This window comes from Hypomesus nipponensis, chromosome 12 (assembly GCF_054491055.1).
Source record: "Hypomesus nipponensis isolate SF chromosome 12, ASM5449105v1, whole genome shotgun sequence".
NCBI lineage: Eukaryota > Metazoa > Chordata > Actinopteri > Osmeriformes > Osmeridae > Hypomesus > Hypomesus nipponensis.
Window position 1 is genome coordinate 5939908 of NC_140372.1, and position 70358 is coordinate 6010265.

Genomic DNA, 70358 nt, shown 5'->3' on the forward strand with positions numbered 1-70358 from the left:
CCACCTCGTTGTTATGATCAGTGACCTATGCGCTTTTGTAAAGCTCTCTCTTGGAAGTTGCTTTGGATAAAAGTGTCTGCTAAATGCATAAATGTAATGTAAATGTAAATATATATCACCTGTTTGGCAGCGAAGGAGTGCCCTTTTTTCCTCTACTCTCTCACGGGATTGGAAGAACAGTGGGTCCTTCAAGGCAGGTGTAGTAACCTAAGGGAAGCTAACCTTAAACATGCTTGTTTCAACACTTGTGGTATCGAATGCATTAAATATTTGAGGTGAAAAAGCAACAAAAAGGAAATATTACCTTGAAGAACTGAGGTTTGTTAATGTTTTGCAGGAGAGGGTTGTATTCCAGGGGGTCATAATCCTCTAGGGACACAAAGCCCTGAGGAACAGTCACAGAGGGGACAAGAGGTTCTAATGTTGGTTCAGTAGAGTGTCACAGACTTCTACCTTGGTTCGTTGTGTCACATTGTGACACCTTGTTGTTGCTATTGTGTCTCATATCATATCGGTGATGTACTGTAGTGTGTCATTGCATCTTTTATATTGTGCAGTAGTGGATGTGATGTCGTGTCTCATATCATATCGGTGATGTAGTGTTCTATTGTATCTGTGACATTGTCCTACCTTGTTGTTGCAGTAGTTGATGTAGTGCATGAACATGCTGCGGATCCGGTCGGCCTCCTCAGACCAACAGTTGGTCACTCGGTCCTCCACGGTCCTCTGGATGGGTGTCCACACGCGCTCAGTCCAGTGCCTGTGCAGAAGCTCTTTCTTACGGAGCGCCAAAACCTCCTGGTGGCTGAGGAAACGCTCCAGGTCCTGTGACGACACCACACACACACAGAGAATGTGGTGTTGGCTCAGGACATCAAACACAGATGTTCTGAATAGTATGGGCAGCAAATGTTTGCTGTCTATGTTCCAACTGTGTCTATCATAGACTATGTTTAGGTGAGGAATATGATTTATGAAATATGAAAGATTTTCCCATATATGACATTCTTCAGTAGGTTTTGTATATGACAGTTGTACTTACCTTGATGAAGCCTTTCTCAGTATCCAGTAGGGGTTGAATGATTTTCCCTGTCTCTTGGTTTTCTGACTCTAATTTAGCCTGATTTGAGGATGGAATTTAGAAAGTATCAATCATGAAAACATGAGTGTTGGTTTGTGTGCAAAAACATTTCACTACATTTCAGTGTATTCTAATACAAATGTCATGATCACAAAGTCTCCAACTCTGTGTTTATGGTGCAGTACCTGCAAGCGCCTGAAGGAGGAGTGAGACAGCCAATCCACACAGGGCCCTCTTGGTGACCTGGGAACCCAGGTCTGATTCTTTCTCCCTCCTTCTCTTCCACCCCCTCCTCCTCTTTCTCTACCCAGACTTGCATTCCTCGTCATGACACTCCGACAGTACGGGCTCCTCCTACTCTCAGGCACGGAGGCGGGGACATCTGCCCAAGCCACTGCAGTCACCTAGAACAACACAAACCAAACAATCTGCTTGTGCATGTCGATAAATGATGTGTACAAAAGAATGAATTCATGAACTACATTGGTTTTCTTTCCTGTCCTTTGAGTGTAAGAGCGCTAACTCAAACTTTTTTTTACAGACCCCAAGACAGAGATACTGAGTGGTCTGAGTGGAGCAGAGTGTCTCACAGCGCAACACACATACAGGTAGTGTCACTACTTAGTAACTTGAGCACCAACACTGATACAACACAGCCACACCTTGTGTTTGAAAGCCTAAACCTGTCTGATGCGGTCTTGCAATCAATGAAAGGTGATTCTGTTCATTCCTCTATGGATTACCCATTTTCTCAACATTCAGGCATGCCAAGCAACTGTTTGGAACGCTTCACAGATCTGTCTGTCTGTCCGTCTGGTTTACATCTGTCATCTATTCTAATTGCCTTCTCTGCCCCCCTGGCAGCCCCGGAGACTTCAACACAGCCCACTCAGACATGACACCCTACAGGTGCAGAAGAATAGCAAGGTAGCCATGCATGCAGAGGAGTGTTGTACCTCTGCCAAATGATCCACTGTAGTAGTCTTACTGGCTCTTTATATAAAAGAGACTGGTGATCAATTATTTGTTGACTAAGGGTTAACTGTTTCACTCTCCCTGTGTAGGGAGGAGATTGTGTGTGCGTATGTGTGTGTGCATGTGTGTGTGTGTGTGCGTGCGTGTGTGTGTGTGTGTGTCAGATAGGAGAGCAAGTTTCCACTTAAATGTTTTTTTCTTTTAAGTTCTTAATAAATGGGGGATTTATTGATTTATTTTTACATTTAGTGGAGTAAATTAAGTTCTTACTTAAGTTCTTAAATTAATGTTCTTACCCTAGGCTTGAGATTTAAAGGCGTGGGAGTGTGGATGGTGATCACACCACCTGCTGCTCTGTTCTTGTTCTTCAAGGGCATACCTGAAATTAAACCAAAAATGGCGATAGTTGCGGAATCAGTACCCATGTTTAGGCCAAATGTTATTTTTAAAGAATTGATTGTTGTTGTATGGGTGGTTTGGGTTGGGCGGGTAATTGCTTGGAGTTGGTAATTAGGCTTTACAGTACCTCCACCTGTTCACTTGAGAAGATACTCTAGGCCTAATTGAGATCAGGATATTGCATTGCACAAGAGGACTGAGGAGAACTAGTTAAATATGAGTGCCAAGTAATGGAGTAATGGAAATATGTTAGAACATTGCGGAACTTTGCATAGTTCATAACCATCTAACTAGGAAAACAAACACTTGCGGATAGTCTAAGTCAGTGGGCTATTTCAAACTAAAATCATTTAAAAAAAAAAATGTAATGATGCCTTACCTCGTTCAAACCAAAGTCTAATTCTTTGACCGGATCCTTTGGGGAATGGACACTCGATAGGATTAATGCAGCAGCCCTGCCCGGGGAAAGAAGCACCTGCTCCGTGCCCGGTCTTCGTCTGCAGCTCCTGGTTGATTTCTAGTGTATCGTCCGTTGCCATGGTGATAGCTCCCAGGCGCGTGAGTTAGTAAAGTGTTTTGGAGCTCCATTGGTAATTTCGGATTTTTACGCACTTCTCAAATTGACAGTGTGAAGGGCTCTCTGAATGTATGCACCAGTAGCCTAATCCCACCAAAATTGACAGATGTAACGTCATCATGGAACATGGTGTTTTTCAAGCCTACCATAAATATAAATTAATTAAATCAAAAATTACAAACGATAGGCCGATAAATGGTTCAAAACTGTGTGTGTCTATCAAGCTATTTGTATCAAATTGTGTTAGAGCCTACGGGCGAAGTGTATTTTGGAATGTTGTTTAACAATCCCATTATTTAAAGTAAAGTTACACCACGTCGATGCGCGCTTTTACTTTCGTTTACAGGGAAACAGTAGAAGCCATCGACTTTACCTGAATGTGATCGGTGACACCGTGGTTTAAAAGGTAACACTGTAAGGACGTAAAATAAGAACGCCATGGCATGGGAAATTATCCTGGCTTTTATCATTTGTATGTGCCTATATTTTATGGACGGTGAGAGAAAATTACTTTATCGGTAACCTAATGCATAGCCTATTTATGAAGCCTATTTGTGTTTTAATCATCCAATAATGGACATTTGACAGAAATTAAAGTACAGGCTATTCACAGACGTAATGCACAAAATAAATATAATGGCAAAATAAATTGTTACAGGCTATGATTATATAGCTTATCTAAGTTCACTGAAGCATAGGCCTAGTACAATGCAAGCAAATAAAGCAGCAATTTGAAAATAAATGCAGACAAAAACCAACCCTTTCTTACCTATTTTCTCCAGGTTCTGCCGCCCGCGAGCTACGGCTCCTCCTCCAGGCGCTCAGCAAAACCGCATGCCACCTGTACCTGATTTTGTTGAAGCTTCGTAGCGTAATCTTACACCTTTTCAGGATGTGCGTGTGCTTTCATGATGTGCATTCTCAATCAACAACATTTTTCACGTTGAATTTACTTGAGACTTTTTGTATCCAATGTCAGATGATAACTGACGTTTTGGGATTTGTCAACGGCCTCAGTGAAGCTTTATGTTGCGCTTTGCTTTTGGGGCTGTGCATCATCGCCTCAATTCTCCGCTCGATTCAAAAGACTGTCATCTGCAATAACAAGTACGGTCAGGTCTGGAAGAAGGAGGAGAGCAGAGCTAAAGAAGAAGAAAAGAAGCAGACTGCACAGGTGCTTAAATATCTCTCCCTCTTTCACCAGGACCCCGTCACTTCTCTCCGACTCCAAGAAATAAAGGATTAATGGAGAACAAATGTGTTTTATTATCAAAGTAATAGGCGTGCCTATTGACAGTCACAACTATTTAATGTAACAATTTAATGTAGGCCTACAATTTTTACTACCACAAGAAGATTTTGCATTTTAATCTGAGAGTTTATTTTTTAGGGACAAGATGGCATTATGTTATATACATTACATTAGGTCAATCTTCATATCACCAGCCTGTTTTACAATTTTTAGCCAATATGTCAAAACATGAAGCATATAGAAACCACAAAAACTAACACTGTAGATGTAGGATAATTTTACATTTGAAGCCCCATTGTATAGTGCGTCAGTGGGCAAATCATGTGCACATTGAAATCCTGTTTAGTAGCAGAACCACTGGCTTACTGTACTTAACCTAATGTTGTAGCTAAGCTGCGTAAAGTGGAAGAAGCCGTCACCGGAGATACAATTTTTGTTGCGGTGTCCACTAAAGAGAGAGGACTACATGGATTGGTGGACCTCGTTGGCAGCGAGTTTTGCCTTGCTCTGGCTTCTCTGTTTTATAGACGGTAAGAGAACATGGTTAGCTGAGATTTGGAACCTTTCATCAACAAAGGAACGGTGCACTCTTCCACTTGATTGCGGTATGATTGCTTTAATCAATTTATCAGAATTGTAGCCAACACGACTACGTACACATAGTAGACATGCCTAAGAAATCCAAAATCAGGGATGTTATAGGTGGTTGAGATGCACAATTATGCATCCCAACTTCTATTTATATCCTACTCAGTCAACGATTAAAACCATTGCCAAATGATTCCCAGCTTATAGGGACCTGAAAGCGCGTCATAATGTCAATGTATTATTTATATACCATCTCCTCTCATTATGTCCACATGGTAGGCCTAATTGACAGTGACGCAACCTTTTTCCAAGGGTTAAATGATCGACTGGTTCAAAATCAACTGGAGTATGAACATTAATAACTTTTGCAGCATGGAGATCTCTGGATACCATTTGTAGCCTTGAGGCACATGTATGTAGGCTGACAATCCACGTCTTGCTTCGCTTGAAATATGCCTCTCGCTTGACTTTTCACTACTGTATGAGCTTAGTTCATGTTGTACGTAAAGGTAGCCGTAATTAAGCCAAAGAGTTTTAAATAAGACTCTAGCTAACCCGGTTATCTTCTTATCTCCAGGCAACGCCATTCTCGAGCTTCGGCTACTCTTCCACGCGCTCACCAAAGCGGCTTGTCACATGTACCTTGCATTGCCCCCGCTGCGCCGCGCAGGCCTGCACCTGGTCAAGTCTGTGAAGCACTTTGTCGACCCGGAAACAACTCCCACCAAGAAAGGCTCGCTGCACTTCCTCGAAGGTCTGTGTGTTGTGTTCGAAACCATTCCTGACCTTCTTGGAGTTGGCCTTGGCCTTTGCGCAGCGCTCTGTCACGGGCTGCAGGGCACTCTCTTCCTTCTGGCCTCCACTCTGCGCGCCATACAGGTCAACCTGTTTGCTCAAGTAAACGGTGAAAAGGACCGATGGGAGAAGGAACGGAACCGAGCGAAGGAGGAGGAAAAAAGGCAAAATCAAAAAGTGGTGGAATATATGACCGTCTTTTGTCAAGACCCTGTCACTTCCCTCCGACTTAAGGTTGACGTGAATAGATAGGTCTGCCTGGTTATGTGTTGCAAAGTGCATCATTCAATTTGCCTACGTAAACGTGGGTTGTATAAAACCACTGGAAGAGTTACTTTGACAAGAAGTTGACATTCAACTGTTCAGCTTTTATTTAACTCAGGGATATGCGGGCAAAACAAAACAACAGAACAGTTGAACATGAATTGGTTATTGAGGGTCACAGTGGTCTCTCCTGATTCCTTATGGAAATTGTTTGGTGGAAACTCAGAAGCCCTCTCAGGGCATCAGCTTGAGATGTATAAAAAATGAATTTACATTTATTCCAATTTAAATGTAATTTCTCTTTGATTGTGATGCTGTGTGCTGCTTGTATTTCATTATGGAGAACTGAAATTATATTATGGATTGCCCATAAAAATACATGAGAGCTTGTATTGCGTCAGTGATTAGACTACCTCCAATTGTCCTAAGACCCTAAAGTATCCTATCCTTAACTTTATTAATTGCACTTAGCCACCAGCTAGCATTTAATACTATTTGTTTAAGGCTCAACTCATGGTCAATCATTCCCTGCCTTCTTACCCACCTACCTTCCTCGCTTAAATTAGAATGCCTATCAGTTAGAATATAACAACTGAATATGACCCTTAGTGGAGGGAGCCCAATTTAGGAATAAAACCGAGCCTATGTCTCGATGGCAATATACTGTATACAATATAATTTTTCACATTCAGACAGAGGTAGTTTGTCTGAGAGCTCCAAGTTTCTAGCCCATGTATAGGAGCCATAGATGGACACATGACTGAAGATGTCTACCATGGAGACTAAAGTCTTGCATCTGGTGCAGCAATCTGATGCCTCTGTGGTGGGATTCTTCCAGCTGCGAGAGGAAACAAAAATATATTTTTACGTTTAAAATGAAACCGATTTAACTTGAATTCATTCATAATAGGAATATTTCCAAAACATCTTAATAAGTTTCAAATAAGTGAACTGTCTTACTCATTATATCTCCTATTTTTCTGATGGCTGCTTTTTTGGCTTGGAACTCACTCGGTACTCCTCTGAAAGCAAGAAACCAAAGAATGGGTGGTTACAATGATTAAAAAGCACTTTAAAAAGTTGAAATGAAAGGCAAGTAAGGTAAAGTTGTACTTACACTCTTGACTTTGTCACAGCATCCAGTCTTAGCAGTGAAGATAGAACATTTTTCTGGGTGTCAGATGAAAGTGCTTCATAGGAGTTCAGCTCACCTGTGAAGCACAAGGACATTAAAAGGAATGAAAGAATACAACAATATGATGCAACACACAACACCTTCAGAGACTGAACATTACCAGACAGGATGAGCTGTGAGGCCAGGGTGCGTACTGCAGGAACCAGCTGCTTCTCTGTGAACACCTGAACACCCTCCTCACACAGGTAACTGAACACCACCTGACCAAAACAGTTACAGAGACACAGACCATGACCACACACCGGAATAATTTCACATTTTTAACCTGTTTAATTTTTCAAGGATGTTAGCAGATGGCTTACAAATCAAATATAGTAGGAATTACACAAGTCATTTTGAATTTGGGTTAACTGTTCCTTGAATCCGGCTCACATACCTGATAGGCATCTATGAAGGGCTGTAGCAGCGCTCGCAGGAAGGCAGTCGTGGTCTGCCCCTCCTCAGTCTCTTTCACTTCCTGATCACTGACTTGAACAGCACCACACTTCCTTAATAAGTGACAAGACTCCTCAAAGTCCTGAAAGTAAACACAGACAACAGATTAAAATCATATGCAGCAACTGAATCTTCCCATATGAAGTCTTTCATATATACTATACATACAGCAACCTGTTTTCTATTATTTTATGTTAGCTTTATATATATATTCTATATAGCTTTATATATATATTCTCTGAATCAGGTACAATGTTTGGGTGAGATGATTAGTTGCTAGTTGTAACCATACTTGAGAGGTCTTGCCAGGGACAAAGATAAATTCGTTGGAGAATACATCCTGCAGGAAGCTAAAGAAGTTGAAGATGTCCTCTGGGAGCAAAATAAAGACATGATGAGACAGGGATAAATCTAGTTTGAGAGTTTCTGTGTGTGTAGTACTAATGGTTCCTCACCTCTGCGTGTGCTTTGTGCACTGTGTATGGCCACAGCAAGCATAGCTGGACGTGCAAAAACATGCATCGCCTGGTTTCTATAGAGAGCCACCATAAGAACAGGCCCCGCCCTCCTGATTACACCCTCCGCTGGGCTGATGGGCTGGTTCCCTACAGGCCCCTCCTCCTCCACCAGGTGGACTCGCCCACCTTCACAGCGAACCACAGAGCTATGCAGGGCCATGTTAGATGACATCACATCAGAGTCAGGAATTTGCTCTGGAGAGGAAGAAAAACACAAGACTCAAGTCCATGAGTGTCTTCATGTGTATCTGTGTGTTTGTTTGTAACAGTTCCTCAAGGTCTCTCCCAGGTAAACTAGCTTACAGATGGTAAACTTGTGTCAAGTTGATTTATCTTATCTCTATGATAAGCCTAATCAGGTCAAAGTGACCACAGAATTTTCAGTTCTGACCTTTAACACACTAGACTGTTGGTGCAGTGGTTCCATTGCCCCATCCCCCCCTCTCCCCAAACACAAAATACTAAATTATGTTAGACTGTTGTCTGTTCAGACAAATAATAGTGTGAGAAAGAATCAATCCATAGAGCCTCCTACCAGGCCAGTGCAGGCGGGCCCCGAAGCCCAGAGCCAGGTCCCTGAGCCAGAGGGTCCTTTGTGTCAGGAGATCCCAGGCCAGGCTTCCCTCCTGGGCCGCTGGGAGGCTCTGAAGCAGCAGGCAGGCCATGAGAGACCAGGGACTAAGCACCACCCCCTCCTCCTGGACACACACCACCAGGTGGGCCAGCCAGCTCACACAGGCCTGGGTCTCTGGGCTGGGCCTCTGGGGAAGGTCTCTGTGGAAAGGGGGGAGAAAGGAGTGGGGATAAGAGAGCTTAATAATGGTAAGAAGCTATGAGTGTACAAAGTTGTCGGAGAAGAACAGTATTAGTACATGACCATCACTGCTGTGCCTACTCATAAATACAACCAATTCAGTACAAAGGCTCAGGCCATAACATTTAATCACGAGGCATCCCCATAAAAACCTTCAACTGCAATCGTATAAGGCGTGCGTTCTCTGCACCTGGGGATGAGGTTGTACTGGCAGCGGTTGATTTTTCCCTGAGATAGCTGTCGTACCGACAGAGGGTGTCCAAAGTACACATGCATACTGCCATAGTCCTCATCCAGAACCTTTCTGGCTTTAAACAGGCCCTGGAGAGAGTGAGACAGAGAGAGTGAGACAGAAAGAGTGAGACAGAGAGTGAGACAGAAAGAGTGTGTCAGGGGGGGGGGGTAAAAAAGGGGAAGGGGGCAGAAAGAGAAAAAAGGGGGTAAGGAGGAAAAGAGATGTGTGTTGAGGTTGAGTAGCTTGAGTTTCTGTTGAGAGACATATGGATATGTTATAGACATGCAGACTTGTACCGTGGTGGTCTCTTTAGGTTTGGGTATCCCCAGCAATTCATGGGCTAAGAGGGATTCCTCCAGTACCCTGTCATAGCTAATACTGATGGGTATCAGATTGATGTCATACACCTCCGCTTTAAAAAAGGGCTCCAATACCATATGCATCATACCTGCACACACACACACACACATAAGAGAACCATTAACGTCATTTGCATCTCAGCAGTTGTTGGTATGAATATCTGAACAACATCACCAAACTAGACTCACCAAGCTTTGGTGTTAAAGACTTCAGAGTGCGACTTCTGAGACCTTCCACATAGAACTCCACAGGAGCATATCCTTTCTAGGGACACACAATGCACCATTTACCGTAACACAACTGAGCTAAGTGACGATTCGCTATAAATGTTGCTTTTGCATGAATTCATGTTGCTTCTTTTGGCAATCAGCACACATAGAGTTAGAATATGGTGAGGTCAGCGTGTCCATAGCGACTCTTACCCTGACGATGGTTTTGACGTACTCAGAGAGCACGGCCCAGTACAGCTTGTCTGAGCCAATAGCACGACGGATGAAGAAGGCTCCGCAGCGACGCAGGATCTCCCCAATCATCTTCATCCCCATCAGAGCTAGAGGAGGGGGCGGACGAGGGGACGGATGGTTAGACAGACAAACCGACAGATACGAAGCAAGTTAGAATGACAGAATGTAAATGACATTAACTTGTTATAAAAAGTCTAACCTCTTGTTTAAATGAAGTTATGCCCATTAAGAAAATCTTAACATAATTGTCAACTTATTGCACATACAATCGCATCTATAGACAATAATTTGATATGATCAGAAACAGACAGATCCATTAGACGTTCTATACAACTGTAATAGATACTTGCGAATTCCTGCAGCAATTACGGGGATGGGGAGGTCATAGGTGAACAGAATGTAGGACAGAACCAGGAAGTCTATGTAGCTCCTGTGATTGGGCATCAGGATTACTGGAGACTCCTGAATGGCTTGTTGAAGCTGAGGGGGTGGAAAAAAAATAAGCAAGATGAATTGTCTGAACTACTTTAGTGGTATTATGGAAGTAACACAGCACTTAACACCTTGTTTACTTCTTCCTTTACAGTCTATTTTGACGGAAATGTCAATCTACAACATTTACAGTTTAAACAGGCCATAACCTGTTAAGTAAGTAAACTGGTAATGTTTTCATTACCCAGATGAGTCCGTCCTTATCAGATGTTCAGAGCACAGGAAAAGTATCTGGATTTGTGCAGTGCTGTATATTACAGTGGTAGATTCAGACTCCATACTGACCCTAATCAGGCCTTCCTGGTTGACATGGATGTTCCTGAAAAGCCTCTTGAAGACTTTAGTGAAGATGAACCCCAGCAGTCTGATGAAGCCTAGTTGTAAGTTATGAGACATCTCCTCCAGTATCCCAGAAGCCTCCTCTCTCACTACCTCACATGTTTTCCCACTCTCCATGGCAACCTATGGACATATCCAGAATGAGGTTGTTCGTCCAGGTTGTTGTTGTTGTTGTCGTCAAACCTTCATCCTTGACCTTCTATTACTAATCAATACTGAACATATTTTTGGTTTCATGCACACATGGACACACACACCTCTTTAATGACATAGCTCAGGTAGTGTGATTCAAGCACAGTTCTGTTGAGGTCCTTCACGGAGCATGGCGGAACTCCCCCGTAGAGTTGGGGGTTAAAGGTCCTGAAGGCATGGCCAAGGTCACTGCTCCTTCTTCTCTCTTCCAAAATGTCCATAAATTCCTCCACCTCCAAGTCCAGCTTTTTCTGCTCAGACAACAGACAAGAGAATTACTAGGCTCTGAACTTTCAGTTTCATGTGAAATGAAACTAAACGTGACAGTCACAAGATATATCATATTCCACCTATTGTATGCTCTCCTAATGAAACATTATTTTGCAGCCAGTTGATTAACTATAGGCTGCGGTCAGTCAAGACATTGGCAGGTGCACAGACTTATTTTGACAATAGAGCTTCGTCTACAGCCTGTGTGGCTAGTTCACTCTCAGACTGCGGGGCCCTAGTCTGTGGAGTTAACAACCGAGTTGTAGCCTATGGATAAGACATTTTACAACATTGTCCTTGCAATGACAAGCCTGGTAACCCCTCGAATATCACGTAAGTCTAATGTGAAAATAAGTAGACTACAAAATGATAGCAATAAAAAACTATCACGTAGGCTATATGCACGTCTACAACAATAGCGACCATATTTCAGCACTGTGAGTAGCACTTAACCAACAAAAAGGCACAAGAGCAGGGACATCCGAAAACAACAAAAACCTATTTACGTACCAGGTTTTCCATTGTTCACTGAAGGTTTAGTTTAGCAGGTTCTTGTCCTGTCCCATTGTAGCAATGTTTACTTTACTCGAAGATCGCACAACGTAGAGGATCTCCTCTCCTCAATCGACCCCGGGGCTAAAGCCAATAGGTTCGCTGGATTTCGGGAACTCCTCCCGTCACGTTTCCCTAACCACCCATAATCCTTGAATGAATGCTTTCGAGTGGTTATGTCCCGTTATCCGACATTTACCATTTACAAAAGACAATCGTATAAAACTGAAGACACCATATTGAAAGAGGAAACAATTTCCACACTATATGAGTCAAGATGGATGCTGAGACTTGCCTACCCTGCATTATTTTGTTTAAGGAAGCACCTGTGCATTAACTGCTTTTAGTGCAATAGTCTTGCCCATGAGTATTTTGTTAGCTCTGAACAGTGGTTTCCCCCTTGACTCGTGACCCATCACAGGCCTGCCCTGAAATGCACCTACCATGCATATTCTGAATATTCCAGCATCAAATTATTCTTATTCCCATCTATCCCCCCCCTGCCAGGGGGTGCTTTTCACCGGGACAAACTGTAATGCCAATGTTGCTGTTCAAGTGCGGAAGTGTATAGGCACTAGCTTAGTGGGCTTAGTGGAAATGCAACATATTGCTGTCCTACATTTACTAGATTGAACCATAGCCCTACTGTAGTATATTTTCATTGAATTTTATTACAATTTTAAGTGTGACTCTTTCGTATCAGACATTAATATACTGTATAATCATAAATGAAAAGGTGAAACAATTGTTATCTTTCACTGAAAGAATAACGTTATGAATCTGCCGTCTTTTTCTAACATGCGGGGCCCACTTTCAATAATCGGCTGAAGTGCTTTTCAAAGAGAACTATTGTTTCCTTGTTGGTATTAGGAAAATTTTTCTCTCAACCTTCCTTAAGAAAGTCCACCTCCTTCAAAATTGCATAGTCTGTTCTACCCATATACTTAGACCTTTAAATATTTCAACGGATTAAGGTCGAATTACCTTGGTTCAACCTCTTTTCTCTAATAAGGATATTATTTAGGAAACCCAAATCTGTTTGTATCTGAAGGGTGACACACTACATATACTACATTAGTGGAGGATACTGGTGATTGATACTATTATAATGCACTTACTGTATAAAAATATGATGGCTATAGCCAGCGTACAACACAAAGCAAATACAATAAATGACTATTTACTATCAAGCAATTCAATATACTTTTGCTACCAACAAAATCAAACTATTATGAAATTCACACAACTCTGCAATTATCGTATGAAAAAACACACACTTAAATCAAAATGTTATTTACTTTGCAGGCAGGTAACACAGGTAAGTGTGAAAGATGTGCTTTGTTTTTCTGCTCCCTATGCAGTGGCTTCTGGAAGGCCTATTTATTTTGAAATTAGTATGGTGATAATGCAAATACATATTACATAGAAAAATCTGATTCAAATAGATATCATGCTCTTGAAGAAGAACATCTTTGAAGATTGTGTGCAAAAAATCATATATATTCTGTACATGTACTGTATTGATTGTTGTTATCGATAAGATCACAAGTTCCAATGTGCTAACGTTACAGCCTGTGGTAGATACAGTACATAGCTATAAAAATGTTAAATCCATTAAAATCTATCGAGAAGCATTTCTACCTGCTATAATGATGATTTGGCACAGAATTATGGTCTGCTGAGTCAACAATTGCATACACTTTACACAATAATAATGCGTACACATACTATTTACAATATAAATACTACAGTTCAATACATATGTGTCATTAAATGCTGCATTGCATTGTATTAAATACTCTCAGTCATTCCTTCAAGTGAGAGGCAAATCAGAGAAAACAACTCAAACATAAATTAAGTGAAATGAATAAGTGAAAATGACCTTTCATATTCCTATGCATTGAGCCTTCGTAAGGCTTTACAAACATGATGAGGCCCCCATCCAGCCAACATCTTACGTTGTAAAGTGCTCTCATGTATGGTGTGCGTGACAGACATTCTACAGAATATCCAGCTGTTGTGTTCAGTGTTGGATGACCTCTCAACACTTATCTAGATGTCAGTCACATAGTAGAACCAACACCTGAATGTACTGTATCAAAGGTGTTCTGGATTTACCTCAGAGGTTGTCTTCCTAGAAATGATCCATTTGTAGGACTTTGTAGTAGGCAATGAAAACCAACCCCAGTAACAATCATTTACAGCAGATGCACAACTATTTGACCCATCTACAATAACTTTGACCATGTTTTCCATCAGAATGTTCGCCCCTCAGTTGGGATAGACTGATCCCAGACCTGTGTCTGGGATGACGCTGCTAGGAGCTGCTCAGTGCTGCTGACATTCCAGTGCCGCTGTCCTGTGGAGGTTCTGGTGAGGGTGTAGTCGCGGGGGTGTCCACCAGGGGGAGTTGTTCCCTCCAGTAGTTGAAGTGGCTGTAGGTGTCAGAGCCAGTGACATCACAGGCCTGTCCTTGGACCAGCAGGGGGAAGACGTGGTCCACCACCTCACACAGACGGCCGTACCTGAGACACACACAGACACAGACACACAGGCACACAGGCACACAGACACACACATAGACAGACGGGGAATTTAGGATGGATGGAACGGAGAGCCCCTTTCAGCCATGACAGGAAGTCAGTGAGAGGGAGACATACGAGGAGATGTTGGTTTTGGCGTGTTCTTGTATCAGCTCTCCCTTGGGGTTGACCGTGAAGATCCTGTTCAGAGGAACCCCCACCTCCTTGTAAGAGTAGACATCCTGGAGAACACACAACACCACTTCTCACAACAACACAACAGCCAACACATTCTTGATCAACACAATCAACTCTGCAGAACTACTATTCTCAAGACACAAACAAACAAAACCATCTAAAACCACCCTTCCACCCCACCGGCAGCCCCACCAGCAGCCCCAGCCCCAGCCCCAGCCCAAGCCCCAGCTCTAGCCCCAGCAGGACTAACCGTGGCTCTGTTTCCAAAGGCAGCATAGAAGGGCTCAGTGTTGGGTAGGAACAGCTGCTTGATGTCTGTGAGACACTCCACCTTGAACTTCTCAGGCTTCTTCTCTATCACCTCTCTGCCAAGGACAGAATTAATGCATGTAGCATTTATTCACAAGTAAAGTGTGTCATGCGCTTGTATATTTATGATGTCTATCTATATGGTGTGTGTATGTATGTGTGTGTGTGAATCTATATGATGGATGTGTGTTTTTATATGGTATGTGTGTGTGTGTTTCTATAATATGACTACATGATTGTGTGTGTGTTCCCCACCTGTGCAGGGCAGAGAACAGGCTGCTGGGGCTGAGCAGCACAGGGCCCATGGGCAGCATGGTTCCTCTCTCGTTGACCCAGTTCAGGTATCCCCGGGTCATGTCTGCCATGCCTATAGCCCTCGCTGAACAGTACATGAACTTATAACCATTCCTGAGGGAGACAGAAAGAGAGAGAGAGAGAGAGAGAGAGAGAGAGAGAGTTACTGCTTCCACCCTGGATGTGACTGAGGTGGGAGGCTGGCAAAAGGAGGCTACACCATGAGAAGTTAGTCCACTGGTAGAATGTGTGGTGGCACTCACTGGCTGACGCGGTGGTAGAGTCGGGCGATGCCCTGGTGGGTCCAGTCCTTTCCCAGGGTGGGCAGGATGTGGCCCAGGGTGTCAGATCTGGAGGGTGGGACACCAGCTGTTTACTGGAGTTCAGAGCATATTGGCACACAGCCACACACACACAAAGGTATGCCAACACGTGGAACACATCCACGCATCAAAGCCACACACCTGTAGGCCTGCACACACCCTCACACACAGAGACACACACCTGTAGGCCTGCACACACCCTCACACACAGAGACACACACCTGTAGGCCTGCACACACCCTCACACACAGAGACACACACCTGTAGGCCTGCACACACCCTCACACACAGAGACACACACCTGTAGGCCTGCACACACCCTCACACACAGACACACACCTGAAGGCCTGCATACACCCTCACACACAGAGACACACACCTGTAGGCCTGCACACACCCTCACACACAGAGACACACACCTGTAGGCCTGCATACACCTCACACACAGAGACACACACCTGTAGGCCTGCACACACCCTCACACACAGAGACACACACCTGTAGGCCTGCATACACCTCACACACAGAGACACACACCTGTAGGCCTGCACACACCCTCACACACAGAGACACACACCTGTAGGCCTGCATACACCTCACACACAGAGACACACACCTGTAGGCCTGCACACACCCTCACACACAGAGACACACACCTGTAGGCCTGCATACACCTCACACACAGAGACACACACCTGTAGGCCTGCATACACCCTCACACACAGAGACACACACAGGCTCGGCTCCAGGTCAACTGGTGTCATCGCCAGCTACCTGGTGATGGTTCCGTCGATGTCGGAGATGACGATCTTGTCGTCCCAGCTCCACAGGTATATCCTGCCCTGGCATCGACAGGTGCCCTGGTACTGGGTGGTCACACTGAACACCACATCATTAGCACCGTCTTTCAGCTGCAGACTGGCCTGCACACATACACACACGCACACACATATGATGACGGGATTTGATGTCTTTGTCAGATGTCATTATATGGAAACAGTAACCCCATAGTAATGCTTTGGTGACAGTTACTCCATGGTAACGCCATGGTAACGGGGGTCTCACCAGCTGCTCGGAGGTGAGACGGAGGGTCTTCCTGTAGCAGACGCTCCCCGGGGTCAGCAGGGGCTCCGCCTGGAAGCTTCCTGAGCCCCGATTGGCCGAGCGATGCTCCTCGTCACTGGAGGAGGACTCATCCTTCATCCTGAGGGGAGAGCAGATCTCTCTTGTCTGTACTGTCTGGTACACGTCTGTGTTGACAGAGTGTGTTCTGTTTTATGTCTATTGGTTTCCTGACGGCCAGACCGTGTATGCTGAGTCCTTGAACATGCTGTGTGTTTGTGATGCCTGGTACATACCTGGTCATAGAGGACATAGTGAGGGTTGCCTCCTCCCCCTCCCCTCCTCCTGCCTCTGATATAGAGTCCTGCACACACAGGGGACACGCTTAGTATACACACTACAACGTGTGGTCAGAGTGTTACGGGTGTGTGTTCTGGTGTCGTGAGTACCGATTTGGAGTCGCTGTTCCTGCCCCTCCAGGAGAACCACCAGCGACCTCCTTTCTTGGGCATCTTCTCCTTCATGATGTTCTCCACTGTAGCCTGAAGCAAATGCACACATGATGCTCAACTAAAACACAAACACAGTGCAAAACACGACCACCCACTGGAAAAACATAAACACAACTTAAACATGGAGGGGGGGGGGATTGTAAAATGAATAAATGAATTTCTGCACACTCAGACAAATGTGTTTACATCTAACAGTGTGGAAACTCAAAAAGATAACTGTGCTGTGGAGCAGGGCAGTGATGGAGGGATGAGGAAAGAGAGGACGGGGGAGTGAGAGAGAGAGGCAGGAGGGCAGAGAGAGAGAGAGAGAGAGAGAGAGAGAGAGAGAGAGAGAGAGAGAGAGAGAGAGAGAGAGAGAGAGAGAGAGAGGGCGGGAGGGGCCCTGAGCAGGCGGAACAGCAAACAAACAGGGCAACAGTCAAAGTCACAGACAGACACAGTTCTAAAGCCAGACTTCCAGACACACACAGACGTGCAACAGTCAACAGGGAAGAGCAGGCAGACGCACGGGGCTGGAGCCAAACAGGCTGGGGACACAGTAGGAGAGGAGGCTGAAGGCTGAGAACACATAGCCCAGACACGAGCACTTAGATGGGGCACAGAGAGATGGAGCAAGAGAGAGAGAGGAGGCAGAGAAAAGGGTGGGATAGTGGAGGGAGGGAGACCATGGGAAGCGTTAATGGACGGAGGAAAAAAGGAGAGAGAGAGAGAGAGGGACAAAGGATGGACAGAACGGAGGGAGAGGGAGGGGGCCGAGAAGAAGGTGAGAGGGAATGGAGAAAGAGGAGAGGAAAGGATGATGGAGGGAGAGGGGGGAGAGAGAGGGAGGAAGAGGGAGGTCAGAAAGGGAGGAACAAACAGAGGGAAGAGACGTGTTTACTGGAGTGTTAGGAGTTAGGAGCATCACTTCCTGGTTAAAGTGGAGGAGGTGGAGGGAGACTGAGGAAGGTACGGTCACAGATAACCAACAACACACCACAAAGCGGGGTTGGTAAATACTGCTAGAATATGACTTCATTCGATTTATACAGATAACATTCAACAAAAACAGAAATTTCAAAACAAACAAGCTCAAAGAAAGAGTCAGAGACGTTGCCTAAGCTTGTCTCTCTGTCTACATCTAGTAAAGATATACTGTGGTTTATACCATATTGTCAAACAGTACAAGTGATGAGCCCCATGACTAAAGTTTCTAGCAGTCGGGATTCACGATTACAGTCAAAGAGGAGAGAAGCTAAATCTATTACCCAGGAAGAAAGATACCTATCAAATATCTTATACTTGAAGAAAAGACAGAGATAAACAATGAACACTTCATGACAAACTTCTACAACTAGAGCAATTATGAGTTAACATGGAGGAATCAGCTGCATTTCTGATCCTGGCCACCAGAGGGTGTGTGTTCTTACCTTTGGCAGAGGCTTCTGGTAGACCTGCATGGCCAGCATTATGGGAGCAGCACTGGTCCAGTTGTAGTACCTAGGCAACAGCAGGATGACATTGCATACTCTGCTGTATTCTACTGTCACTCTACCCTCTCTCTACTGGTCCCATATGCTCTCTTCAGCTTTCACCGCAGCATTGGCCGGAGGGCATTAATCAATACTGCTGTGTGTCCACTTTACACAACCGATCGATATGTGATTGGTGATCATTCGATTGGGCGAAAAACCGCATTCCAGAATGCAAGTAATGTGGTGTTCTGTACCAAACACAGGAAGTAGGTAGTCACATTACTAAGAGAACCCTTTTGAACCAAGGGTACTTACTTGGTTCCAATCTTCACTACCAGGTTTGGGTCATCAATGATGGATGGATTCTCTGAGAATTGCTGGTAGGAGATCGCTCTCTCCTGGAACTGAACTGGTGGACAGGCAGTCGGACCCACAGAGAGAGACAGAGACACAGGAAATAAAACACTGTCAGACAGGATCCACAAGGAGCAACATGGAAAGAGTCAAAGTTCCCAGTGATTCCAGCTCCTCCACATCCCTGTAAGTGTTGACACGCGGTCGGTGTGTTCACCTGCAGTTATCTCTCTGTTGTCAGTGAGTCCTCCGCACAGGGAGATGGCGATGTTGGGCAGGTCTCCCATCTGGTCAGACAAGCTGTCCAGGCCGCTGTCCACTCCGCTGCCGGCTAAGGACTGAGGTGATTGGCTGGCGCTCCGCACGCCCATCTGGGACCCCACCCTCACGGAGCTGCTGGCTCCATCACTGAGGGTCAGGGTCACGCTCAGTCAGGTGTGCCGTTCCACTGGAGCTTTTGCTTACAGCACGGTCGTTCCTGTAGTCCATGTGTGTGTGTGTGACTGTGTAAAGGTATGTCCGTGTGTGTCTGTGCATGTGTGTGTGTGTGTGTGTCATCACCTCTTGGGGAAGTAGAGAGCAGCCACCTCCGGTTCCAGATCAGTGATGTCATCCAGGTAAATCCCATCAGATCCCAGGTGGCGGCTCCTCTTGTCTACACACACACACACACAAACACATACACCCATACACAATTAATCTTTACTTCAGAAACAGTGTTCAAGAAGATTGAGTCATTCATTGTCAAGACTGAGTTCTTCACTTGTTTAATTCATAATTCATTTGGGTATTACAAATACGTTCATATGACAAAGGAGGCAGGGTTGAAGGGTACCATACCATTCTTCTTGGAGGGAGAGTCTGTGGGTCTGGCTGGGCTCCCCCTGTTGCCCCCCCCCTCCAGGACAGGAAGCATACGGGCAGCTGTGGCCCTCTCCACTTCTTTGCAGGCTGCACTCACACACTCCATCTCCTGCCCAGCCCCTGCCCCAGCCCCAGCCCCTGGACTGGTGTCCCTGAGCTGGGGCACAGTGAGGGTGAGGGAGTGGGGACCAGTGTCTGGGGGGGCCTGGTCTCCAGAGATGGTCCTGAAGTGTGTGCTGTCAGACACACGGATGGAGACAGGAGCCATAGTGGAACCAGCAGGATCTGGACTATGAGAGGGAGGGAGGAGAGAGGGCTGGAGGAGAAAGAAGGAGAGAAAGAAGGAGAAATGAGTGTGACACACAGTTTAAGACTCCCTCCCTCCCTCCCTCCCTCCCTCCCTCCCTCCCTCCCTCCCTCCCTCCCTCCCTCCCTCCCTCCCTCCCTCCCTCCCTCCCTCCCTCCCTCCCTCCCTCCCTCCCTCCCTCCTACCTGTGCAGCATGTGGCAGCTCTCCCCAGGCCCACAACATCTCAGGGTTGTCTCTGTCCTGATTGGTCAGCTCAGACTCGCTCCTCGGCATGGAGGTGTGGGAGTCATTGGCAATGCTATGCAACAGACAATGACAACATTTACAATTATTCAACAGATAATATGGATGAAGGTTAAAGCAAAACATATCAAACTGTCTATGTGAGAGAACCAAGGGAGGAGAGAGAAAAAAAAGGAGAGAGAGAGGAGAGAGAGACAGAGGAGGGCGTCTACCTGATTGAGGATGGAAAGAGAGACGTCTGCTGTGGACAGGAGATGGAGAGACCACCTGATGGAGGCAAAGAGAGAGAGCACATCTGCTCTACCATGGTGCTGGGGAGAAAGAGAGAGAGAGTTACACAGGTCACAGGAATGGTTCGGTGGTCTGGTTCTTCTGTCATTACTGGAACACATGAATGAAGAAGCTGTGGTGTGTAGAAGCTGTGGTGTAGAAGCTGTGGTGTGTAGAAGCTGTGGTGTAGAAGCTGTGGTGTAGAATCTGTGGTGTGTAGAAGCTGTGGTGTGTAGAAGCTGTGGTGTGTAGAAGCTGTGGTGTAGAAGCTGTGGTGTGTAGAAGCTGTGGTGTGTAGAAGCTGTGGTGTGTAGAAGCTGTGGTGTGTAGAAGCTGTGGTGTGTAGAAGCTGTGGTGTGTAAAAGCTGTGGTGTAGAAGCTGTGGTGTGTAGAAGCTGTGGTGTAGAAGCTGTGGTGTGTAAGCTGTGGTGTGTAAAAGCTGTGGTGTAGAAGCTGTGGTGTAGAAGCTGTGGTGTAGAAGCTGTGGTGTAGAAGCTGTGGTGTGGAAGTGGGTGCTACCTCTGGGAGCGGGTCCACTCTGGTTCTGAGCGGAGGAAGGAGGAGCGTCTACTGCTCTGCATGGCGGCCTTGGAGCCCTGCAAGGACGAGGATCTGCAACACACACACACACACACACATCAGACATGCATGTCACACACACACACTCTCAGGGTGACACACACACGCTGAGACAGACATACATACACACACACACACAGGCACAGGGTCTGCCTGGGTACTTTCTCAGAGACAGAGAGCATTGTGGGAAGATAAGGAGTTACTGGAGTGTGTCCAACCAGAGGGAGAACACACATACATACTCACACAAACACACCATATACATGCTAAAACACATACACAATTTATGAAACACACACAAATACCCCAGTCTGCCCATTAATTTGCGTCTGTATTATTCAGAATGAAGCAACTTGAACTCCAGTCACAGGAAAACTAGACAAACACTACAGCTCTGTCACTCATCGATAGGAATCTGCAGTCACAAGGGACTTGGGTGTGTGTATGTGTACTGGTATGCGTGAGCAGAAGTGTGTGTGTGTGTCCCGTTTCTCTCAAAACAACCAGAGGTGGACATAGAGGACATGCCAAAAAACACATGGTGTTGTCCGCCCCCCCAGCCCCCCTCCACACACACACACACACACACACACACAAACACATATACACACACGCACGCAAGGAACTGGATGTGATTCTTCAATTTCTGAGAGAACATTGTGACCGCTGTCGAAGCTTGTTTACCTCTGCAGTAGAGCACAGCAGTTCTTGCACACACACACACACGTGGACAGACACACACTCACACACACACGTGGACAGACACACACTCACACACACACGTGGACAGACACACACTCACACACACACGTGGACAGACACACACTCACACGTGGACAGACACACACTCACACGTGGACAGACACACTCTCACACGTGGACAGACACACACACACACACACACATGGACAGACACACACTCACACGTGGACAGACACACACACACACACACACGTGGACAGACACACACTCACACACACACGTGGACAGACACACACTCACACGTGGACAGACACACACTCACACGTGGACAGACACACACTCACACGTGGACAGACACACACTCACACACACACGTGGACAGACACACACTCACACTCACACGTGGACAGACACACACTCACACGTGGACAGACACACACTCACACGTGGACAGACACACACTCACACGTGGACAGACACACACTCACACTCACACGTGGACAGACACACACTCACACGTGGACAGACACACACTCACACGTGGACAGACACACACTCACACGTGGACAGACACACAATCACACGTGGACAGACACACACTCACACGTGGACAGACACACACTCACACGTGGACAGACACACACTCACACGTGGACAGACACACACTCACACACATGCAAGGACAAGAAATCCCCTGAGTTCCTATCTTTCCGTTCCTGATGAGTCCCCAGCGAGAATAACTGAAATGGATTTTAAGATCTGTGTTCCATTAGTCTTTCAGTCTCAACCAAAATGCAGACACACACAAACACACTCACACACACACACACACACACCTACCTGATGTTGTCATCCTCCCTCTCCTCATCTGAGCTCATGTCGATGGTGAACATGTCTTCGTCAGAGTACTCTCCGCTCTCCTCCCTCCTCCCACTCTCCCCCCGCACCTTCCTCCTCCTCTTCCTCCTCTTCTTTATCATCCCTCCTTCCTGCTGGGACCCCAGGACAGGAAGAGAGGTGCCGGGGGCGGGATCAGCGTTGCGGGACACGCCCCTCCCAAGCTGGGCCTCCATCAGCCCCGCCCCATCAGACAGGATTGGTGAGGTCGCCAGGTAGGGCGGAATCACTTCCTGTTGGGACAGGAAATGAACTAGATCAGATAAAGCTGTATAATGAGACGGTTTTGTGTGTGTACGCATGTGTGTGTATGTTTGCACAGTAAGGGACATATGTTTACAGGCATGTTGGTGTATACTAATGGCTCGAAGTGACTGTAAGCACAATAACAAAACATAAACAAACACACACTTATAACCATGCTCCGATCCACAGGACCCCAGATGGGCTGAGGGCTACTGTGGATCTAGAGCAAAAGCAGAGCAGTCAGTAGGAGAAGATGCCATGTCCCGTCTCATCATCCAAGCACCACCACAACCCCCCCCCCCTACCCACAGTCATGGGGCATGGTAACATTGTGGTGAAGATACAGTAAAGCCATGGTGAAGACTATAATACCACGGTAGCAACACGGTACCAGGGCCCAGACTCCAGAGCTGGGCTGCGTGTGTTATGCGTTCAGAATATGAAACAGGGAATTCTGACTCCATAAATAGACCTGTGCTCTTCCCCTCTGAGCTTGGAAGAAGAGAGGATGGGGGGGGGGGGCGGTGACAGGGGGACGCTATATTTAGGATGGGGTGGGGAGGCAGAGCAGAGCAGAGGACAAGGTCCTGCCATCTCTCTTTCTGTCTAAGACCCAGATGGAGTCACACACACACATGCACATGAACAGAAGAGGAATTAAACAGTCAACAGATTATTGAGCCACTCAGTGTGTCCATACACAATAAAGCCTCTTAGTTATGCAAAGCTTCTGGTTGGAGCACTGTTTTGGTAAAAAGCCTTTACCAGGGACTGACCAGAGCACCCACTCACAGACAAACAAGTAGGCAGGCGGGCAGACAGACAAACAGTTAATCTGAGCCTGCAGATTATGAATGCTGTAGTTTAATTCTGTGCTGGGGAAAGAGCCAATCATTCCCTCCCTCCGCTTTTCATCACTCCTTCCAACCATCTCATCCACTGCTCCCTTTCTCTCATCCTAACTCCCTCTCTCCCTGCCCTCCCTCCTAGCTCCATCCCTCTCTCCCTGCCCTCCCTCCTAGCTCCATCCCTCTCTCCCTGCCCTCCCTCCTAGCTCCATCCCTCTCTCCCTGCCCTCCCTCCTAGCTCCATCCCTCTCTCCCTGCCCTCCCTCCTAGCTCCATCCCTCTCCCCCCTCTCCTCCTCACTCCATCCCTCTCTCCCCTCTCCTCCTAGCTCCATCCCTCTCTCCCTGCCCTCCCTCCTAGCTCCATCCCTCTCTCCCTGCCCTCCCTCCTAGCTCCATCCCTCTCTCCCTGCCCTCCCTCCTAGTTCCATCCCTCTCTCCCTGCCCTCCCTCCTAGCTCCATCCCTCTGTCCTTTCTCCTCTCCTCCTTGTAGCTATGACTCATGTGTTAACCTAGAGCTGATTTTGACATCTCAGTACATGAATTATAGAACACACTTTAATGACTGCTTCATATGAACACTTGGACTCAGTTGTGTGTGTGTGTGTGTTGGGTTTAGGATTTGGGGCACTGACTGCAGTTGAGGTTAGTGTGTATGTAACAGTGTGGCCCTGACTGCATGTGTGTGTGTGTGCTAGTCTCATACCAGCATGTTCTCCGTCTCCTTGACAAAGAAGGCCTCTCCATTCTCCCCAAGCTTCATATGCAGGCTCACAGGCTCCCCGTTGATCTCTATGTCCACCTGGAACACACACAACTTACACTTAGACACAGGTGCACCTCTCTTCACATTGATCTCAGTATACTTTTCTGTCTTTCATTCATTCATTCATTCATTCACTCTCTCTCATTCTTTCTCTTTAATGACAAAACTGTTCTCCAATGTCTTCTCTCCATTTCCTCCACCGATGTCCATCCTCTCCACCCCGTGGCCTTTGTCCCAATGCCCCTTTACCTAGATCTCTATTTACACACCGACACACACCTACACACACACCAACACACACACACACACCTGATACCCCTGACCCCCTCACCAGTTTTTCTCTGGAGTGGAAGACCCCCATCTTGCCAAAGCGCACATGGAAGGGCGAGCAGTGCAGCGTGCCATCGGGCCGGCGCACCACAATCACGTCGATGCAGCCTGAGAGTGTGGCTGGGTTCAGGCCCCGGTACAGCTCCTTCACCTGGACAAACACCTGGCCCGCCAGCTGGCCCACGTAGTTCATGGTCTGAGACTGGGGGAGGGAGGGAGGGTAGCAGGGGGAGAAGTGGGGGGAGAGAAAGAGAAAAGGAATAGGGGAAGAGCAGCAGGGGAGGTGAGAATTGAGGGGCAGAAAGAGGGAAGGACAAGGACAGGAGGTAAGGAGGACAAGTACATAGTTAACTGAATGCTGTTTTTACATCTTTACAACCGTTTTTAACAACAGGACATCTGTGAGCATCTAGAAACTGGACACCTGCACACACACACACACACACACACACATGCAGACACATAGCTGGTGGCCTTTAGAACTGTTATCTAAAGTATTACACACCTCCCTCTCACTCACACACACACGTTCCAGCACACAGTGCAGCGTGTTCTGCAGGCATTTAGATAGAGGTTTATGTGCTTTCCATGCCAGTCACTATGAGGAACAGATGGGCACTAATACCCTGTCCTAGCGCCCAAACACCAGGGGACACGCACAGCACCCAACTCATTAAGACTCGCTAAAGATCCTGCCATACTAAGTCAGAATAGTCTCCAGAGTCTGTACAGGTTTAAACTCTGTCAGTAACATTGCACTATCAGTAACATTGCACTACTGTACCTCACTGTACCTCGCCACCAGGCTCCTGTAGGGTCATTGACTAGTCACTGATCTGCAATTTTTGCAATTATTTATTGCTATCTGTATATTTAGGAAGTTTCACTTATTTAAGCTCAGCATAGATGTAAATTATGTTCTGTGTACTTCTATGTTATGTAATGCCAGGTGCTTGCGTTGTCTTGTCTTAAGAATTTCAGTGCCCAGTCTGACCTTGTGTTGTTCTGTGTACCTGACAAATAAAAGACTTGAACTTGGACTTGAACTTGAAACTATTACGAAGAGAGAAAGACTATCAACTACATCACTGCTGATATTGGATCATGGTTTAACATGCCCTAATTGCTCAATGAAAATGTATTGAGGATCTAGAAGTATCTATTGAGCAACTACTGAGCTACTTTTGAAGATCTAGTCATGAGCTATTAAGCATCCATATATAACAGACATTCAACTGGCCAACTGTCAACCAGTTACAGTAACAACATTCGGGGGATTGTCCTCAGGGGAATCACTGTCAAACACAGGCCACCGGCAGCAAGCTGACCTATTGACCTTAGTACAAATAATTTGTGTTGACAGCTGGTAGATAGACTGAAACTGTCAGTGTCTCCCTGGCAGGACAGGTTTATGATAAGATCCACCTGCAAGGCTCGAGTCATAGCGTCTAACATGCCTGCACATATACCTACATACACACCAACACACAGATGCACACACTGATCAAGACACACACACACAAACACACTCTCTGTCTTGTTCACACACAACACACAAACACACAGACTAGGACACATCGTGCCAGACAGATGGCTTCCATTGGCAGAAAGTTCCTCACCCTAATGATATAACGGATGGCTCACGCCCATGTAATACTGAGCTTCCTATGGAGATATCAACTAGGCCTGGAGTCATAAAATAGATGTTTAGAATAACACAGCAAAAGCTGAATGCATACGTAGTGCCTACTTCATCTTATATCCAAAAGTAAATATAAGATAGATACAGTATATCTGGTGATGTAATTCCTGTATTGTCTCTCTTCATTCCTTCTTTTATCACCCTTTCTATCTTCCTCTCGTTTGTCTACCATGGCATTTAAGAATGGTTACATAATTGCGCGCGCATGCACTCAAAACACAGGGGTCATCCCCTTCTGAACACAAACACACGTGTTCACACAGGAACTCATTCAGCTGGAGGGCTTCCTCTGTTTCCTCCTCAAGGACATGAACCTGCTTCCTGGTTTCCCACCAATCAGAGGCACCAAAACAGCCCAGCACTGCTAACCCTTACCCTGGACTGCAGGTGGATCACAGGGAAACACAAACAACCACCATGTCCACTGATACGCACACTTATGGTACACACACTTACAGTATGCATGTCTATACACACTTACAGCTACACACTCAAACACAAACTGGATGTAGACACTTAATGTTACAGTTATGGCAGTACTTGGTTAAAGTGAAGAATTCCGCCTTACGGTGATAACCAGGGCTAGGTTCATAGGGTAAGTGACTATAAGAGGCCATCCACATGAATTGGCCTTCAATTTCTCTCTCTATCTTTGTCTCTCTCTCTCTCTCTCTCTCTCTCTCACACACACACACACACGCACGCACACGCACTAATGACATACAAGGGTCACGTGAGCAGCACCGACTCACCCATCCCAAGACTGTCTGACAGGGCGGCTGACTTGTCACCAGTGAATGGCTGAAGCCGCTACAGACCTCGTCCTTAGAGACTCTGGTGAACTGCGTGCTTACTATGCTCATGTTTACAATGATTCATGCCAATGTGGAATAGACAGATAGCCTATCCACCAACACATATTCCCATTCAAATGATCGATTTCCATTCAGAGAATTGGAAATGTCAGTAGCCCCGCAGAAATTATGTATGATATGATTATACGATTAAAAGATGTCAGCGAATTACAAATAAAAGCACATGGTAGAACGTTGCATGGACAGTAACGGTGAAACGTCGGTTTTCTTTAAGTCTGTCTTGTCAAACCAGTATGTCAGAATATGTAAACAACCGCCCACTATAGGTTCTACCTCTTGTGTATGGCTGGCATGGTTTCCCACACATAAAGCTAGAGCAATAACCCATGCTAAAAAGACCGCACATATCCTTCATTGTCTATTCCTACAAATGGTGCAGTACAAGTGTAGACAACCCGCTAAATATCAGCGCTGGACATTGAAAATTCATACATACATTACTGAAGGCAATTTGCTTCAATATCTCGTAGCCATCAAAATATCGTCCCGATGTCTCGATTTTGCGGCTTACTTATAGTCTCATTTCAACTGCTGGGACGCCTACACATTGTAACGCCTCTTGAATCGCTTCTGACATCTGATCTTGCATAGTGTATTTAAAGCGCTGGGAATATCTGTCCTCCCAGAAAAAATTGTCTTGTACCACTTCCTACGTCACTGAAAGTAAACGGTCCAATCAGGGCCCACCAATCCGAGAGGCGGCGCGTTGATTTAACACGAGCAAGTGTTGTAGCCAATTTTACATCCTTTTCTTGGTAAGACCTCAAACTATTATTTCGGTTTAATATCACACAAACCTCCCTACACTACTTTTATGGGAATCATTGTATTTTTTATCTTCTAAAATATCACGCAAAAGTAAATGTGCATTCCAAATCAGTGACAGGATCATAAACCATCTGCCTCAGGTCCAAGGCTGTCTTTACTCCACTTACAGTGATTCACTCTCTCTCCAGATAGTGTTTATCATTTTCCTTAGGTGGGGCTAGACGTGTCTGTACATATGGCCTTGTTATATACATTCATGGCTGGTTACCACCCCAAGCAAACACAGAGAGGATGAGGGTGAAATGCCCGTTCAGCTCATTCCCGAGATAAGATCCTATCACTGATAAATCCATATTTGGCACAATGTATGGCTTCTCAAAGAGGTGTCTTGTGTAATCATACATTGGTATGCACAACAGCCTGCAGTGCCTTTTTTAGAAACATGCACACCATGGGCTGGAGCCCCCCCCCAAAAGTTTAATTAGCCCCCCCAAATCCTTTCAATACGTTTTTTATTTTTATTTTAAAATTTTAAATCTAAATTTGTGAATTTCTCTTCCTAAAACCCACTAGAGGACACTATTTAAAAGGACATTTTCAAAAATTTGAAGTGCAAATGTGAAGTTTCACAAAGCAGGGCTACAGTCCAAAACTCTGACAAATGGATCAATGCTATGCAGTCATGCCAGCACCTATTGAGAAGCATCCTTATTTATATATATATATATATATATATAAATATGTGCTGAGGGGAGATCACATCTGTGCTTCTTAGTGGTCAGCTAGCTTAGTTACGGCTCCAGAATTCCAAGAACAGCATTGGGATGTTGTTTATGACATCACAGCCCTCCTTCCCTGTTACTTGACCCTGAGTTACCCTGAGCTGTCAAAGAGGGAACCAAGTCCTGTTTGTTATTCTTGAGTGTCCATGTGTGTGCACACGTGTGTGATCTGTATTTTTTCCAGTCTGTGAGGCCCGCTCTGCTATAGTAGTAACAGTGGAACTGCTGAAGGAATGTTGTTTTCTCAAAGACCTTCCGGCTAAAGTCAACAGCCGTGTGTAAGACAGAGAGAGAGAGATAGAAAGAGGAAGAAAGAGAACGAGAGAAACAAGGAGAGAGATAGAAGGAAAAAAAGGGAGAGAGAGAATCAGAGACAAAGATACAGTGAGATGGAGAGAGAGAGTGAGAGAGAGAGAGAGAGAGAGAGAGAGAGAGAGAGAGAGAGAGAGAGAGAGAGAGAGAGAGAGAGAAAGAAGCCCTCTGCAGGTTACAGTACTTGTGTGCAAGTTTGCACAGTGTGTTTGACAGACAAGTCCTGGCACATGGTGCTACGTCTGGTGCCAAGCCACAGTCCGGACAGGTGATGCCAGTGACAGGTTGTGGTTGGCAGTGACAGAGCGTCCTGGCCTGTGCCATCCAGCCCTGTGGGAGACTCCACAGGTTTCGTCACAGTGTGTCCCTTCATCTGGGCGAGGAGCACACATGAACCGCAGAACCCTCGGGCGGACAGCAACACGTGCTGCGCTTCTAGGAGTTCCTTGTGTAGTCAGTGTGCGGTGTGTGTGTGTGTTTCGGTGTGAGCCCAGGTCAACAGTAACTTCTCCCATGCTACTGGAGGACAGACTTGGATCACCGAGGATATGAAAGGCTAAAGGTCAGGGTTCAGGGGTCAGTGAAGGAGGTTGTTCCTGCTGCATAAGGTTTTGAGCAACAGTAAAATTGTTAACCATTAGGTGGGATTATAATTAATGGTCATTGTTTATTGGCCATTACTGTAACGTTGTCAGTTAACAAAGCCAACTAGTGAACTTTAAAGGTCTGTGATTTTCAACTTATCTTGAACATTGATCATGTGTTTGTGGCACAATCTGAGTATAGCAGTTCCACCTCGTAAAAACATGAGAGAGAGTGAGTGAACTGAAGAGAATGTTTTGGCATGAGCAAGTCGGAGAGAGAACAAGAAAAGAGAGAGAAAAAAGATCTTTCAGTCTAATCTCCCCCTTGGAACTCTGGGGTCAAGAATGCATTCACTTCGTCACCACGGAGACGAGGGGCAGGGGGGAGTCGACTGGGATGGGTTCTCTGGACCAATGAGAGCAGCTACTAAGGGGCTCATGATGAACTCTGCTGGCCCCTCCCCCCCGGCATGGAGTGTTGAGACATTCCAGAGCGCTGGGAAAGCTTGGTGTTTACCACCACTCACCTATTGTGTTTCCCACAGACTGGGGACACTGTTTCATGGGAGCAGTAACAAGAGATCACACTACCCCAACGTGACTGGCCTGACTGACAGAGAACACACACACACATACACACACATAAACAGGTGTATACTAAACACACATGAACACATGCAGACTTCATGTGTACTGGATCACTTTTGCTGGTAAAACCCATTGATTCCTACTCTTTCTTACTCTCACTCACTCAAGTTTTCCCTCTCAAACAATCTAGCCAGAATTCCTGACCACAATTCCTAGAAGCCTCTCTCTCCTTCTTCTTCTCTCTCTCTCTCTCTCTCTCTCTCTCTCTCTCTCTCTCTCTCTCTCTCTCTCTCTCTCTCTCTCTCTCTCTCTCTCTCTCTCTCTCTCTCCCTCTCTCTCTCTGTCTCTCTCTCTCTGTCTGTCTCTCTCTCTTTCTCTCTGTCTGTCTCTCTCCAGTGAACTCCAGGAATCAATAAAGGGTGTCCCCAACTCTGAGTGTTGCGTAACAGCTTGTGGGGGGAGTGACCTCAGTCAACTCTCTCTGGATCCAGGCTCCGCCCACCTCCTTATAAGGGAGAGACCGTGGGATCTTCCGACAGAGCAAATCACAGCACTACAGGACTGGGAAGTTGGTCTTTAAAATCATCTACAAATATTAAATGACCAGCTGAAGGAATCACCTGAGAGAAAACTGTGTTCTTGCTTGAATTCCAGATTTTTGGTTGAGCTTTTTTAGGTTGGTTGATTGATTAAACATAGGATCTGATGATAGCACATCAAAGTCTACAAGTTAAACACAAAGCTGATGTATGAGACACATGCACAGACACATAGGTAGCCTTACCCAGGTCCATGTCTCAAGGCTTTCGTTATCACTGTATTCTTCCTGATTCTCCTCTGTGGTCATAGTTCCATGGTAAGGGGCTGGCACTGTAAGATCCAGGACGTGTGCGTGTTTCAGAATGTTAGAACCCGCTGATCTGACTGTGTAATACTGTAATACTGAGTAGCCGTTCTCCTGCAAGGACTATATACTGGTTCTGGAGATGTTGTGGGACTAATTTTACCAAGCGTGTTCCCAGAAGGACGTTCCTGGGTGAAATGTGAGAAGGGTGAGGAGCTAGGCTCCTGACACCCAGACCAGGCTTTACCCTCTCTATCTGATATCACACACACACATACACAGAGAAGCACACACACACAGCAGCGCACACACACAGGTGCAAACCTACCCACAAACATAAACACACGCAGAGTAGCACCCACACACACACACACACACACACACACAGGAACATATACCCACAAACATATATAAACATACGTAGAAGAGCATACACACACACTTAGAGGAACACATAGGCACAAACACACAAACACAAGCAGAGTAGCAAACGCACACAAAAAGGAGCGCACAGTACTAAGTATGATAACAAGGGACAGTTCATGTCCATGTATGGCTGCTGTGTGTGTTACCTGACTCTCACCTCACATCATGGCCAGCAGAGAACACTGAACCCTGACCTCTGCTTCACCCCCCCCCCCCCCCCCCTGAGAAGCCAGAGGAGACGGACTCCCCCTACAGACTCCCAACACAGAGCTGACCTCTCGTCTCAGTTACAGCGCTCAGGGGTCAACTGACTCTGTTCCCTCCGCGAACACGAGAGGTCAAAGGTCACTATGTTAAGGAAGGTTCAGATGTGCTTCCTGGGTGAGGAGAATGGACCTTTGTTTTGTGTCCGGTGAACCCTGACCTTTTATCGCTAAGACCTTCATCTGCTGCTGCTGCTTGTGTGGCTGTGAGTCCTACACCTCCCTCAACAAAGAACCTCCACATTTAACTCTGTTTCAGGTCACAAACAACTATTTTGGATGGCAAAACACGTTGTGAAACTGGATAAGGTTATAAATGGAAGTTTGTGTATTAGTAGGCAGCTGAGCATATTGCCATCTGCTGGCCAGAGGGCCACTTTCCTGGGTGGAGCAGAAAAGGGTGATGAAAGGAGTGTAGAGCCCTCTAGTGGTAAAAAGTTGCACTGAGTTCTCTTGGAATAAAATTGTTTTTTGTAATAACAAAATAAAAGGCACCACAGTGATTTTAAAATAGTTTTGGATCCATTTTTGCTTCAAACAATTATTGTAAAAATCCTAAAAACCTATTCCAGATAAATCTACAGTATCATGCAAACAGCACAAAGTGAAATGGTATGAAACAAAATGCATTTAGTACTTTTTCTACATGGCAATATCACCAATGGCAATAACACACACCAATACAAACACACAGGACTCAGACATGGAACATTAAAATATGAGTAACAAACTCTAAAATAGAGTCACTATAGAAAACTTAATACATAGATAAGTTGTTCATTATATGACACAAAACTGTCAAAAATATTTTCCAAATATGTAATCTTGTCGAAGCTTGGTCCAACTGGACAAACAAAAAAAATATTTTGGTACAAAATGTCATCAGAAAGAACATCTCAACATTACAAATGGCTGTTAACACGCACGCACCCACCCACCCACACACACACACACACACACACACACACACACACACACACACACACACACACACACACACACACACACACACACACACACACACACACACACGCACACACACATACACAAACCCAGTGGAATGATTGTTTTTACAAAGAGAGAATCAAAGATTGATTGTAGAAGAAATACTAACACTTGATTGAACACGACACTATTTACATATGAGCAATTCCAGTTGTACAGAGAGAGACAGACAGCATTTGGTCTGTAGCTATGGAGATGCTCCCTCCACGTGATGAGAAGAGAGTTCTGTGGAACATGACGAGGAGAGCATCTTAGCAGAGTTTTGTAAACACCTTGCCCTGGATGTCGGTGAAGAGAACCCAAAGGTCTTTGGCTTCCATTGTGGATGACTCATCTCTGACAAAGGAGAGGGTCAAGGCGAGGGTTTGAGGCACGGGTCGAGGGTCTGGGACCAGGGGGGGGTCAAAGGTCAGGATGGGGGGGGGGTCAGATGTGTTTCCCGGTGAGGAAGAAGAGGGGGCGGTCCTCCTTGGCGTTGGCCGTTTGGAACTCGTGGCTCAGACGGAAGAGCCACTCGTCCTCCAGCTCTAGACGCACCACCGTCTGACGGAGAGAGCTGCGGTCTGCACAGATCACACACAGGGTCGCTCCTGGGGGGGGGGGGAGGGAGGGAGAGGGAGGGAGAGGGAGGGAGAGGGTAGGTGGGGAAAGGGAAGAATCTGAATCAGAATCTGGTATTATTCGCCATGTAGGTTTACACAAACATGGAATTTACTGTGGCCGGAAGGTGCAAACAATAAACGTATATACATATACGGATCTTCAATCAAAAAGTACAGTAGTCTAACTAATCCTAGGAACTAAAAATCAAAAAAAGAAAACAATTTATCGTAAATTGTAAATAAGATCATAAATAAGATCATATCAAAGAGGAGAACAGACTCAGATGCGTCAGAGATTCGACCTCGATCTCAGCCTGTGTGTGTGTGTGTGTGTGTGTGTGTGTGTGTGTGTGTGTGTGTGGTGGTGTCTGTGTTGCGCACCCTTGAGGAAGTGGAACTTCTTAAGGAAGCCCGGAGTGACGAAGGAGTCGCAGAAGCAGAGCAGCAGACCGCTGAAGAGCAGCCCTGTGGTGCTGATGTTGATGGAGCGAGGCTTGGAGCTCACGAAACACACCGTCACCTGGGTTAAACACAGACCATTATTAGCTTTGGATCTTACATACAAGAGAGCACGTTCACTTGCGTGCCCAGGTGTGTGTGTGTGTGTGTACCTCAGGTCCCAGGTTGAGGTAGCAGTCCACAGACAGGATGGGGTGTGTGTAGTTGTCTGTGCTGAGGGGGAACAGGTGGTGGCTGGTGTACTGCAGGTACTTCTCCAGGAGCAGCTGTGCAGGCGTGGCCAGGAACAGGTGCTTGCTGTCGGGGGCACAGATGTACTGGGAGGGCTGCACCGAGGTGGGGACGTCCGACACCTGGGCCACAACACACACACACACACACATGTGAGCACACACACACACTCGCATAGCACACGCGTGTGTGTTCACGTCAACGTGAAGATGCCCAGTGCGTGCGGGCGGGCCTCCGGCCCACCTTGGTCTTGATGATGAAGGTGAGGTATCCTCCGATGGCGATCTGCTTCTTCATCACGCTGTAGTTGTTGAAGCGGCAGTGCAGCAGGCCAGCGCTGTGCGCCCGCAGGGAGAAGTCCACGTCCTCGCAGGTGAAGCGCTCACGGTCGTACTGCACGTCCCGGCTCAGCTCCACGTTCAGGAGCAGGAAGTCGTGGAGGTGACCCCGGGAGAAGGGCTCCCGGTGAGGGCCCCCCGGGCCCCCCGCCCCCCGGCTGCTCCACTGCCTGATGCCGCAGAGTGCGTACTGGTGCAGCTGGGGGCACGCCTCCATGTGCTGCAGCACCTGCTTCAGGGACACGTTCCTCTCCACCGGGCCTGAGCTGCTGGGGGGGGGGGGGGGGGAGGAGAGGTGCGTGTGAGACAGGAGAAAAGATTGAATGTGTACTAGCATCTGATATCGCGCGTGAGAGAGGGAGGAACTGTAGGTGCAGGGATGCAAACACATGTATGGTCAAAAAAGAGAGAAGTAATTTCAGCCCTCGCCCCGCAGCAAATATCCATATCCTTACTTTGCCACCAACCCCCTGACATCCCTGGCCCACCTCTACATGCAAATTGAGTAAAATGACATTCTGAAGATCAAAATACACCAACACTTATTTGGAATATTCGATTTCATTTTTTATTCCGATACATAAACTCTTATTAAACTATATAGCACTTCTTCTGGTTTTACTCCTTCCTCTTCTTCCTGGCCACCTAAGGGCACTAAATGTTGATGATCCAAGCCAACTCCTTCAGCTGAGTAGCCTGGGAATGGCCCCTCACCACAGGATCAATAGGGGACAAAGCCTGTAGGGTCTTACTTTTGAGAGGTAGTTTATTCTACTTGCCACAAGCTGTGTATGGTCACCTTCCCAATAAAATCCATGACAGTAGGCGATTTCTTTAAGACTGCAAGGGAAACTCGGCTTCCCCTAAAATGTCCAAAAAAATGTACGGTCAAATATTTACTATTGTGTTAACATTTTGAATGTGTTAGAACACGTTCATCTCGAAGACGAGTTCGTTCAGAATCAGATACATTATAGTAGCAGGTCGACTGACTCGATTTCCTTCTCATACTTTCCCATAACGTCACAGTGCATTTCTCTGTTGAAGCCCAGCATCCAGGGACTTGAATGGAGCTGCTTTGAACAGTTTTTTTGGTGCTTCAAAACTATACGGTCACTGGATAAATGCTGCAATCATCTCCCGGAAATGAGTTTCTGCATTTCGGGATGTCTGGATTTTGTACTATAAAAAGTCGCCGAAGCTATTCGAGCTCAGTCCTATTAGCGGATTTTGCAAGTGTAGTCAAAAGAAAAACTGCTGCAACCTATTTCTTGGTATTTGTTGACGAAATTGCTAGCCATTGCTGGCCAAATTGATGAGCCTGCGTTGTTGCCAATGACACACACGACCTGCGTGACCCAGAAAGGTTGCGGCCAATGTTGAGTGAGTGAGTTGTCATGGTGATTACAGTTATTACAGAGCTTTAGATTGGACACGCACCAATGAAAACTTGCTTGTATTGCGTCTAGGTCCGGATCTGCCTATTGAGTCACCTCGCCATAGACAGTAAAAGATACGCAGCAAGAAGACACACGAGTAGGCTTGCGCACATACTGCTGATTTGCTTATTTCCTATTTACTTGTTTGGTGGAGGCAATCCAGAATTACTGTTGGTGCAATTATAATCAGCCCCCCCCCCCCCCTTAAAAAAAAAACTCTTCGGATCTGCACGATTCACACAAGTCACCCAAACTGACGTGAAAAAAGCGGGAGGCGCCGAACAGCGCGCCGTTTGCATCCCTGTAGGTGGTCGTGTGTTCTGGTGTGAGCCGTGTGTGTGTGTGTCTGTCTGTCTGTGTGTGTGTGTACCCGAGTGAGTCGAGATCCACAGTGTTCCACATGACACAGGAGTCGTCAGAGAGGATGATGAAAGGCCACACCTCCCCTGCCGTAGCCCCGCCTTCCACCCGCCTACTCCTCTCCAGCTCCAGGTTGTGATAGGAAAGCTCCTTAATCAGGAAGTGGGCTGCACCTATGGTAGAGGGAGGTTGCAGGGAGTGGGAGTTATTAGTGTGTGCTTGTGTGTGGTGTGTGTGTATGTCAATCTGAGTGTGTGTGTGTGTGTGAGGTCAGCTCACCGATCCCGGCTCCGTTGAAGACGGTGGGCAGGACCAGCATGATGTGGTTGGGCCAGTACTTCTTGTACACGGCCATCTCGTACTCCTTGACGACCAGGATGTGGAGGTGTGAGGCTCCGTCCATGGCGTGGTACAGGTTGAACAGGCCGTGCTCATGGCGGCCCGTGGTGGGCGTGAAGATGGGACTCTTGATGCTGTCTGGGTTCTGCTGAGGAGAAGCGACACACACGACCAGTCCCAACTGAAGTCAAGTCCACCATTTTGTTTTATGTTTGATTTGATTAGCAGATCACATCTCTGTTAACAGTCAGACAGGGGGATACAAGTCAAGAAAGAAACTAATTCATTGAAAGTCAAGTCAGAATTGTGAAACCAAGTAGATCAAGTTTGACACAATATAACATTAAGACCTGTGTGATCTTTAGTCCACCATGCTGGTGGAAAAGAGATTCCACTCTGGGCTGATTAACTTGTTCACTTCTTGCTTCTTTTTGCTACGGTGAAGTTTTTGTGCTCTGTGATTGGACAAGAGGCTGGGTTCAGGTTGGCTTACCCAATCAGAGGCGAGAGGCAGCCTCATGCTCTCCAGCTGGCCCCCTGATTGGCTGAAGCTAAAGTGGTGCTCTTTGGATTTGGGGATGATGAAGTAGAGCTGGATCTCTGTCCCCAGGAGCAGGTGGGAGAAGGTGAAGGCATGCAGCGTCGACTCGTACATCTGCAAACACACACACACACACACACACACACACACACACACACATAGGAGAAGTTTAGGGCATCATGCAAATGCTGTCAGACTAAGTGAGATTTTAGAGCATAAGTTTCCTGTGTGTGTGTAAGAGCACGTGTGTGTGTGTGTAAGTGCATGTGTGTGTGTAAGTGTAAGTGTGTGTGTGTTCTGACCTGGTATCTGGGACTGAAGCCCATGTACAGGTGACACTGCTCACAGTGATGGTAGGTGTTGTAGGCAGCGTATTTCGACAGCTTGATCCTGGCCGTGCGTCTCCGCAGGTACACTTCCTCCTGTCGTCTGGGGTTTCCTAGGGGGGAAGGCAGGGGCAAGGGCCAGTCAGGAAGTATCCCGGCAACAGCTGCTCCATGACGCATTTTAATACACGTTACAATTTAAGCTAACCCTCCCCTTTACAGAAATCAATACAATACTTGGCAACCCATATCATCGCATTAGCATCACATTTTTACTAACTAAAAAAAGACTGAGATTGTTGATATTTTGTGTCCCTCTTCCACCAGGCTGTGGTTGGGCGCCCCTGGAGGCCAGCCCGGCCCTACCGTCGGTGCTGGGCGTGTAGTCTGGGCAGTAGACAGAGCTGATGTCCTCATATTTAGGGTCGTGGATGGTGTAGTCGAAGGGCATGCTCCTCATGCTGTCTGGGTCGGGCCAGCGGGAGTGGGCTGGGTGGTACTGCACACACTCCTCCTTGGTACCTGAGAAGACACACACACACACACACACACAAATATGAACGAGAGTTCCCCCATGCCAGGTTTCTAGAAGGTTCTAGAGGGTTCTAGGTTGTGGTTGTAGAAGGGGTCCTACTGTAGTTGATGTCCTCCTCATCGTAGATGTCCACCTCCATCAGCCTGATGAGCATGCGAGACAGGATGCCCAGGAACTGCAGGTACGCCCCAGTCTTTCCCACCTGGACCAGGGCATTGAAATATACCATTTACACACCATGCACATGTGCACAATGTATTTATCATTGTGTGTCTCCATTCATTGTTGTTTGTCACAAAGAGTGTCTGAGTGTGTGTTCGTGTCTTAAAGTGTGTGTGTGTGTGTGTGTGTACCTGTGGAGGCCCGCTGAGCAGCAGTCTCCGAGGGTGGAAGTTGTCTGCCCGCCCCTCGGCTGCCCGGTTGCTGCTGTCCATGTGGTGAGGGCGGGGCAGGGTCCACTGGCGGTAGTACAGGGACTGCTCTGTGCAGGTCATCATCTTGCTGAGCAGGGGCCTGGTGGGGACCGCAGGGAGGACAGGGGGTTCGAATAAAACGATCACATGAGAATATCAGCTGTCATCGTTGATCAAAGTAGCTCTCAGAAGCTACTAACAGCAGTGAGGCGTTACATAGTACACATCCTCAGGACGTTTTTTATTTGTATTAGCTCTACATCCACATTTTCGTGTAATGTGTCACTGTCAAGAGCTAGCCGGTCGATTTTGAGCCCTGCACGTCCTGATCTTGTTGAGCAGGAGAGGACAGTAGGTGCACGCCGGAGTGCAAATCAAGCGTCCCCCAGTATTCCACCAGTGATGGTGCGCCGCTGCTCACCTGAAGCTGCTGGCCCAGGACACGGACAGGTGAGGCAGGAAGGACGTGCAGCGAGGGAGGCCGCTGCCGTCGCTCGCTGTCATGATGTCATAGAGGGCGCGGGGCAGGAGCACGGAGGGGGGGCGGTTCACCCCCCGGGACCAGGAGCAGCTCTGGAGGGGGGAGGGGGTGCGGGGGGAGGAAGAGTCTGAGGAGGTGGACTTGGAGGCTCTGCGCTGGGCCTGGGGGCCGTCGACGGGGGCGGAGGAGGGGGCGGAAGAGAGAGCAGGGGCGGGGGAGGGGGCTGGGGCGGAGGAGGGGGTGTCTGAGACCCTGGGTGGGTTGGGGGGGTTTGGAGGAGTGGTGTGGGTCTGTTCTGGGGGGGCGCTGTCTGGGGGGGGTCTGGTGGGGGAGGGAGGGGAGTGGCGCAACCCTGAAGACTTGAGGCCTGAGGAGAAGAGAAGAGATTGTTCGGATTGCAGTATTATTGCTGTATTATTGCTGTATTATTGCTTTATTATTGCTGTATTATTGCTGTATTATTGCTGTATTATTGCTGTATTATTGCTGTATTATTGCTGTATTCAAGTATTTAAGATAACCCACCCATCATGAACTAGAAAATCTTGACTGCTGTGATAGAGTGATAGAGAGAGATAGGTAGATAGTGTGTGCGTGCGTGAGAGTGTGTGTGTGTGAGAGTGTGTGTGCTCACCACTGTCCTGCCCCTCCTCCTCCTCGTTGTCAGTGCAGCTGAGTTTATCGGGGTCGCTCTCCAAGAGGTCACTGTCAAGGCCGGGGGCATGGGGGGGGCGCGACTCTTGAGACTCCGCCTTCACCAGGTAGGCAGCCAATCCCAGCTCCTGCTCTAGAGCCGTGCGCTGCAGGTAGGAGGAGCTTATGACACGCAGGTCACAGTACTTCAACGACCTGGGGACAGACAACCAATCAGGATGGGATGTGTGTGTGTTGGTGTATGTTTGTGTGTGCATGACTCGATGTGTGTGCATGTGTATTTATCTGTTCATGTGTCTCTGTGCTATGTTTATAGATGTATTTGTGCGTACATTTGTTTACAAGTGTGTGTGTGTTAATGTTAGTGTGATTGTGTGTGTGTTTGTAGGTGTGTGTGTGTGTGTACCTGGGCAGAGACTCCCCCAGGGGGTCTGCTCCTGACAGGATGAGCAGGCAGGGCAGGGCCTCCAGCTCCAGGTAGGTATGAGGAACCCAGTCCTCATCTTGGACCTTCAGCCAGGCCTGGAGACACACACACACACACACACACACACACAGGTGTTATCCACTATCATCACCAAACTGAGTAACAGTAACTGTTCTGTTTTGAACACAAACTGCCATTCAGTAGAACCCCAGGGTGCCAGTCAGCTGACTGCCAGGCCTACCCTGATTCGCTGGGTGAAGCACGCTCCGATGCTGAGCTCCCGACTGGGGTTGCCCAGGACGATCTCAAACTTCTCCTGCAGGCCCAGACGCTCTCTCACATTGGTCAGTCGCTGGTGGGCCCACGCCGCCAGGGCCAACGAGGGGATGCGCAGCAGCACCATGTGACCGTGGTGGGCGGGGCAGCGCTGAGCCGAGTTGAGCAGGCTCTGGACGATCTCCAGGGTCTCCACGGAGGTGTGCTTGTGGAGGCTGTGCTCGCCAGAGTCCCCCACACGGCCAGACACAGCCATGAGGGCCACAGAGTAGTGCTGGACCAGAACCTGGGTCCGGATCACTGCACTGTGAAGCTTAGGGAACCTGCACAGGAGGACAGGGTAGTAGAGGTGGAGGGGGTGTTTGTGTGTGTGTCTTTGATGAGTGAGTGTGTGTGGGTGTGTGGGTGTGAGTGTTTTACCTCTCTTCCAGGGCTGAGGCCATGCTCTCGAAGGAGCTGTCGTATCGCAGCAGAGGAAGACCGCTGCCCGAGTGAGCCGACTCCAGCTGCTCCGACACACCAAAGTACCGCGTCCTTTCATGGTACAGGTCCACGTCCTACACACACCCACACACACATTGGTCTCATGCACACTGAGCATGAGGATAAGAGGAAGGAGGATCTGCAGTGTGTGTGTGTGTGTGTGTGTGTGTGTGTGTGTGTCGTACGTTGTTGGAAGCGGAAGGCCAGTGGATCTCGTTGTAGGGGCTGATGCGTGTGTGCTGCGTCTGCAGGGCGAAGGGGAACGAGGTCACGTGGAGGGTCAGGATGTTGGGGGCGTCCCGGATCTGAGGAGAGTTCAGCAGGCGGTCCACCAATCCCAGGCCGGCGTCACCTGTGCCACTGTACAGCCCGCTGGACACACACACACAACATCGAAGGGTTCAATGTTGTATCACGGTTGGACGTCGAAAAGTGAAGTTGAACACACAGTTTAGCACACACACACCTGCTGGTATCCCAGTGAGCATGATCGTGGACCAGAATGTAGAGCGTGTATGTGTTCCTGTGTGCTTCCTGTATGAGGTCATCAATGCGCGCCCTGGCGTCCTGGTCCATCTTCACCACGTAGCGCTCACCCTCCTGTTGGGACGAACACTCCTGCTCCAGACCCAGCTCCTGGAGGACCCCTGCACACACACACACACACACACACACACAGGGGCAGGGATTAATACACACATACGGAGAGACAGAGAGAAATGAGGAATTAGAGAAAGGAGAGAAAGGAGAAAAGGGAGAGGAGAAGGAAGAGGAACAGGGACGTTTCTACACGGGGGTCTACAGGGGCCAGTGCCCCGTGTAAATATGTCCCTGGCCCCCCCTGTGGCCCCCCTGAGCTGAATTTTTCTTCTTCTAGTCGTGACGAGACGTTTGTATGATTTTAATGTAAAGCCAAATTAAAGTATTTAATGTTTGAATATCATTTGTTTCCGTTTTTTTATGTGCCCCTCTGATTAAACACTGGCCCCCCCTTGCCCCCCCCCAGTAAAATTAGTCTAGAACCGCAACTGGAGAGGAATAAGAAGAAAGGAGAGAAGGAAGAAGGGGAGAGGAAAAGGAAGACAAGAGGAGAGGAGCAGGTAGAGGAGGAGAGAAAGAAGAGGATGAGGAGAAGAGAGGGGAAGTGGAGGAGAGGCAGAGTACCAGAGTTCCAGAGGTGCAGCAGGGTCTGCTGGAAGGTGATCTGGGAGGGGGGCACACATATGAGGAAGTGGAGCCTGTCGAAGGAGCCCAGGTCCAGGTTCTGGGTGCTAGAGTCAGCGATGGCACACACGTGGGACAGCAGCTTCCTGGCCACGGCCAGCTGGATGGGACGCACCTGACGCCACTCCACACAGTACTCTACACACACACACGCATGGACACGCACGTTAACACCCACATATTTGATTCCTGTGATCAAGGTCTGACACATACATTATGGCTCCATTGCTGTCTGTCTGATGAGAGACTGGAACACTAACCTGAGCATCTGTCCTTGGGGCTCTGGCCTCGCTCTTTGGGACTGTCAGTGTGTGTGACTGTGCGTGTGTGTGTGTGTGTGTCAGTGCGTGTGTCTGTGTCTGTGTGTGTGTCAGTGCGTGTGTCTCTGTGTGCGTGTGTTTTGGGGCTCTCTGTCGAAGCTGCTGACTCCTGGCTGCTGGATAAGGGAGAAGGCTGGCTGCTGGTCTCCGTGGTAACACTGTCCAAGAGGGTGTCCATGTTCCCGTCTGACACACACACACACACACACACACATACACACACACACACACATACATAAGAAAACAGAAACAGTGCCCATCACACAGTGAAAGCAGTGACACCCACCCACACACACCCACACACACCCACCCACACACACTGCGGCTGGCTGGTGTTACCTGGGCCCAGGGAGTGGCAGAAGGCTGTGAGATCCTGGGTGAGACCAGAGGACAGCTGCTGGGTGATCTCCTTCAGGCCCTCGGCAGGAGAGAGCATGCTCTCAGCCAAGGCACGACACTGGTGCTTCCCTGATGCGCACACACAGAGAGGGGTCAGACACACACACACACAACACACTGATACACACACAACACACACACACTGAGGTTTCAGATGTCACCACACCTGTCACCACCACGCAGGACTGGGTCTCCTGGCCCGCGGCCGTGCAGATGATGACCACGTAGTTGGTGTGTGTGAGTCTCCCCTCCATCAGACTGGAAAACACCTCGGCCAGACCCTGGGCCAGGCTGCTGCCCTCCCCCAGGACCAGCACCCCCGCCCCGCACGACGAGGCAGCCAGCTGGGCCAGCCAGGGCAGCTGGTTGGGGGTGAGGGGCTGGGCCTGGGCCTGGGGCAGGGTGAGCCCGCCGGAGGGGCCCTGGGGCTGGGGGAGAGGGGAGGGCTGGGGCTGCTGGTACTGGCGGATCTCACTCAGGTGGGACTCTCTCCAGGAGCGCATGAAGATTTGCTCCAGGTCCTCGATCAGAGGCACTTGGTCTGGCCCTGCGGACAGCCAATCGCGAGGAGTTTTACTGGAGCCGCGTGGAGCTCGCAGCCAATCACATTCGAGTTGCTTTGATGAAGGACACACACAAACCCTTCATCCCTTTATCTCTCCCCTCTCCCTCCACCCCATCTCACCGAGCTGCACCAGGTAGTAGACAGTCAGCAGGACCTGCATCTGGGTGGAGAGGGGCTGGATGGGGGAGGGCCCGTAGTGCTGGTAGACCTGGGGCAGGGTCTGGGAGCTCTGGTAGCAGTCATGCAGCAGGGGGCTCACACACACCTCCCCCACGTTACCGACCAGGGGGGGCAGCGCGCCGTGACCTGGGGAGGGACACACACACACACAGACACGCAGACACACACTGCTGTCAGACATGATACAGTGATGAGAGCAGGAGCTGGAGGACAGTAACTTAACTGTGGAATATTTCCCCCAAAGAGGAAGACAAGCAATGAGCAACTAGTAAAGATTTAGGTATGGAAGGATCAAGGGAGGAGAGAAGGAAGGATGGAAGAATGAAAGGATGGAGGGTGGAGGGGTAAACAGATAGAGACACACACAGCCTTACCTTTGAAGATGACAGGCTGGAGTCTGCAGGTGTGGAGGAGCTGATCAGGCACTGTGACGGACAGCCCTGGGGAGGGCGGGGTCAGCGAGGACCCCTGGGGGGTGCTGACTGCACCTGCACTGTCTGGAACGCAGGCATACACACACACACACACACACACACACTGAGGCATTTACCAGACAGAATAAACACCAAAAACATACACGCCTCATACACATTTGACAAAGTTTGAAGCAAAGGAAAACACACACACACACACTTTAACACAGCCCTCTACCTGTCTTGTTTCGGGTGATGTGAGAGGAGGAGGAGGATGAAGAGGTGGACATGTTGACGGCAGCAGGCTCTGGCCCTGAGGAAGACTCAGGAGACCAGCCTCTGTGTCTCTTCTTAGGAGGGCCAGCGTGGGTGGCAGGACCTTAGAAACACACAGACACACACATTATCAAACACCTGGAAAACCCTCAACCTTCTGGAGTACATTCTTCATCACCTGGAATACATTATCAACCACCTGGAATACATTATCAACCACCTGGAATACATTATCAACCACCTGGAATACATTATCAACCACCTGGAATATATTATCAACCACCTGAAATATATTATCAACCACCTGGAATATATTATCAGCCACCTGGAATATATTATCAGCGTGATAGTCAGACAAGAGAGGCAGACAGACAGACAGACAGTAGAAGTGTTTGGTACCGTTATAAAACAGTTCAGCCTTTGTTATACATTAACCAGGACCTTCCTCTGTGCCCTCAGACAGACACAAGCTGTTCATATGCAACAGCACTCGCACAAAGAGCCCACATGTTAAAGAGCCAATGAAATCCCTGGCAGGCAGGCCGGCCGGCAGGAAGGAAGGAAGCTTCATGTTTCACAACAAAACCCCAGAATGAGACAGGGGCAGAAAGAGAAAGAGAGAGGACTTTACTGCCCCGCTTTATTGAGGCGACAGTCTGGGAGAGAGTGTGGGGGAACAAAGACAGGCAGAGGGAAGGGGGGGAGGGGGGGCGTTTAGGGTCCCAAGTGTTGGTATATGAAAGGCAGGTACAACAAAAGAAGGTGACACACCCCCCACACTTACTGCTACTAAGGCTTTTAACACACACAAACACACACATACACCCTTACTGCAGGAGAGCTCTCTCTCACACACACGTGGTAGTTACCTATAACAGTGGGTCTTGACGGCCCGTTGGAGAGAGCGCACGACTGCTGCAAAGGCTGCTGGGATAGGGGGACGTGGCTGCCGTTGGTTAGAGGGGGGACGTCTGCCAAGTGGGGGGGTGGAGAGAGTGAGTGAGAGAGAGAGATTTAGTTTAGTTAGATAGTTTATTACGTTTATTTATTTCAGTCTAAATAGAGTTTACAACTAAAAGAGTCCCCCTGCAGGAGAAGGAACTGGATTGAGATAAGTGTGTGTGTGTGTGTGTGTGTATAACCTACCTGTGTAGCTGCCTGGTGTGTGCGCAGGGTGAGCGGGGAGTGCAGGGTTGTGGAGCAGCTCCTCTGAGGTCACATGACCCTCTGAGGTGTTTGAGGTTGTCTGACGTGATCTGCTGTCTGCAAAACCCAACATAAACACACACCTTTAGACACACAACGTAACGTAGCCAAGCCTAGCCGGCCCTAGCCTACCCTCGCTAGGCCCAGTCTAGTTTAGCCTAACCTATCCAGACCCAGCCAAGTTTAGCCTAGACCAGACCAGACCAGGTGTGAATGTTTCAGGTTGTTGGCGAGATCAGTGGTCTAGCATTAGCTTGAGGCTCTGACCTCTCCAAACCCTTTGACCTCTAACCTCCAGTTCCCATGGCCTTTCTGGGCGATCAACCCACAAGTACAGTAGGGTCAAAGGTCACGGTGAGGAGGAGGTGTGGAGGCCGCACCTTGACCTCCCTCCATCACTCCCTCCCTTGTCCCATCCTTCAGGCACTCCTGTCACCCCCCTCCACCCGCCCCTCACCTGGTCCCCTCCAGTAGATGGGCGCCCCCCTGACCAGCTGTCCCTGGGGGCTCCTGTGGAGCAGGTACTTGAGGAGCTTCTGTTTCTTGGGCTGGGTGCTGAGTTTCAGGTTGATGTGGTTGGAGAACTCTGTGAAGTAGCGGAAGCCTTTCTCTCCACAGCCCATACAGGCGCCCGCAAACCCTGCAACAGGCACACGAGCGCAGGGGAGTGAGTGTGCGTGTGTGTGTGTGTGTGTGTTTGGGATTGCAATCCCAATATTCAAGGCCATTCAAATAATTGTTTCCATGGTGACCACCAGCCTATTATGAGGGCTAAGAGTTACGTACGTGTGTGTGTATGTGTGTGTGTATGTGTGTGTGCACCACTGGTAAGGGTGCCCTGACCTTGTTCCTCTTAGCTCACTTTTACTTCCGTACATTCATGTGTGTGTGTGCGTGAGTGTGTGTGTGTGTGACCCTCACCTAGCAGTGCGTTGTGTCCTCGTTCGTCAGGCAGGAAGCTCCGGTCCACGGCACACACCAGCAGCGTGTCGGGGAGGCCGGGGGCCTTGGTCCCCACCAGCAGGAAGCCAGGAGGGGGCTCCAGGAGGGCAGAGGTCAGAGACGCCAGGCGCAGGTCCCTGCCTGCCTGGCAGAACCCTGAGGAAGGCCGGGACGCGTTATGGATGAGCGTTAGTGCGGCAGTTTGCTAGTATGCTTGTGTGTTTGGGTGTTTGTGTGTTTCTGTGTGTGTTTCTGTGTGTGTGTGTGTGTGTGTGTGTACCGTCGGTGGTGCAGCAGCCCTCCGGAGGGGGCTTCATCTGGTAGGGGACCGGGGGGCTGTTAGACTCCGAGCCATCTTCCTCCTCCTCTTCCTCATTGCCAGGTCGCCCTGTAGAGAAACAGGACCCGTTTCTGTCACTCGCTGGAGTGACAGTGAGAGAGTGAGCAATGATGCGTGTGTGTGAGAGTGTGGGCATGTGTGTGTGAGAGAGAGTGTGTATGTATGTATGTGTGTGTGTGTGTGTGTGTGTGTGTGTACCAGTGTGAGCAGGGGGCTGCTCTGCCTCCAGGTAGAGCTGGGAGAAGACGGGTTGTGGAACCACCGTGTTGGAGCGCAGAGACGCCTCGATGGAGTTGTGGAGAACCTCCTCGAAACGAGTGGTCCTCAGCTGGCCGGCATACGAGTTCCCCATGACTACACACACACACACACACACACACATACATGCACACACATGGACACACAAAGAGATGAGGGCCAGACCAGAGAGAATGAGAGGACGAGAATGGAGAGGAGAGAAAAAGAGAAGGCGTTTTCTGTTTTTATTGCCTTTCTACTGATAACTAGACAGGGTTTATTGCAACTCTTCAAGATCCACTTCCTTTAGGAAGCTTTCCAGCAGCAGACACTCACGCACACACTCCCAGGCACTCACTCACACTCACACACACACACAAACAGAGCCAGGCGGGTGCCCAGTCTAAATATAAACAATCAACTCCACCATAAGGGTCAGACTGCCCTGACCAAGAGAGTTCTCTCTCACTCACACACACACACACACACACACACACACACACACATAACAACACGTGGGCTCAGCTTGGAGGGAAGGAGTAAAGTCTCATCTATGCCAGAGAACATCTGATCTTCTATTACTGTACTGTATCGACTTACATTTGCATTAGACTAACTATTTAAACTAAATAGTAAAATAATGTTTATATATATATATATATATATATATATATATATAAATGATCTTGACACAAAATACTGTACAGTATACATAGTATTTGTCGATATACAATTACTATGTATACTGTACAGTATTTTGTATCAAGATCATTTACATATCTGATACACAATTAAATATGTAAACACAACGTCTTAATTAGTGGTGACTAGGCCTTGTGAAGTGGGACATTTATCATGAGGGGGTTAGAAATTGTGTGTGTTTGTTTTTGAAGTGTGAGTACATAAGCAACACTCCTCTTTCTGACGGTTAGTCGAAGGGAAAAACACATATCAACAAAGCCTATTCACCTAATCCCTGCAGTGCACATGCTGCTGCCACACGCACACACACACACACACACACACACACACACACTGAGACAGCCTCTCAACACGGGTTACAGCCTTTTATCTGGAGACACTGAGAGACTCTTTCTCACCAGAGGGACTGAAGGACAACACAAGGAGAAACCTCACTGAAACTCCAACAGTGAGTTCCAAAGGTGTTCTCCTGAGTTTGGGGAAGGAGACAGAGAAGGAGAGAAGTAATGACCCAGTCTGACCCAGGCCAGACACGGAGGGAGGTCATCACACCTCCACAATGCAGGAATGGAAAGAATAGAAAAAGGAGTGGAACAGGCAAGGAGGGAGGAAAGGAAGGAGGGAGGTAGATAAAAGCACAGATGACTCCCGGCCCCCCTCCCCCATCTCCACTCCCGCCCCCTCTCCTCATTACAGGAGGGTGGGACATCCTTTCATCCCCCCCACTCCCCACTTCCCTCATCCCTCAGGGAAGAGCAACATGATTGTAGCTGTTTTATGACTCAGCCCTCATCTTTCATCCCCTACTTCTTCCATCCTCTCCTGGCCTGTTTTTAGAGTACACCCCCCCCCCACACACACACACACACCCACACGCACACACACATACACTCCCCTTTCCAGTCTGGCAGGAGTCTCAGTGATGTTATACAGAATGTATTACATGTGAATATATATTTATTTTGTGAATTACAGAGGAGACCTACGTCACTTTTTGTGTCAAATATAATTGAGCTTGGTTGGCTTGATAGCTGGGCAGTACATCCATTGTGTAGTGTAAAGTGTGTGTGTGAGAGAGAGAGAGAGAGAGAGAGAGAGAGAGAGAGAAGTTGTGTGTGTATGTGTGTGTTGGATAAAGGTAGTCAGTAAAAAGCACAAACATCACCTGCTGGGCTGGGAACACAAGGACAAGAAAACACAGAATGCAGTCATTAAATCACACCCACCCACACACACGCACACACGCACACACACACACACACACACACACGCACGCACACACACACACACACATCGTCCCTTTATCCATGAGCATCTCATGAACACGAGGTCAGAGGGCAAGTCCAGATAACAATGATCTGTCCAAACTTTGATGCGACCAATCCCCTGCATGCGCACACTCACACACGAATACACACACACACATACACACAAATACACACACATACACACATGCACACACACACTCAGCTACAGTTTTGTGTCATCAGCTCAGTGGACACAAAGGGCTACTTCCAAGGGTCAGAGGTCAGGCTGGGAGGGTGAGGCAGACAGTCAGGGCTCATTCTCCCAGGCAGACCCTCATTCCAGCAGCCTTTTCTCTCTGCTGCCAGCCCCTCAACCCCTCCCCTCCCCTCACGGACCCCTGACCTACCACCCCTGCACCCTCACTGGAGGATCACATTACACTCACACACACACTCGCACACACACTCACACTGCTCCTTAGAGTTTGAGAAGCAGCGAAAAAGAATTTGCGAAAAATAGTTATAACATGAATTGTAAGTCAGAGAGAGAGAGAGGAACATAGAGAAAGAGAGAGCGGGATAAAGGACGAGAGACTTAGGGGGTTGGTAGAGGAATGTGTAGCAGTTCGGTGTCAGCTGGTGAATGTGGAATCTCTTAGCGTCTTCAGTCCAGCTTAGCAGATGCTCTCTACATTACCATGCACTGACCCTGAGCAAACAGGCTCTTTCAGGGTCCTCTTCTCAAAACCTCTTTGGATCGATGTCATGATGCACACTACAGCTGGAGGCCAGAGCAGGAGAGCAGAGTGGGGGAAGGTATGCATGTGTGTGTGTGCGTGAGAGAATCTACTCCAGTGCATCCACCTGTGTAAAACAACACCCCCTCCACTGAGAGATCCAGAGGAGCAGGCACCACCTGACCTCCTGTCTCCGTAGCAACACTTCCTGTCGCCACACTGGGAAACATGCTAATATGGTTCAGTCATTAGAACCAAAGGCTCAGACCCAGATCAAGACCAGGACCACAGACGGGACTTAGACTCAGATTTAGTACCAGGATAAGGACCAGGGAAGGACCAGGGAAGGACCAGGGAAGGACCAGGGAAGGACCAGGGAAGGACCAGGGAAGGACCAGGGAAGGACCAGGATTAGGACCAGGGAAGGACCAGGGAAGGACCAGGGAAGGACCAGGATAAGGACCAGGGAAGGACCAGGGAAGGACCAGGGCCAGGACACTGGCCTCTGGGATTCATCTTTTTGTCATCCTTGAGACAGAATCTGTTAATAGTTCCTTTTATTATCAAAGTCTGCAGGGTTGAGACAGCCAGTATCTGTCCTTGGGAACAGAGACAACACACACACACACACACACACAGACACACAGACACACACACACAGACGCACACACTTTGTGTTGTCTGCCCAGGAAAAGCATATATCCAGAAACAATCAATCTCAGTTCCTTTTGATGATGCTAAGATTTTTTCAAGAATGTATGTGGAACATTATTTTTTATGGAACAATTATTTTATTAAATATTAAGGTACTACTCTATAGTATTTAGGTATAACACCTTTTGGCCATTGTTTATGCACAACTATGTTGTCTTATCTTTGGACAGCACTATGTTAATGCTACCTGTTTCTTTGTATACAAAACAAAGTGATAAACTAATACTGCTGTCGTCTTAATTTTCTTGTTATAGAAAGAAGAACGCAACAATACATTGTCGATGATAGTTCAGTATTTCAGTTAAGTGAGCATCAAAGTGACAATGTGATGAAACGCCATTCCCTGATGATGGATGGAGCCGACACCGGGTACTGACAATAGTCTCATTGCTATGAACATCCCTTGTGGTCAAATCATTCCAAACATATTATTTGTAAAAAATGAAACTGGAGACAGTCAGATCAAAAAAGTGTATAAATATATACACTTAAACGATATGTTTCCATATAAACGATCCCGTAGTGACTAGAGAGGTCAGCTTTCACTCTGCAATTCTTTCATTCCTTGTCTCGTGAAAGGAATAAGCTAGGCTAGGCTATTTGGAAGAGTAGCTGATGACTTTATGTCCAGTTAACATGCAAACGAAACGATGGTGGTCAAATACCTGATATGACTGTTTGATGTCTTACAGCGTATCGACTAATAGGACTGAGTCCACATCGTTCTCATCGTTATGCTTAAAGAATATGGTGTCGATGAGACAGCATCGGCTACAATAACGGGGGTAAAACAAAAATAAGTTTAAGAGAAATAAGGTTTACCTGTTAGTAAGATATTCAACAAAACACCAAGTCAACGTACCTTTTATTCAAGTAACGTCTTGTTGATTATCCTTAAGCAATACGTCTACGTTAAGAATTAATTGGATATTCCGCCGGGGCTACATGTCCACTTCGTTTCTTGAGTAGGCTACTACTAATCCAGTTGACGCGCGTGTGGGTCGCTCATCCTCTCTGACCGCACCAGTCAAATGTCCCTCCTCCTTCGGGAGACAATGGTATGGTCCGAAGCGACACGAACATTGATTGAAGACCTGAGGAAAGCCGCCGGGGAACTAATCCGAAACCGTTTATTACTGTAACAGTGGAGTAGGAACCACTCAAGAAATTTTGCGTTTTTTACAAACAATTACCGAACAATTACATCTTTCGCGATGGGATCATAACATGACATCCTGTGCACATTTAGTGTAAAATATGTTTGGCTTGGCTTAATTAATGTTCTTTGCTTGGTTTAATACACTTAGCTAAAGCAGTAATTTGCAAATACCGGCCGTTAACATTGAATATACCGTTTCAAGTTGTTTTTCAGCGTATTCATTCTTCTTTTGATTCATACAAGTATTATTGTTGATGTTGTTTTGTAAATAGTACAAAACGTAAATAGTTAAACGGACCAAAATGTACAACTTTCCCCCCAGTTAGTAGTTACATTGGATTTGTTAGACGTTGTCGCCCTCTTCTGGATACTTATTCTAATTACAAACACATCGATGAATTCTCCCACGGCATAAAAGCAGACTCGAATTGCCCCCTTGTGGCTGATTGGATAAACTGCAAGAACAAATAAAAGCGTAGAAGAGCTTCCGGAAAGAGTGATGAACGGGTGCTCTCACCAGAGTTGTTGAAAGGATGTAGGCACATGGTCACAGGCGTTCGAGTGACATACATTTAGCAGGCTTTTATACATTCATACAAAACTTGAACTTTTAATTGTCTTGCATGTTTAGGGTAAAATGTATTTTAGTCTTTTAAAGTTGTCTTAAGTTTGTCTGTGCAAAGTGACTTTTAAAGCTATCTGTGACTCCATTCAGGATAACTCTACCAGAAGAATCTAATTCTGCTTCTGAGATGTCATTGTGTCACACTCTACGGCAAAGTTATACATGAACATAAGCCCACACACAGCCACATCCAATACTAAAAACACGCACACACATGCACAAACAATGGTTCCATTAACATGTATTTTAGTCTGGAGGAGAGAGAAAGAGAGAGAGAGGGAGAGAGAAAAAGACAGCCTCATATCTCCATTGCTTCATCTCTGCTGAGACAGAATTATTAAAATGACACGAGCACATCGCACGCTGTCACCCCGCGGGGCCACCACACACCGTCACACTCGTTCTTTTTCTCATTTTCTTTCTTGCCCCCCACCCTTCCTCCCACACACACGCCCTCCTCTACCTCCTCTCCCCCCCCCCTCCTCCTCCCACACACGCCCTCCTCTACCTCCTCTCACCCCCCCCCTCCTCCTCCCACACACATGCCCTCCTCTACCTCCTCTCCCCCTCTCCCCTCCACCCCCCCTCCTCCTCCTCCCACACACACACCCTCCTCTACCTCCTCTCCCCTCCACCCCCCCCCTCCTCCTCCCACATACATGCCCTCCTCTACCTCCTCTCCCCTCCACCCCCCCTCCTCCTCCTCCCACACACACACCCTCCTCTACCTCCTCTCCCCCCCCCCTCCTCCTCCCACACACATGCCCTCCTCTACCTCCTCTCCCCCTCTCCCCTCCACCCCCCCTCCTCCTCCTCCCACACACACACCCTCCTCTACCTCCTCTCCCCTCCACCCCCCCTCCTCCTCTACCTCACCCCCCCCTCCTCCTCCTCTTCTCTGAGGCAATCCGTCATCATGACGGGCTCCAGTCCCCCCGCTAAGTGCCCACGGGCGCCACAGACAGCCGCTGGTGACGGGAGCACTCCAGGGTTGTCACGCGCTAATACGCCCACTGCCCTCCCCCCCTTCCTCGCCCACACCGGAGTGAGAGAGAGAGAGAGTGAGAGAGAGAGAGAGAGAGAGAGAGAGGGGGAAGTGTATTCGTCTTGATCTGAGTCCACACGGTGGTGACGACGTTCCGGCCCTCGTGAGTGAGCAATACCGACGCCACACCGTTGTTACTGAAGGTAAATGAAAAGACACGCACACCCCCCAATGACATAGCCGACGACACCTCACCTCACTTCAACACTCCTCCTAAAAATAACAACTCTCGTCAACACTTCCCGCCCCCCGTTGGGCCTCAGCCTTCGACCCGGGCCGTTCAGACGGGGGCCACAGCCTCAGCAGAGAGGCTGAGGTGGAGGTCTCTAATCCTGGTGAGTTATGGCAGTGCGGCGCTGGTGCGGCGCTGGTGCGGGCCGGGCCGGGCCCCTGATGGGAGAACAGGTGTTGGACGAGGTCCAGCGGGGCAGGGGGGCGGGCGGGTGATTCATCGGGCGGGACCAGACCCGGTTCCCCCGGCCTGGGGGGACGATTTGTAAAGGTTGTCAGAGGGTGAAGGGGTGAGGGGAGGAGAGGTGGGCTGAGGAGGGGGAGGAGGGGGTAGGCTGGGAGAGGAGAAGAGGAGATTCCAGGAGAAGTCATCTCATAAACTGATACTTTTTTACTGATGAATTTTTCTGTACTGCTATTTTATCAAGGTAAACTAAGAGAAAACTACTTTTAAATTGTTTCTAAGCTCTAATAAACGCTTGAACAATACTCAATAAACTCTGTCTACAAATCAATCCCATATTTTACATCAGCCCCATACTTCATGCATCAGTATAAACCAGTGGTGATATAAAGGGAACGTGCAGATGCTGTGCTGTACAGTCCAGTCCCACAGGCCACGGCAAATGTGTTCATGAGAGGCAAAAAAGAAGGTATTTCTAATTTACACACAACGATGGTCAAAGTCGTTTTGATGAAAATGATAGTGGTTTTGCAAGCTGTAAAGCATATCATTATCATTAGGCATTTACACACTGATCCAGCCTAGCCTAGGCTCTGCTCTGTGACACACACAGACCCTCCAAAGTCATTAAATCCCTTTAAAAAGAGCCTCATTTGAGCAGCAATAAAAAATTTAATCATTTTATTACCAAAAGAGTATTTAACAAGTCGCTAATGAAATGCCAAAGGCAGGTTCTCTAAGTTTAACCTTCAGAAAGAAAACCATGTATCACTTGGTCTGTCCTGCGGCATTGTGGGAAAGAAATGTCACCCTCCATTATCTCCCTCACCTGAAGTGGTGCATCTCCCCCCCTCTCAACCCCCTCACCCCCCACCCGTGCTGTCAGAGAGGGGGGTGGGGGGTGGAATTAGGTGATTCAATTATTACCCATCTTTACGCGTGAGCAAGGGAGAGAGCACAGCTGCACACACACACACACACACACACACACACACACGCACACTCATGGCACACATCACACACTCGTGCGTCTCACACTGTGAGCAACTTGTGACGGGACGGCAGGGTGTAAAGAGACAGTCCCCTGCTCTCTCACAGGCTGTTCTCCCTGCCGCCACGGCAACCACACTCCACCAGAGCTCTCCACGGGTCAATTAACAAGAAAATGAGAGAGAGATGGAGAAAGAGAGAGAGAGATGGAGAGAGAGAGAGAGATGGAGAGAGAGAGAGAGAGATGGAGAGAGAGAGATGGAGAAAGAGAGAGAGAGATGGAGAAAGAGAGAGATGGAGAGAGAGAGAGAGATGGAGAGAGAGAGAGAGAGATGGAGAGAGAGAGATGGAGAAAGAGAGAGAGAGAAATGGAGAAAGAGAGAGAGAGATGGAGAAAGAGAGAGAGAGAAATGGAGAAAGAGAGAGAGAGGGAGAAAGAGAGAGAGTGAGCTTCAGTCCGCTTGACCTGCGTGTGCAAGAGAGTGGGGGGGTGGGGGTGGGGGGAGTGGGAAAGGACAGAGAGAGAGATAGGGAGAGAAACATGGGAGAAAGACATGGATAGATGGAAATGGAGAGAGAAGAAGAGAAATTGAGAGATGGAGAGATAGATGGAGATGCATAGAGACATGGATAAGAAAGTGAAAAATGGAGAGAGGGTGAAAGAAAAAGATATAGAGAAGATACACACATACAACTGCCTGTATGTGCTGGTGTGTGTATAGTTAAATGTCTATGTTAGTGTGTGTGCATGTGTGTATAGCTATGGGTGTGTATGTGTGTGTGTGGTGGGGAGGTGTTTGTGAGTGTGTGTGCCTCTGAGAGGTCTATATTTTCAACAATGTCCTTAAGAGGCAAGGAAATACATGCAGCGCCCCTTGTTACACTAAAAATGGCTCCATACATTACTTCTGCAATTCCTTTGACGCACCAAAATAATTTATGGCCAGTAACAAAAATATTAAATTTCCAATAACAAGTTTTTGCACTTTACTGAGGGGAAATGCTCCTCAAAGTTAATTGAAAAGTGTCCTGGCTTCATTTGCATAAGAAACCCATTTAAAGGTTGAAAAATGATAAATAAATACATGGCCACCTGTGAAATATGGCTTTTGACTCATGGGTCATTTGTAACTTTCCCTTTAATGATGTGACAGGTCTAGGTTCTCCGACCCTCCCTGGAATGAGATGAGAAGCAGAAGGGATGGAGAGACATGAGAGATCCTAGTCGTCTGTGTGCCTTACAGTCTGTCTGTCTGTCTGTCTGTCTGTCTGTTTGCCTGTCTGTCTGTCTGTCTGTCTGTTTGCCTGTCTGTTTTGCACACTCAGTCAGACTGTCTCTCCATTTAAGGAGTACAGTTTGTCATATCATATTTCATAAAGTAAGCAACATCAAGAGACCTTGTTAAAGGACCCTCTCTGTATGAGGAGTCTTTCTCCTCTGATGGAGGAATTAGCCTGCCACAGTTTATTTAACGTTTCACGCTACTTGGAAGGCTCGAGACAGACGTCTGGATATGGAACCGTGCTGCTCCCTGCTGATTACCGGCAGGTGCGTGAGCAACAGAGACCAGAGGACAGCAGCTAATTTCAGAACCAGACACGGAGGTCTCCACGCGCAGACGACATGTGGCCACCCCTGTCTCTCTCCATTCCTCTATTTCTCAACCCCTCCCTCCCTTTTTCTTTTCTGCCTCTTTCTTTTATGCATAAAGAAAACAGCTTGCATTGCCCTGCAGGTACGAGTGCGCGGGCGCACTGGTTTCACCTTCACTCCGTCTCCCCGGTCACTTCCCGGTAGAACGCGCGCGGCAACGTTGGCTCCTGGGGTGTTCCCCCCCCCCCCCCCTCTTTTCTTTCCTCCTCTGCTTTCTCCCCCGTTCTCTCCGAGTAGAGAGAGGCACAAGCACCGGTGCATGGCCCGCCCCCGCTCAGTCTTATTAAAAGTGGAAGGAGGAGATATTTCACCCCCCAGAAATATAACAGGATAGACAAGTGAGCGAGGCTAATCCTGGGGATGAAATTAGCAGCGCGGTGGCGGGGGTTGGTGCGGGATGATGAACGAGGTTGAGCCGGCTACAGTCGCCTCGTCCACCGGGATAATTACACAGCGCTCCCGGGCTGGGATGTGTCGGCTGGCCCCCTTTTTGATGGCTCTATTTCAATGGGGGGTTCGGCTGCGCTTGAAATACATAGTAAAAGCTATTAAAATTGAAATTGTTCTAGGGCGGTGAGAGGGAGGACGGGAGGGGGCGCGGGGGGGCCGTGACCCTATCAGAGTCTGTTTAATAAGGTGCTCCGGTTCCCTGACGCGGGCGGCGGGGACTCTCGTGGGTGGAGGAAGCGGAATAAGGGGCACGCGCTGGCATGTCTTTGACCACCGTGCGTGTGTGCCCGACACTTGTCTTGAGTACTTTGTTCCCCCAAACCCCCGTCTCTCTTACAGGCTGAAGGAACTGCAGGGTGTGAAGAAGTCATTGTCAGAAAAGGAACTCTAATATCACAACGCTGTGCGCGGGGAGAGCATAGATGCTAACAATACCCGATATAAACATATCACCCTGTCAAGTTTGAAAAATAGCCTGTTGTTATTTTAGCCTGTTATTATGTGCTTCTAATATTTGCAGAGCAGACCTTTACTTGCAGAAAAGGATAGGACTTTTTTGTGTGTGTGGTGGTTTTACGTCAACTTTCACTTTGATAAGGAACAATTCTTGTGTACTCATCGATATATTTCTTTTACACAAAATCATTCCCCCCTCCCCTCCCCTCCATCCTTTGGATGTTAGGGTGGTGGGGTGGTGGGAGGGGATGGTAGGGGGTTAGGGTGGTGGGGTGGTGGATAGGGATGGTAGGGGGTTAGGGTGGTGGGGTGGTGGATAGGGATGGTAGGGGGTTAGGGTGGTGGGAGGGGATGGTAGGGGGTTAGGGTGGTGGGGTGGAGGGGTGGTGGGAGGGGATGGTAGGGGGTTAGGGTGGTGGGGTGGTGGGAGGGGATGGTAGGGGGTTAGTGAGGTGGGTTGGGGGGGCGAGCATGGCAGAAAGCTTTGACCAGCACACTGACCCCTCCCCAGGGAAACAATGACTTTGAGAATGTGAGAGAGCACAGCCTGGCACCACACACACACACACACACACACACACACAGAGGGAGAAGAATGGAGGGCGAGAGCCCATTCATCACTTTAGCAAATACAACAGACCCTATTGTTAGACCGGGCAAAAAAAGCTGGAGGAGGACAAAAGCTGTTGCACTTAGCTTGCATTCATTGTTACACACAGACACACAAGCACACACACACACAGACACACACACGCATGCACACAAGCCCCCACGCATAATGCTTGCACACCTTCTAAAACAGAATAAATATATATTTTGTAAATCCACTATCTATTGGTAAAAAGTACAAATATGCATCTATAACATCAAACGAGCAATTCACAAAACATAAAGTGACTTTTTTATTTTTGGTAAGAGATTTGTCACTTGCGTGGTACATTCTTCAATTTCTCCAAAAGCGTTCCATCAAAACAGTCAAGTAGGACATATAGTATAGGTGCTGATGATTAGATGACACACACACACACACCAACACCCATGCAGACACACAGACACACACATAGTGAGAGAGAGACAGAGAGAGACAAAGCGAGAGAGGGAAATAGAGAGAGAGGTAAATAGAGAGAGAAAAAGAGAGAAATAGAGACAGAGCGAGAACATTTAAAGTCTTCATCCACAGCCCTGCGGGTCAGTAGGAGAGGAGTTTCTGAGAGGTTCCACAAAGGAAGCATGCTGTTCTCCCCTCTGCCAGCAGATGACAACATTTACCATGGAATCACGTTCACAAGTTTGTACGTTAATGGGTAACTGCGCAGAGAAGAATAAAACGAGGGATGAAGAGAGAGAGAAAGACAGTGACAGAGAGAATGAGATGTTTCTCCGATGACACCGGCACACTGAAGACAACATTGTGATGTCACAATGCTAGGTAAACTAACACACTGAAGAGAACCCTATGATGTCACAATGCTAGGTACACTAACACACTGAAGACAACACTGTGATGTCACAAGGATAGGTACACTAACACACTGAAGACAACATTGTGATGTCACAATGATAGGTACATTCACACATTGAAGAGAACATCGTAAAGCATCCTCCTTCCATTTAGAAGCATCTTTCTAAACCACACAGACATACACTACTGTAAGCCTCATCAACACTAGCTGTTTATGTTTAATGTGAGCGGACCAAACGTGTCACCTCAAGAAAAGAATGTAATTCAGTGTTTTTCTGTTCTTGTCACCTTCTAAGTGTTTTCTTCACCCATCACTCACATTTTCTTAACATTCCCTAAACATTTACCTATTCTAATTCTAATAGTTTGAGAAATGTCCTGAATTAAAGATTAAACATAGAACCTCTGTATGGAACCCAACATTTTTCTTTCTGACCTGACAAAGGTTCTACGCAGAATGTTCTTTTGTTGTTACATATGGTTTTACAGGACTGAATGGAGTTCCCTTTAGAGAGTGTTGGGGTGATCGTGTAACTGAGAAGGTTCTTGGGGCTGTTGTGGGGTCAGATTCAGCACCTTCACATCCAGCTGTTTCCTATTATTCTGCAAACAGATTGATCTTATCCAATTTAGGGCAATTCTTTTTACTGTAAAGACTGTCCATAAACCTGTGTCCTAGTGTGACCTTGTAAGGATAGAAACAGAGATTGTATTTGAATCTAACATCAGTACCTTTGAAATATTTCATTTGAGTCATTTTTAGTAGACTATTTTATTCTTTCAGTGAATTAATAATCTCAATGTATTTTGGAAATAGATAATACAATTAATCATACTTTTAACATGAACAATTAAAAAATGTATTCAATAGGTTGAAAGATGAACACATTTGTTTGGTTAATTTAGAATTTTCTTCAACCTGTTTTCTTTGCTCATTAATTAATAAATTATCAACACCATCATAGAGTTTAAAGGTACTAGTTTAAAAGTGGCTCAATGAAATCTGGAAAATAATACAGACACTAAAAGTCAAATACAATTTTAACAACAGTTTATTAATAAAACAAAAATGAAAATGTAGAAATGGTAAAGTATACACATTTCTATTTACCCAATTTCTTTAAAATCGAACTTACAGATAAACACGAGTCGTAGTCTACTCTACAGAAGTTCTGACCAAACGTAAATGCGTGTGTGATGGTTGCAGGGTATATTACTGTATTTAGTCCCCTGCACCCTCCCATATAGAGCAGTGAATGCACAGTACAGGAAGCATCAGCGAGGAAGTGTTCAAACCCCTGAACGGCTACTTTCTTATTTTTATTTTCCTAACATAATACTATTGCAAATACCTCAACTTTTACAATATGTCAAGGTCTGTCTAGTTTTCTCTAATGACACAAAGTACTAAAATATTTTTTTTCTCTCATTTAAAGGTTAAATTAAAAAGATTAATTTGATTATATATCTTTAATAATCGTAATACTAAGCCTTTAAATCAATTTAATGCAGAGCTAAGTAAATATAAATGTTTAATACATATATTTATGTGAAATTTGGCCAGCACAGATAAGTGATAGGATACATGATATATAAAACAATACTTTATCAAATGTAAAATGTGTAATTCAAATTACTTACTAATTTAATGGTTTAAGAATAGCATGCTATGTACATGTAAATGACAATGAATGCAAATGATGAAGTACAAACTAATTTAATTTAATTAGTTTGTGCTTGATTATTTATACACTGGTAACATTATTTAGAGATAAAGGAAATTAGAGAGCAGTTTATAAAAAGTAGTGTTGTGGTAACTGTGGTATATGATTATGGGGTGTATTAATGGTCTTGGCAACCGCATCATCACAGAAGCATCACAGAGCACCCTTCTCTCACCATGACCACAGAAGACAGTCAGACCTGTCCAGTTCAGCCAGTTTAGGTAAAGGAATCAAACTATGAAGATGAAAGATTCATTTGATGTAAACTTCCCCCTTGTCAATCCAGAACAAAACAACAAGTACTTAGAATATTTTTTTTAACTTCAGTTATGAAATTGTTATGATTTCCATAATCTCTGATAAATGTATTGGTTGGGGTGACTGGATAGAACTTGTCTCTGTCTCTCTGTCTCTCTGTCTCTCTGTCTCTCTCTCTCTCTCTCTCTCTCTCTCTCTCTCTCTCTCTCTCTCTCTCTCTCTCCGTCTGTCTCTGTCTGTCTCTGTCTCTCTGTCTCTCTGTCTCTCTGTCTCTCTGTCTCTCTCTCTCTCTCTCTCTCTCTCTCTCTGTCTCTCTCTCTCTCTCTCTCTCCCACTGTACACTTAGCACCACCAACAATCTAATTCCGTCCTTCTCATCTTTACATCCCTCCACCCTGATGGGCTTTGTCCTTTGATTCAATCAGTTTACTGTCTGGACAATTATCTCCAATTTAACCACTTAGAGGAAGGAAGAGAGGGGTGATGGGGGGCTTCTAGGAACCCCCCTTCCATCTAGAGAGCATGTAACCTCTACGAGAGAACAGGAGGGAGAGAAAGAGAGAAAGAGAGACCACGCGAGGGTAGCTACCTACTATACCCGTTCATTTGCCTGCCCTGTGATTTAATTTCCGAGCCCTTAAACATGACGAATTACCACCTCTGTCTTCACTTAATGCTTTTAACAGATCCCAATGAAGAGCCGTAATCAGGTAGGGCTCCCAGCCTGCCGGCTGCAGCCCCTCGTTTGCCTTATTAGCCCTGCGACTCCGCCGACGCTGCGCCAGGTGGATAATCTCTCGGCTTTAGCGCCTTAATTACGCCATAATCAGTTCAGCGCATGGCCTCTCCACGCGCAGGAGAGGAGAGGAAGAGAGGGTGAGGGGTTTGTTGGAGGGGGAATGGGGGCTTCTCTCCCCCTTCCTCTGCATTTCTTTCTCTCTCTCTCTGTTTCTCTCTCTCCTCCGCCTCTCTCTCTATTTGCTATATTTCTTTAGTTCCTAAACCCTCCACGCCAGGGCCTGCTCTCTCCCTCCTTCCCTCTCCCACCCTCAGCCCCTGCTTTGCTCCTTAGTTTTTCCTGCCTTTCCCCCTGGCTCTCTCCCTGGCTCTCTCCGTGCTCACCCTGCCTCTCTTCCAACCTCTCCCTGCCTCTCACCCTGCCTATCTCCCTGCCTCTCTCTGTATCTCTCCTTGCCTCTCCCTGGCTTTCTCCTTGCCTCTTTCCCAACCTCACTCCCTGCCTCTCTCCCAGCCTCACTCCCTACCTCTCCCTGCCTCTCTCCCTGCCTCTCTCCCAGCCTTGCTCCCTACCTCTCCCTGCCTCTCTCCCTGCCTCTCTCCCAGCCTTGCTCCCTACCTCTCCCTGCCTCTCTCCCAGTCTCACTCCCTACCTCTCCCTGCCTCTCTCCCTGCCTCTCTCCCAGCCTCACTCCCTACCTCTCCCTGCCTCTCTCCCAGCCTTGCTCCCTGCGTCTCCCTGCCTCTCGCCCAGCCTCGCTCCCTGCCTCTCCCTGCCTGTCACCAGTGTGGGCTCTCTCTGACGCCTCACGTGAAGGGCAGACTAACTTTGTAGGACAAGACAAAGCTAAAACATATGGTTCCTATCCCCCAGGTGCTCTCTCGTACCGAGCCCAGCCTGCCACCCCCCCACCCCCCGGCCCTCCCTTCCATTCCCTTTAAATATCCACCATTACTGGCTGCTCATATAGTCAGTCCCTGCTGATCCCTCTGTGCCCTGTGCTGCTGTGAGGTGTGTTTGTGGTCTACTGATGATGTCAGTCCTACTCCATAGCAACAGCACAGTATGACAGTGGTGACTGCTCGTCTGTCACATCAGGACAAACCGATTGGTTTGTTTCTTCTTCTGTGTTTCCGTGAACGTTCTGTTCCTTCCTCAGCTGTAGTGTTGGAGCTGCATCTCTGCCATGTGGCTTCATTATAGGAAATCAAATCAACTCCTTCTCTTTTCTCTTCCTAATGATGACGAAGTGAAATGTGGATGTTTTTTTTCTCTGTGCATTCGAAAGCAATTAAAGGCCCCATTTAATACCAATTAGCCACTAAACTTCAATTTGTGTTGTGTTATTTACTCTTTTTGAATTTTTCAACGCTCCCTAAATAACACTTTGTGTATCGGGACTAGTCATCAGGCAGCATCTGTTTATCAGTTGAAACAAGCTCATTTTAGCACCACACACACACACACCAAAGATGAGGCAGATGATGCACCCACCCCCTCAATTACTACACACACCACACAGAGAGATAGTGTCAGACAAGTTTATGTCACAGACACCATATGCAATTTGGCACCAGCACGCACATGGTTACTCAGCTATGTACAAACAACAATGAACTACTGTCAATCGCAGTGATTTGTCCTCTCCAGACCACCATACAATACATCCATCCAGTGTTTCCTAAATGCAGGGTAGTCTGGGAGCATGTGGCGTGAGAGGGCGACTGTGGTGTGTGTGCGTGTGTGTTTGTGTCTGTGTGTGTGTGTGACAGCACACATCATTCTGCTGCAGGTTCAAGTTAAGCGTTCAGCTAGCCAGTTATGCAAAAGGAGGATGCATGGGAAATTGAGATGGGGATGGTACAGAGAGAGGGAGAGAGAGAGAGAGAGAGAGAGAGAGAGAGAGCGAGAGAGAGAGAGTAAGAAAGAGAGGGAGAGAATTGAGGATTATTTTGGATTCATCCTACAGTACACACAAAACTACCAACACTGGAAAAATGTTTCGGAAGAATCTCCAGAATAGAACCTCACTGAATTACATCTCGAATGGGGGTTCTTATTACTACAAATGTTTCCTTGTAGAACCCCATCTATTTCTACGTTCTCCATCGGAGGCAGGCCATGACAAGCTCTGTCTCTTAGACAGAGTTAAATTGATCCACCATTACCTCACTCCCTAATATTATCATATGTGTATTAATGCTTGCTCCCAAGGCCCCTTAGGTCATAATAACGCACATTCCAGTTGACAGCCGTGAAATATCCTGATAAAACGCTAGAATACATTTCCTCCCGGAATGACAGATATTATACCCACGGCCCGGATCCCTGGAGCTACCAGGATTTCCATGGAAGGGAGCTCCTGTTTGGCGACGTGGAGGTAAAGCAGGCTGGACAGGCTGGGGACGGAAGCCTGGCTCCTCTTAGCGAGGAGCACGGAAGAGAACGTTGACACTTTCACAATAGAAGCAGAGACAGGGGGCTGAGAGGGAGGTTAAAACAAGCATACTAATGCGGGGTAGTCTGGGAGTGCATGGAGGGAGTAGGGCTGTTGTGGCGTGGCTGTGTGTGTGTGTGTGTGACAGCATATGATACAGCTGCAGGTTAAGGTTTAGCCTTCAACTCACCTGTTACGAAAGAGGGAGGGATAGGGAGTTGTAGAGGAGAAGAGAGAGAGAGACAGCGAGAGAGAATTTATTTTTTCTCCATATTTTAAGACATCCTGTAGGGCATGTTTGTAAAAAGGAGGGAAAAAATGAGGGGTGTGTAGGATTTCATTCTCTATTTTTCTCTCTCCCTCTACCTTTTCTTTCTTTCTTTCTCTCTCTCTCTCTCTCTCTCTCTCTCTCTCTCTCTCTCTCTCTCTCTCTCTCTCTCTCTCTCACACTTTCCCCTTTCTCCATCCCTCTCTCCCTCTCTTTCTCTCTCTCACAAGCTCTTCTTTCTCTCAGTCTCCTTCTCACTCACAAACTATCCCTTTTCTCCCTCCCTCTCTAGAAGGTTCTCTCTAGCTGCTGCTGTGTAGAATAGTCCGGTCTGGGCCATCAGGGACTGGTCCTGGGGTCAGATGGGCTCACCTGGGACAGGTGTTAGGCAGGTGTGTGTGTGTGTCAGTGAGTAATGGCACTATCAGCAGGGCTCTGTGATCCATCATGCGTGTCCCTAGCCCAATGCTACCTGGCCTGGGCGGCAAAGAAACACACACACACATTGTAACTATCACTTCTGTGACCACACACACACGCACACGCACACACAGAACAAATAAATGACGATAGTGCCCAAACTGGTCTGTCAACAGTGTGTTCCAGGCTTTTGCTTTTTGCTTAAGTTTCTGTGGATTTCAAGGCCACACACACACACACACACACACACACACACACACACACATACACACACACACATTCTGATCAGTGTGAGAAGTAAACAATCCCAGGAGGGGAATTAGAGGAGTTCTAGATTTCAATCAGCCTTCCAACCACTCACAGTTTCAAAGGCTGAACTGAACTCTTTATTAAAAGCAAGCACAAACACACGGCCATATCAATTCTGTTTGTTTGCATGTGAAGAAAAGCTATCCTAAAGTGAAGTACATCATTGTTGCTGATTTCATCTCTTTCTCTCTCTCTCTCGCTTTCTCTCTCTCCCTCTCACCCTCTCTTTTTCTCCATCTCTCCATCTTACAGTCTCAATATGTAGCTGGGGAGCTTTCAGAACAAACTGCACCAAGTCATTATCTAAAGGGGGTATTATAATTAACAAAACAATAAAAGTTTATTAATGAACATTAAAATGCAAAATAGTGAAAAGAGATCCTATCAATCAAAGATGACTCCCTGTTTGAGTTTTAATTGGATATTGCTGTTAATAGCGTCAGAGGGGGAGTTTGGATGGATTTAATTGCAGTGGTTTAATGGACCAACAGCTTTTTAAAGTTGGAGATAAAAAAAGAAGTAATTTATAGAATAATGTCATTTTTTATTTCCATAGCAACTAATAAAAGGAGTTGAAGTCCAGATCCCACGGATTCTGAAGTCTCAGTTTCCTCGGCCAATCAAATCCCATGAAACACTTCCTCAAAATGGCAGGATGGCTTAGCACACTCATCACATACGAACGCACACACGAAGATGCACCCACACACACACACACACTTATTGAACATGCACACACAGACACACATTCACACACCTTTATGCATACAGGCGTTATCTCTGAGCATCACTAACAGGCCCAACTCCTTCAGGCTCCACTATTGTTCCTCATCTCCACACAGAACTGTTCTTGAATCATTGGCTCTCAGTGAAGTTGCAAGGAGCAATGGGGTTTGACCTGGCAGAGAGTGTGTGTGTGTGAGAAACAGAGGTGTTGGAGCAGGGGACCATGCAAGGCAAGGTGTGTGTGTGTCTGTGTGCGAGTGTGTGTGCACCTGTGTGTGAGTGTTCCAGAAGTGGGGGAGTTATTTCTGAAACAGGCCCTTCTCAGGGCGTTGATCCGCAGCGGAACGCTCCACTTTCCTGCCGCCCTGCACCGTAATTAGGCCACGATTTGAACTCGCTTAGTTCCTCCCTGAGCGAGGTCACCAGGTCGCACAACTATTATAAATAGAGAATGTGTGTGTATGTGTGTGTGTGTGTGGGGGTGAGTTCTAATTGGTCAGGACCAAGCCGTTAAGTAAAGTTTCTCCAGAGTTTAAAAGGTGTGGTTGTGTCGGAGGGTGGGCTGGTGATGATGATGTCACAGGTCTGTAGTTACAGTAAGGCGTTGTGTTTCTGTGTGACTCTGTCAGGTCTGAGATGGAAGCATGTGAATATGTTTTCATGTCTCTTTGTTTCTCAAGTCTCGTTATAAGATGCAGTTCCCGGCCGTGTGTGTGTGTGTCCGTGTGGATGTGTATCTGTGTGTGTGTGTGTATTTGTGCGTGTGCGTTCATTTGACGCGTGTGGCGCCTGAACGACAGCCAAACTAAATTGGTCGACCGTGAGTGTTTGATTTCCCACAATCCTCGTGGATCTGTGTGTCCCTGTTTGTGTCTCCCCTCCGGTTACTCCCTGACATCCTCCCCCCCCCCCCTCCAAAAACAAGACAGGAGTCAGGCAGAAATGAACAGCACCAGGGCCAGCGAGTGAGGCAGGGGAGGCAGGTCTATTTTTGCCTTGTTTCTCCAGCCAGAGCCACGGGCCTCTGCAGTGATCTGCCACCATGCCGACCGTCTGTGACACTTGACTCCCTCTGTAGCTGCGACTTTGACCTGCCCTTGAGAGGGGCGGGCTGCACTGGAGCTGCTGGGAAAGGAGGTGTGTGTGTGTGTGTGAGGGGGGGGGGGCGGGGGGGGGGCGGGGGGGTGTAGAGAAAGAAATGAAGAAAGTACGTGGGAATTAAAGAAAGACAGAGAGAAAGAAAAGAGGAGAAAAGACAGACAGACAATGAAAGAAAGAGAAAGGAAGTCTTTTCAGGGGCCCCTTCCTCCACCCGCCTGTTTATATGTTGCACACGCTGATGTTTGAGAGGGAAAAAGCGAAAGAAAAAAAAAACACAGAGTGAGAGCTATCAGTCTTGCTCTGCTCCTTCAGAGAGAATCTGTCTCTGGCCTGAAGCCATAAACCACCATGATACCTCGAGAATGTATGCGTGTGTTTGTGTGTGTGTGTGCGTGTGTGTGTGAGCGCTTGTGTATGTGTGTGTAATAGAGAGCCTCTATGTGTCCTTGAAGACTTCAGGTACAAGATGAGAGGAGGAGGAGGAGGAGAAAGAGTAGGGAATTGTAGCCACCAGGCCGATCAGATGGTTTAATGAACACTGCTTTTAACTGTCACTCAAACTCAGCCTACTGACGCCACCAAGAGAACTGCCACACACACACACGCACACACACACACACACACACACACACACACACACACACACACACACACACACACACACACACACACACACAGTTAGAGACTTTAAGTGGCCATTCTTTTCTCTAGTAAAGTATAACCAAGGGAAACACCCCTCTGGCCCCTGTGACATCATCTTTAAATACAAAGGTGTAGAGGGACTTCAGGTTTCCTGCTCTCTCCCTCTCTTTTACTCTCTCTCTCTCTCTCTCTCTCTCTCTCTCTCTCTCCTCCTCTCTTTCAGGCCTGATCCCTCTCTCCTTCTTCAGAGTAGGGTTAATAGCAGCCTGTAGTGTAATCCATTCCTGTCTCATTGGCCCGCTGTCTGTCTGCGGCCAGCCTGTGTGTTCATCTAATTGTCGAGCGATTGCTTTGACGACAATCTGACAGGACAGACAAATTTGATTTGATTTTCCTCGGAGAGAGGGAGAGCAGCATACGCTCCACACACACACACACACACACACACACACACACACACACACACACACACACACACACACACACTGGAGAAACAGTCAGACAGGGAAGGACACACACGCAGTCCACGGATATATTCAAGAGATTCTTCTTTTGCCAACAATGGCACTCTTTCATTGAGTGTATTTGCATATATGTCTGTATACGTGTGTGTGCAAGTGTGTGTGTATTTTTGGCTTTCAGCATATGTGTGCGAGTGTTTATTTTGCTGATGCACATCTATTAGCAGACCAGTCTTAATCACAGGAGTATAAAATGAATACTCATTTAATTGATTCCATTTGGCTTTAAGAGGATGAATCAATAAGTGGGACTGCCTGTGCGCCCAGTAAACAAGGCAGTGTTAAGGAGACAGTGAACAAATGGATCCTCAGCTCATTTAGATCCAATTACAAACACATACAATAAATGCCTTTTTAAGCTGTGGGAGACCATTGCTGGAATGACTGTGTGTGTGCGTGTGTATCTGAGTGTGTGACAAAAGTGGGGAGTCAGGGGAGGGGGGGATTCAACCATGGGAATGTGAAGATAGGCCACACACATACACAACACACACACACCAACGCACACAATAGCCTTCATGGTGAATCTGTGTGGCAGTCCGACCCAGTGAGACAGATACGAGTTGAAAAGCTTTAACAGCCTGGTAGAACAGGCTGTCCAGGCCACTCAGCCTCTACAGACCCTGATCTGATCTTACCGACTGGTTTATCAGCTGGTTCACTCCCTCACACACAGCGCACAGCGCCACCTGCTCCTACATCTGCACCACATGGCCACAGAGGCAGAAGCATTCAGTCACCTGTAATACCAGGGGCCTCACACACACACACACACACACTCATGCATACATATGTATAAATGCATGTATGCACACACACACACACACACACACACCACACACAGGGAATCTGAACACAGGCCAATCTGGTGAGCAGAGTTCACAACAGAACATCTCTGCCTTGTCCGCTCACATCCTGTCTGCCGCAGAGCTGATGCGTCTGTGTCTGTGTCTGTGTCTGTGTGTGTGTGTGTGTGATGCAGGAACATGGTTTGGCGGCAGGGTGAGGGGCCACATCTTTGCTGATGGCCTGTCCAGTTCTGTCAGACCCTGCTGGACAGAACTGGACAGAGTGTGTGTGTGTGCGTGTGTGTAACTAAAACAACCCTGGGGCCAGCAGTATTCCACAGTCTTCACTTGGCACACTGCCCCACAGCTGAGTCTCTCCTGCCCCCCCCCCCCCCCCCCCCCTCACACACACACACACAAACTGATTTGTTTATTCACAATATCTTGCGTCCATTACCAACTCTTGGCAATTATTTTCATTCATAGGGTTCAACAGGCCTTGTTTCAACATCAGCAGATGTTGTGTGTGACCGAAGTGTGTGTGTGTGTGTATGCATAAGGAAGTGGAGGGGGTATCCATGTAAATGCCCATTAAGACTGTACTCCTGCTCTTAAAGGCACCATAATCACTTTTTATTGATCTTCTTCGTAATTGATGTCCTGTAATTGATCTGAGTGTGGCTAGCGAGTGCTGAGTACATGAAGACATGCTGTACTTGGTGGTAGAGATAGCCTGCACACTCACACACACACATGCGCACACAGACACACACACATACAGGTGGTGAGACAAGTTTATGGGCGACAGGAGAAGAGTTGAGATACCCTCTCACTTTTAATCTTCCTCTCTCTTCTCACCTTCCCTCAGCTTTCTCTCTTTCTTTCCCTTCTTTTACCCTTTCTTCTCTGTCTCTGTCTCTGTCTCTGTCTATGTCTATGTCTATGTCTCTCTCTCTCTCTCTCTCTCTCTCTCTCTCTCTCTCTCTCTCTCTCTCTCTCTCTGTCTCTCTCTGTCTCTCTCTCTGTCTCTGTCTATGCATCTGTCTCTGTCTCTCTCTCTCTCTCTCTCTCTCTCTCTCTGTCTCTCTCTCTGTCTCTGCCTCTGTCTCGGCCTCTGTCTCTCTCTCCAGTGCCAACCATGTAGACTGTGCCAGGCAGGTGATAGTGATGCCAAGTTGGAGCGACACACAGACACACACACACACACAATGACACACACATACATCCACAAATATACATCCACACACATCTACACACACATACACACACACACATACACACATGCACATACACACACGTCCAAACGAGTGAGCTTCCCTTTGTCTTTGCTGCCACGGCAACCACGGGGGACGGGTGGAGTCTAATTAAGAAGGTCCATGGGGAGAGACGTTTGTGTGTGTGCGTGTGTGTGTGTGTGTGGTTGTGTGTGGCCCTCTGTCCCCGCTGTCACTGGGTCTATCTTTAGCAGATGCTCACTCTGTCCCCATCTCCTCCACTGAGCTCCCCTATCATCACTGTGTCATTGAGAGGCGGCAGCACTTCCTTTTAGCAGCCTTCACTAGGACCTAGGAGGGAAGGAGGGAGGGGAGGAGGGAAGGAGGGAGGAAGGAAGGAAGGAAGGAAGGAGGGAAGGAGGGAGGGAGGGAGGGAGGGAGGGAGGGAGGGAGGGAGGGAGGGAGGGAGGAAGGAAGGAAGGAAGGAAGGAAGGAAGGAAGGAAGGAAGGAAGGAAGGAAG

The 70358-nt window shown here is 47.6% G+C and overlaps 4 protein-coding genes and 2 long non-coding RNA genes across 8 annotated transcripts in view; 2 read left to right on the top strand and 4 right to left on the bottom strand.

The window, feature by feature from the left end:
* LOC146260792 (uncharacterized) overlaps window positions 1–3099 on the bottom strand; it is a 4244-nt gene extending 1145 nt beyond the window's left edge. The window contains exons 1-7 of the mRNA XM_084667480.1: window positions 2835–3099; window positions 2353–2435; window positions 1267–1485; window positions 1043–1120; window positions 631–825; window positions 305–385; window positions 120–207 (exon numbers count right to left, since the gene is read on the bottom strand). Coding sequence (XP_084523606.1) covers window positions 120–207; window positions 305–385; window positions 631–825; window positions 1043–1120; window positions 1267–1485; window positions 2353–2435; window positions 2835–2994 — 904 coding nt within the window. The 5' untranslated portion in view covers window positions 2995–3099. The remainder of the gene's footprint in view (window positions 1–119; window positions 208–304; window positions 386–630; window positions 826–1042; window positions 1121–1266; window positions 1486–2352; window positions 2436–2834) is intronic.
* On the top strand, window positions 117–2292 carry LOC146260793 (uncharacterized). The gene is made up of 4 exons (XR_014724709.1): window positions 117–957; window positions 1264–1336; window positions 1623–1689; window positions 1946–2292. It is a non-coding gene; the product is annotated as an uncharacterized LOC146260793 (long non-coding RNA).
* Window positions 3100–6014: 2915 nt separating the features above from the next.
* LOC146260794 (dihydroxyacetone phosphate acyltransferase-like) lies at window positions 6015–12043 on the bottom strand. The gene is made up of 16 exons (XM_084667571.1): window positions 11756–12043; window positions 11041–11226; window positions 10730–10906; window positions 10303–10432; window positions 9911–10038; window positions 9677–9752; window positions 9425–9576; window positions 9084–9214; window positions 8615–8853; window positions 8017–8274; window positions 7854–7933; window positions 7503–7643; window positions 7227–7326; window positions 7049–7142; window positions 6892–6953; window positions 6015–6769 (listed from the first exon to the last, which is right to left on the bottom strand). Exons 1-16 carry the CDS (start codon window positions 11765–11767, stop codon window positions 6714–6716), a joined length of 2022 nt encoding a protein of 673 aa, XP_084523697.1. The 5' UTR covers window positions 11768–12043; the 3' UTR covers window positions 6015–6713.
* A 1031-nt stretch (window positions 12044–13074) lies between these two features.
* On the bottom strand, window positions 13075–31494 carry lpin1a (lipin 1a). 3 transcript variants are annotated; one of them, XM_084667568.1, is made up of 21 exons: window positions 31275–31494; window positions 24881–25081; window positions 24490–24585; window positions 22633–22922; window positions 21031–21123; window positions 20454–20552; window positions 20182–20296; window positions 19666–20005; window positions 19387–19480; window positions 19043–19233; window positions 18787–18880; window positions 18427–18496; window positions 16955–17047; window positions 16802–16869; window positions 16509–16647; window positions 16218–16366; window positions 15384–15470; window positions 15082–15234; window positions 14768–14882; window positions 14458–14561; window positions 13075–14322 (listed from the first exon to the last, which is right to left on the bottom strand). In XM_084667568.1, the coding sequence occupies exons 1-21, from the start codon at window positions 31335–31337 to the stop codon at window positions 14115–14117; spliced, it is 2862 nt and encodes a 953-aa protein (XP_084523694.1). In that variant the 5' UTR covers window positions 31338–31494; the 3' UTR covers window positions 13075–14114. The 3 variants fall into 3 exon arrangements, with proteins under 3 accessions (XP_084523694.1, XP_084523695.1, XP_084523696.1); XM_084667569.1 differs by lacking the exon at window positions 31275–31494 and adding an exon at window positions 27893–28062; XM_084667570.1 differs by lacking the exon at window positions 31275–31494 and adding an exon at window positions 27968–28036.
* LOC146260796 (uncharacterized) lies at window positions 27074–31106 on the top strand. Its single transcript, XR_014724721.1, has 2 exons — window positions 27074–27176; window positions 30887–31106. It is a non-coding gene; the product is annotated as an uncharacterized LOC146260796 (long non-coding RNA).
* A 1065-nt stretch (window positions 31495–32559) lies between the features above and the next one.
* Window positions 32560–51475, bottom strand: greb1 (growth regulating estrogen receptor binding 1). Its single transcript, XM_084668474.1, has 32 exons — window positions 51297–51475; window positions 46996–47151; window positions 46738–46845; window positions 46437–46613; window positions 45973–46155; window positions 45456–45572; window positions 45179–45280; window positions 44272–44412; window positions 43995–44117; window positions 43561–43746; window positions 43042–43422; window positions 42816–42944; window positions 42417–42662; window positions 42097–42294; window positions 41399–41579; window positions 41118–41304; window positions 40870–41006; window positions 40415–40772; window positions 40153–40268; window positions 39727–39941; window positions 39033–39459; window positions 38552–38711; window positions 38298–38400; window positions 38030–38185; window positions 37640–37776; window positions 37290–37451; window positions 36737–36941; window positions 36468–36630; window positions 34564–34924; window positions 34242–34442; window positions 34012–34150; window positions 32560–33618 (listed from the first exon to the last, which is right to left on the bottom strand). Exons 2-32 carry the CDS (start codon window positions 47147–47149, stop codon window positions 33455–33457), a joined length of 5817 nt encoding a protein of 1938 aa, XP_084524600.1. The 5' UTR covers window positions 47150–47151; window positions 51297–51475; the 3' UTR covers window positions 32560–33454.
* Between the last annotated feature and the right edge of the window lie 18883 nt (window positions 51476–70358).

Bases quoted from the DNA above. Each gene is read 5' to 3' on its own strand.
- LOC146260794 (XM_084667571.1), bottom strand. The intron at 7,143-7,226 runs GTAATGTTCAGT...TGTGCTTCACAG, and splicing joins CTCACAGCTCATCCTGTCTG to GTGAGCTGAACTCCTATGAA. The intron at 6,954-7,048 runs GTAAGTACAACT...TCTTGCTTTCAG, and splicing joins GCTGTGACAAAGTCAAGAGT to AGGAGTACCGAGTGAGTTCC.
- lpin1a (XM_084667568.1), bottom strand. From the start codon at position 31,337: ATGACCACAGAGGAGAATCAGGAAGAATACAGTGATAACGAAAGCCTT. The intron at 20,297-20,453 runs GTAGACGCCCTC...TCTGTTGCATAG, and splicing joins CTCTTTCCATCCTCAATCAG to CATTGCCAATGACTCCCACA. The intron at 15,235-15,383 runs GTGAGTGCCACC...TGTCTCCCTCAG, and splicing joins CTCTACCACCGCGTCAGCCA to GAATGGTTATAAGTTCATGT.
- greb1 (XM_084668474.1), bottom strand. From the start codon at position 47,149: ATGGGGAACTCGTATGCCGGCCAGCTGAGGACCACTCGTTTCGAGGAG. The intron at 42,295-42,416 runs GTTAGTGTTCCA...GTGTGTGTGTAG, and splicing joins CCCCAAGGACAGATGCTCAG to AGTACTGTGTGGAGTGGCGT. The intron at 41,580-42,096 runs GTACTCTGCCTC...GTGTGTGTGCAG, and splicing joins GCTGCACCTCTGGAACTCTG to GGGTCCTCCAGGAGCTGGGT.